Below are 72,089 nucleotides of genomic sequence, written 5' to 3' on the forward strand. Positions count from 1 at the left end.
CTCCTTCTTTGATGACCTGTTCTTTCCACTGGGATCTCACTCACAGAGATCTTTCATTTAGTTTTTTTTTTTTTTTTTTTTTTTTTTTTTTTTTTTTTTTTTTTTGCCAGAGTGTCTTGGCTTTCCATGCCTGAAATACTCTCATGGGCTTTTCAGCCAGATCCGAATGCCTTTAGGGCTGATTCTGAGGCCAGAGTGCTGTTTAGGACATCCGCCATTCTATGAGTCTGCTGTGTATCTCGCTTCCCATGTTGGATCACTCTCCCCTTTATTTATTCTATCGGTTAGTATTAGCAGGCAATAGACTTGTTTATGTGATCCCTTTGACTCTTAGCCCTTTCATTATGATTAATTGTGAACTGAAATTGATCACTTGGACTAGTGAGATGGCATTGGTACATGCCACCTTGATGGGATTGAATTGGAGCCCCCTGGTATGTTTCTAACTCTACCATTTGGGGCAAGTCCGATTGAGCATGTCCCAAATTGTACATCTCTTCCCTCTCTTATTCCCACTCTTATGTTTAACAGGGATCACATTTCAGTTACATTTCAACACTTAAGAATAACTGTGTATTAATTACAGAATTAAACCAGTCATATTAAGTAGAACAGACAAAAAAATACTAAGAGGGATAATGTATTAAGTTGTCCATTAACAGTCAGGGCTATGCTGACTAAGTCACCATTTCTCATAGTGTCCATTTCACTTCAACAGGTTTCCTTTTTGGTGTTCAGTCAGTTGTCACCGATTGGCGAACATATGATATTTGTCCCTTTGGGATTGGCTTATTTCACTCAGCATGATGTGTTCCAGATTCCTCCATTTTGTTGCAAATGACTGGATTTCATTGTTTCTTACTGCCGTATAGTATAATAAAGAGTACATATCCTATAATTTCTTTATCCAGTCTACCGTTGATGGGCATTTAGGTTGGTTCCAGGTCTTGGCTATTGTGAATTGTGCTGCAATAAACATTAGGGTGCAGACCACATTTTTGGTTGCCAATTTAAATTCCTTTGGGTAAATTCCAAGGAGTGGGATGTCTGGGTCGAACGGTAGGGTTAGCTTCAGGTTTCTGAGGAATCTCCAGACTGACTTCCATAGTGGCTTGACCAGTTTGCATTCCCACCAACAGTGGGTTAGTGTCCCTTTTTCCCCACATCCTCACCAGCATCTGTTGTTGGTAGATTTCTGTATGTGAGCCATTCTAACCGGGGTGAGGTGAAACCTCATTGTGGTTTTGATTTGCATTTCCCTGATTGCTAGTGATCTTGAACGTTTTTTCATGTGCCTGTTGGCCATTTGGATGTCCTCTTTTGAAAAATGTCTATTGAGGTCCTTGGCCCATCTCTTAAGTGGGTTGTTTGTTTTGTTTTTGTGGAGTTTTTGATCTCTTGGTAGATTCTGGTTATTTACCCTTTATCTGTTGCATAGTTTGCAAATATTTTTTCCCATTCTGTCGGTTGTATCTTCACTCTCCTGACTGTTTCTTTTGCAGTACAGAAACTTCTGAATTTGATGCAATCCCAATAGTTGATTTTGGCTTTGACTGCCTGTGCCTCCCGGGTCTTTTCCAGAAACTCTTTGCCTGTGCCAATATCTTGAAGGGTTTTTCCAATGTTCTCTAATAACTTGATGGTGTCAGGTCATAGATTTAGGTCTTTAATCCACGTTGAGTGGATTTTTGTGTAAGGTGTAAGGTAGGGGTCTTGCTTCATGATTCTGCACGTGGAAATCCAGTTTTCCCAGCACCATTTATTGAATAGACTGTCCTTACTCCAGGGATTGGTTCTGGATCCTTGATCAAATATAAGTTGGCTGTAGATGTTTGGGTTGATTTCTGGTGTTTCAATTCTGTTCCATTGGTCTATCCATCTGTTTCTGTACCAGTACCATGCTGTTTTGATTACAACTTCCGTGTAGTATGTCCTGAAATCTGGTATTGTGATGCCTCCGGCTTTGTTTTTGTTGTACAAGATTGCTTTAGCTATTGGAGGTCTCCTATGCCTCCATTGAAATTCAGCATCATTTTTTCAAGATCTGAGAAGAACGTCTTTGGTCTTTTGATTGGTATCACATTGAATCTATAGCTTGCTTTTGGGAGAATGGACATTTGGACGATGTTGATTATTCCAATCCATGAGCATGGAAGATTTTTCCATTTTTTGGTATCCTCTTCTATTTCTTTCTTTAAGATTTTGTAATTCTCATCGTATAGATCTTTAACATCCTTGGTTAAGTTCATTCCAAGGTATTTGATTGTTTTTGTAGCTATTGTGAATGGCATTGATCTTAGCAGTTCTTTCTCAGCCATGGCATTGCTTGTGTATACAAAGGCTGTTGATTTTTGTGCATTGATTTTATTTCCTGCCACTTTGCCAAACTCCTCTATGAGTTCCAACAGTCTCTTAGTAGAGTTCTTTGGATCCTCTAAGTAAAGAATCATTTCGTCTTCAAAGAGGGAAAGTTTGACTTCTTCCTTCTCAATTTGTATTCCTTTGATTTCTTTTTCTTGTCTGATGGCTCTGGCTAAAACTTCCAGAACTATGTTAAATAGCAGTGGTGAGAGTGGGCATCCCTGTCTGGTGCCAGAGCTCAGTGGAAATGCTTCCAACTTTTCCCCATTCAATAGGATGCTGGCCATGGGTTTTTCATAAATTGCTTTGATTATATTGAGGAATGTTCCTTCTATACCCAATTTGCTTAGAGTTTTCATCATGAAAGGGTGTTGAATTTTATAGAATGCTTTCTCTGCATCTATTGAGATAATCATATGGTTTTTCTTTTGCAGTCTGTTAATGTGGTGAATCACAGTGATTGATTTGCGAATGTTGAACTATCCCTGCATAACAGGGATAAATCCCACTTGGTCTGGGTGGATGATTTTTCTGATGTGTTGCATTCTATTGACGAGCATTTTATTGAGGATTTTTGCATCTATGTTCATCAGGGATATTATTGGTCTATAATTTTCTTTCAGTGCTGCATCTTTCTCTGGCTTAGGGATTAAGGTGATGCTGGCTTCATAGAAAGAATTTGGGAGGAATCCCTCTTTTTCGATTGTTCTGAATAGTTTGAGAAGAAATAGGATTAGTTCTTCGTTAAATGTCTGGTAGAATTCAGCAGTGAATCCATCTGGTCCTGGGCTTTTCTTTGTTGGGAGGGCCTTTATTACTGTTTCAATTTCTGTCTCAGCTATGGGTCTATTTAGGTTTTCTATGTCTTCATGGTTCAATTTTGGTAGATTGCAGGTGTCCAGGAATCTATCCATTTCTGATAGATTTTCTTGTTTGCTGGCATACAAGTCCTTGTAGTAATTTCTGATGATTCTTTTTATTTCTGTGGTGTCTTTGTTATGTTTCCTTTTCCATATCTGATTTTATTGATTTGGGTAATTTCTCCTCTTTTTTTAGTTAGTTGGGCCAATGGGGTGTCAATTTTGTTTATTTTTTCAAAGAACCAGCTCTTCGCTTGGCTGATTTTTTTGCAATTTTTTTATTCAATCCTGTTAATTTCTTCTCTGATTTTAATTATTTCTCTTCTTCTACTAGATTTGGATTTGGTGTGCTGCAGTTTTTCTAGGTCCTTGAGATGCGCTGAAAGCTCATTTATTTGGTACCTTTCCAATTTCTTGATATAGGCACCTATTGCTATAACTTGCCTCTCAATACTGCTTTTGACGTATCCCATAAGTTTTGATATGTTGTGTTGTTATCCTCAGTTACTTCCAAAAGTTTTTGATTTCTCTTTTGATTTCTTGAATGACCCAGTGTTCATTCAGGAGCATGTTCTTCAGTCTCCATGTGTTTGCATACTTTCTGGGGTTTCCTGAGTTGCTAATTTCCAGCTTCATCCCGCTGTGGTCTGAGAAGCTGCATGGTATGATTCTAATTCTTTTGAATTTGCTGAGACTTGCTTTATGGCCTAGTATGTGATCAATCCTAGAGAAGGTTGCATGCACTGCTAAGAAGAATGTGAAGTCTTTAGATGTAGGATTGAAAGTTCTGTAGATATCTGTTAGATCCATTTGGGCAATAGTGTCGATTAAATCTGCTGTTTCCTTGTTGATCTTCTGTCCAGATGATCTGTCTATTTCTGAGAGTGGAGTATTGAATTCCCCCAGTACTATTGTATTAGAATCTAAATCTCCCGTTAAGTCCCTTAACATCTCTTTTAAATAGACCGGTGCCCTGTAATTAGGTGCATATACATTTATAATAGTTACATCTTCCTGTTGAATTGAACCCTTAATCATTATACAGTGTCCCTCTTTGTCTCTCTTAACAGTTTTTGTATTAAAATTTATTTTGTCTGATATTAATATGGCTACACCTGCTTTTTTTTGGTTTCTGTTGGCATGGAATATCTTTTTCCAAACTTCCATTTTCAGTCTGCATGCATCTTTGTTAGAGAGATGTGTTTCTTGTAGGCAACAAATAGTTGGTTTGTGTTCCTTGAGCCAATCAGCAATCAGTGTCTTTTAACTGAAGATTTAAGACCATTAATGTTTAATGTGACTATTGATACGTAGTGACTTTGCCCTGCCATTTTCCCGGAAATATTTTCTAGTATATGCTTTGAGCTTCCCATCCTCTTTTACTGGTAGGTTTTCTTCCTTTACCTTCTTTCATATTGATGGTCGTGTTTCTGTGTTTCTGAGTGTAGCACATCTTTAAGTATCTTTTGCAGGGATGGACGAGTGGCAGCAAAGTCTTTCAATTTCTGTTTGCTATGAAAGGTCTTTATTTCACCTTCATTCACAAATGAGAGCTTGGCAGGATATAATATTCTGGGCTGGCAATTTTTCTCTCTTAGCACCTGTGCTATGTCTCGCCATTCCCTCCTAGCCTGTAGTGTTTCTGATGAGAAGTCAGCTGTGAGTCTGATTGGAGATCCTCTGAGAGTAATCTGACGTTTCTCTCTTGCACATTTTAGGATCTTTTCTTTATGTTTCACTGTGGTAAGTTTAATTACCACGTGTCGTGGTGAGGATCTCTTTTGGTCATGTTTATTGGGGGTTCTATGAGCTTCCTGTACTAGGATGTCTCTGTCCTTCTCCAAACCTGGAAAGTTCTCTGCTAGTATCTCACTAAAAAGGTGTTCTTATCCTTTCTCTCTCTCCATGCCTTCAGGAACTCCTAGAACCCGAATGTTGGTTTTTTTAATAGTATCCTGTAGATTCCCAACAATTTTTTTTTAGATTTCTAATTTCCTCTTCTTTTCTTTGGTTTGACTGTATGTTTTCCTGTTCTCTGTCTTCTAAGTCCGATATTCTCTCTTCTGCTTCACCCATTCTGTTTTTAAGGCTCTCTAATGTGTTTGTCATTTGATTTATTTAGCTCTTCATTTCATTTTGATTTCTCTTCACTTTCACACTTTCCTGTTCTACTAGTTTCTGTGTTTCATTTTGATTCTTCCTTAAAATTTCATTTTCACGAGAGAGATTTTCAATCCTGTCCAATAAGGATTTCTGTAGTTCAAGGATTTGCTTTTGAAAACTTATAAATGTTCTTATCATAAATTTTTTGAAATCCGTATCTTGCATTTCTTCTATCTCATCATCTTCATAATCTTGGCTTGGGGTGTTTTGTTTATTTGGAGACATCATAGTGTCTTCGTTGATCTTGTTCCCTCGATATTTGTGTTTGTTGCTTGGCATAGTTAATTCATCTTTCGTCACTGTGCGTTTTTTTTTAATTTTTTTAATTTTATACTATGTCTGTGTTAAGTGGACTGCCTGCTGTTGGAGGAGCCTTGGAGGCTTGAGATGGGTGTGGCCTGAGAGCTCTGCTTGGTTCTTCCAGGTTACAGGTGTGCAAAGGTGACACCCTCAGGTTATGTGTGGTAAATCTCTCTCTCTCTTTCTCTCTATTTATTTATTTTTTTTATTTATTCAGGAAGTAATACTGCACCGTACAGCTGTGCAGAATTTATGGTATTTAGCTTCTAGCCTCTGGCTTCTACCCAAAGCGTCTGTGCAGGCTCTGTTTCTCCTCTGGACTCCCACTGGGTTGCCTAGGCTACTGAATTGTAGTGACTCAGTTCCTTAGCTCTCCCCTGTTGTTATGTAAATCCAGAATGGGGGCCTGCTGTTTGTCTCTTGCTCACCTTTGCAAGGTTGGTGGAGAGAGAAACTCATCCCTAACAGTACCCCCCCACCTTTTTTCCTTCTCTCCTGTAGTCAGTCTGGTGAACTTTCCCACTCCCCTCTAGATTCTGACCGCCGTTTCCCCGCCAATGTCTCGGGTTACTGAGCTCACCTCCCCTTCCAGCGCCAATGTGTGGACTCGGAGCCCTGGGCGTCCCAACTCTCGCCGCTGGTGTCTGTGTGACATCCACTCCCCTTCCTGCACTGGCACGCAGACCCTGCAGCTCCCGCGGCTTGGTTTCTGCGTGGTGGGCGACCTTGTTCTCCCAGTAGGTCCTCCAAGTCACAGCCACTAGATCCGGAAGAGTTTCCTCTGCAATTTTTTCCTGATCCTTTTTCTGAGGCTACCGTAACTCCACTTTTATTAAACTAAATTTTCCCGGACTATTGTTGCACGCCCTCCCTATTCTGCCATCTTGGCTCTGCCCCTATATTGAATTTCTAAGTACTGTTTCCAAATGGATTCCTTTGAAACACTAAGCATCTTTTTCTATATTTAAGTATACATTCTTAATGGAAATTTTGTAAGAATGCATGCAATTTAAGTGAGGCAAATTTGTTGTCTTTCTTGCTCTTTATTATCTGAGAGGCAAGTGGAGAGACAGAGCCATGTAGAGAGAAGACAGAAGCAGAACTCTCTTACACTAGTTCATTTCCCATTTGTGCAAAAGAACTGGGAATGAACCTGTTGAAACCAGAAGTCAGGAACCCAATCCAGATCTCTTATATAGGTGGTATGAATCAAAATACTTGATCCGGCGGTGCCAATGAGCTCAGGAAGGGGTAGCTTGTGCTAAAATATGAGGGCAATTGACATTTTTTTGGTTCTGCCGGGAAGACAGCCTGCTACCCCTGTGACATGTGTGTTAGGGGAGCACCGCTTGTCATTTTTCTGTACCAGCTTTTCAGTCTGAAGAGAAAACATGTTTAGAGCCTCATAGTTGGGAAATCTCCAGGTGAAGCTGAGCCCAGACCTACCTAGCGAGCTCATCTCATCAAAATATGTGGAAGTGAAATAATCTGAAGAAAATTCAGGACCACAGAATTTACTGATTGAAATACACTGTATTTTGCACACCAAGAGTAAGAGTGGAGTAGAACCATTTTTTTCCCTACTGCAATCATGGTAGAGGTAGAGGAACAGCAACAGTCATGGAAGACAGACTTTTACTTGGAACTACCAAAAGTGGAACTTCATGCCCACTTGAATGGATCCATTAGTTTTAATACCATGAAGAAGTTAATAGCCAAGAAGCCAGACTTTAAAATCCACGATGAGATGACTATGATTGATAAAGGAAAGAAAAGAACTCTTGAAGAATGTTTCCAGATGTTTCAGATAATTCATCAGCTTACTACTAGTCCTGAAGATATTCTAATGATCACAAAAGATGTCATTAAAGAATTTTCGGATGATGGTGTCACATACCTGGAACTAAGGAGCACTCCCAGAAGAGAAAATGCTATTGGAATGACTAAAAAGAGTTATGTGGAATCTATACTTGAGGGTATAAAACAGTCCAAACAAGAAAACTTAGACATCAATGTTAGGTATTTGATAGCAATCGGCAGAAGAGGCGGCCCTTCAGTTGCCAAGGAGACTGTTAAACTTGCGGAGAAGTTCTTCCTTTCTACTGAGGATGTAGTTCTTGGCCTTGACCTTAGTGGAGACCCTACTATAGGATGAGCAGAAGACTTCTTGGAACCTCTTTTAGAAGCTAAAAATGCAGGTCTGAAGTTGGCGTTGCATCTTTCAGAGATCCCAAACCAAGGAAAAGAAACCCAAATGTTCCTGGACCTACTTCCTGACAGAATTGGGCATGGAACTTTCCTCAACTCTTCTGAGGGAGGATCCCTGGATCTGGTGGACTTTGTGAGGCAACATCGGATAACTCTGGAACTGTGTTTGACCTCAAACATCAAAAGTCAGACAGTTCCATCTTATGACCAGTATCATTTCGGATTCTGGTACACCATTGCACATCCTTCTGTGACCTGTACCGATGATAAAGGTGTTTTTGCAACATACCTTTCTCAAGAGTACCGGCTGGAAGCTGAAACATTTAATTTGACCCAGTCTCAGGTGTGGGATTTATCGTATGAATCCATCAACTACATCTTTGCTTCTGATAGCACCAGATCTGAACTGAGGAAGAAGTGGAATAATCTGAAGCCCAAAGTGCTACAATTTTAAGCTATAATGAAGTCAACTACCTTTGGGTTAGTGTTGCAATCAATCTTCTTCTTCTTTTTTTTTTTTTTGACAGGCAGAGTGGACAGTGAGAGAGAGAGACAGAGAGAAAGGTCTTCCTTTGCGATTGGTTCACCCTCCAATGGCCACCGCGGCCAGCGCTGCTGCCGGTGCACCGCACTGATCCGATGGCAGGAGCCAGGTACTTATCCTGGTCTCCCATGGGGTGCAGGGCCCAACTACTTGTGCCATCCTCCACTGCACTCCTGGGCCACAGCAGAGAGCTGGCCTGGAAGAGGGGCAACCGGGACAGAATCCAACACCCCGACCGCGACTAGAACCTGGTGTGCCGGCGCCGCAAGGCAGAGGATTAGCCTAGTGAGCCGCCACGCCGGCCGCAACCAATCTTCTTGTTATATCCCATAAGCTGTCCACCACTGCTTTTAGGAAGCACAGCAGCCAAGTACCATGGGCTCCATTACTGAACCATATCCATGGCTGGTGTTCAGTTAATATGTCTTAAACTGACTAAGGCCTTGAGATGTAGCTTACTTCCCTGCTGTTTACTTGGAAAGACTTTAAGTGCTGTTGCTACCTAAAAACCCTGTTCCACTAGTGATTTCTTTGATTTAGCAGTCCCACCCCAATAGCTAGAGGAATAAAACTAGAGGAATCAAAGTAATTTCTTATCAAGAAAAGTTTTGGAATGATAGCCTACAGTAAAGCAGAAAGGGGAAAATAAATTACCACCAAGACCCTTATAAGCCTGCTAGCTTGTGACAATAGCCCTGTGTTTTGTTGTGCTTACTCTAATCAGACTCCTTTCACTTGAACTCTATCACTGTAGTTTTTTCCTTTTTCTTTTTTTTCACTTGAGCTACCAAGATTTCTACTGCACTACTCATTTTCTTCATTTGCAAAGATCTCTCTAGTAGTGGCAAAACTGGAGTCACTGGGGTTCTGTACATGACCGGTAACCACACTACTGGTCACACTATCAGACTACTGGAGCAGGCCTACATAAACTCACACTTGTAACATGTCTACTTCAGATGAAGACAAGGGACAAACTAAGAACAGTTCTGAATGGTAAGAAAAAGAATTTATTACATATCAAAGTATACTTGAATTGCTTTGTTCCTTAGAATATATATCCTTGATATCAGGAAGTTGGGCTAATACTAATTTCAGTTGCTAAGGGTTTCTGAAAAGCATTTGTTCTCTTTGGGAACAGGGTGAAGGAAGCTCTGAGGTTTTTGAAGTACTTAGATGTATGTTTGTAACTCCGTATAACATTATATTATTCTCTACTCCCATCTACTCATATAGAAATCACAAAGTAAAAAAGTAATGGTTTATCCATAAAACATGGATATTTTGCAGCCACTTAAAGTGTTTATGTATATATATGAAAGTTAGTGATGTGAGTGATTCTAGTTTATTAGCTTTATCATGAAATTCTTTTCACAGTATGAAAGTCATACTAGTTTTAATTGGGAGTGGGAAAGTGAGGATGGAATAGGTTTTTCCTGTTTGAGGTTCCAGAATTCAAAATATGTGGATTGACTGACTTACCTCAAACAGTAGAGTTAGAAACATACCAGAGGATTCCAATTCAATCCCATCAAGGTGGCATGTACCAATGCCATCTCACTAGTCCCAGTGATCAATTTCTGTTCACAATTGATCATAATGATAGGACTAAAAACCAAAGGGATCACATAAACAAGAATAGTGTCTGATAAAGAACATTTATGAAACTATGACTAACATCAAAAAAATTGGTTGGAGATTTTTTCTTTGTTTGAAAGACAGAGAGAGGGAGAGACAGGGAAAAAGAGAGATCTTCCATCTGTTGGTTCACTCCCCAGGTGGTCACAGTGGCCGGGGCTGGGTCAGCAGCCAGGAATCCCATCTGGATTTCCCACGTGGGAAATAGGGACACAAGTCCTTGAGCCATCATCTGCTGCTTCTCAGGAGCACTGGCAGGGAACTGGATCAGAGGTGGAATAGCCAGGACTCCAGCTGGTACTCCGACATGGGATACAGGCCGGGATACAGGCATCCCAATGCTGACTAAACTCATTAAGCCACAATGCCTGCCTGGTAACAGCAAATTTAATCATGAAATATTTAATGTTTTCACTTAAGATCAGTACAAGTAAAGGACAGCTGCTCTAACTACTGCTCTGTGATACTGATCTAGAGGTCCTAGCCAATATAATAAGGCAAGCAGAAGTAAAAAGTAGAAGGATTAGAGAAAGAAAGAAGTAAAAACCATTTCTATTTACAGATAACATGATTATTTACTTAGTAATCTACAAACAACTAAAAGAATTCTACAAAATGAAGTAACAGTCACAGGAAGAAATCAATATTCAAAAATCAGTTGAAGAAAAAGGTGAATGATTACAGTAGAAGAACACACAGTGGGAAACACCTTACTGCATCAGAAAATAAGGGAGTGCAAAATGAGTACAAGAGCTAATTTGAAGAGACTCCTACAGTCCACTCTGAGATAATTTTAGCATTGAAATATAGGATAGTAATAGATTTTTTAAAAGTATTTATTCATTTATTTGAAAGTTAGAGACATCCTCTGTCTGACAGTTCACTTTCCAGATGGCTAGAGTGGCCAGGGATGGGCCAAGCCAAAGCTAGGAGCCAGGAGCTTCAAATGGGTTTCCCATGTGGGTAGCGGGGGCCTGAGTGCTTGGATCATCTTCCGCTGCTTTTTTCCAGGACATTGCCAGGTAGTTGGATCAGGGGTGGAGCAGCCAGGACAGGAACTGGCATCCAAATAAATAAGCTGGTGTTGTAGGTGGTGGCTTCACCTGCTGTGCCACAGTGCTGACCTCAGGATAATAATAGATTTTTAACTCATCAAAATAAAAAATTTGAGTTATAGTAGTAATAATATATGGAGGAAAAGGGAAAGTTTTTCCTTAAAGTAGCATGTCAGCTAATATACAGTCAGTCTTCTGTATCCATGGGTTCTGTATCTGTGAGTTCTGCATCTGTGGATTCAGCTAACTGCAGATTGAAAATATTCAGAAAAACAATTGTGCCTACACAACAGTGTGTACAAACTTACTTACCATCATTTCCTAAACAGTAGTGTGACAACCATTTATATAGTGATTACATTGTAGTGACTTTGAGATGATTTAAAGTATGTGAAAGGATGTACATGGACTTGAGCATCTCTGGGAGGTCCTAGAATCAATTCTCCATGGATACTGAGAGATGATTATAGGGAAAGAATGATGGAGTTAGAAAATGTAGTGAATGGAGGCCAGAATTTTGATGTAGCGGGTTGAGCTGTCCCTGTAACACCAGCGTCCCGTATGGGTGCCAGTTTGAGTCCTTGCTGCTCCACCTCCAATCCAGCCCCCTGCAAATGAGCCTGGGAGGGCAGCGGAGGATGGTCCCAGTGCTGGGGCCCCTGAACCCATGTGGGAGACCTGGGTGAAGCTTCTGGTTTGGGCCTGGCCCGGCCCCAGCTGTTGCAGCTATTTGGGTATGAACGAGCAGATGGAAGGTCTTTCTATCCTCTCTTTCTGTAACTTTGCCTTTCAAATAAACAAATCTTTAAAAAAAGAAAAAGTAGTGAATGCTAAAACTGGTGGATGAAACAAAGTATTTAATGAGAAACACGGTCTCAAAGTATTCCTACATATTACTAATAACAATGGGGGACAGTAACTACAGTGAATAAACCTAATAAACACACCATAGCCAAGGAACAAAGTTAATACCACCAATATTGGGAGAAACTAAATCATGTGTCTCCTGATAGTATGCACTCAAAAAGACACAACATTTCTTTTATGGTATTCTTTCCAAAAATGCACACACTGAACCTAATCATGAGGAACCATCAATTAAACCTAAACTGAAGGTCATTCTAAAAAATAACTGACCTAATACTCTTCAAAAAGTGTGAAGGTCAAGAAAAATGAAGGGTAAGATTTAAAAGAGACTAAAAAGAAATGTCAGATGTAAAATATGATCCTGGAGATGGGCGTGCATCCCACATTGGAGTGCCAGTTTCAATCGTAGCTACTCCATTTGTGATACAGCTCCCGCTAATGTGACTTGCACATGATGGCTCAGGTGTTTGGGTCCCTGCCATCCATGTGGGAGAGCTGGGTGGAATTTCTGACTCTTGGCTTCAGCCAAGCCTAGCCCTGGCTGTTATCATTTGAGGAATGAACCAGCCACACATGGAGGATCTCTCCCTGTCTCTATCCTTCTCTGTCATTCTGTCTTTCAAATAAAGAAATCCTTACATAAAGACATGACACTGGATTGCATATTGGATGAAGAAAAAAATCATTATAAGGAACACTAGTGGAGTGATTTTAAAAATGTGAATGAAGAGTATTAATTTTAAATGTCCTGATGTTGATAATTATTCTGTGGTTATTTCAGAGAACGTCCTTGTTCTTAAGAAATACACAATATGAAATGTTTAGGGGTAAAGAGCCCTGTGTCTCCTAGTTGCTATCAAGTGATTTTTATTTTTTATTTTATTTTTTTATTTGTAAGACAGAGTTACAGAGAGGCAGAGGCAGAGAGAGAGAGAGAGGTCTTCCATCCACTGGTTCACTCCCCAAATGGCCGCAATGGCCGGAGCTGTGCTGACCTGGGGCCAGGAGCCAGGAGCTTCCTCCGGGTCTCCTACTGGGTGCAGGGGCCCAGGGACTTGGGCCATCTTCTACTGCTTTCCCGGGCTGCAGCGGAGAGCTGGATCGGAAGTAGAGCAGCTAGGACTTGAACCAGTGCCCATATAGGATGCCGGCACTGCAGGCTACAGCTTTACCCACTATGCCACAGTGCTGGCCCCAATCAAGTGACTTTTAAAATGTGTACATAGGGGCCAGCGCCACGGCTCAATAGGCTAATCCTCCGCCTGCGGTGCCCGCACACCAGGTTCTAGTCCTGGTCGGGGCGCCGGATTCTGTGCTGGTTGCTCCTTTTCTGGTCCAGCTCTCTGCTGTGGCCCAGGAGGGTGATGGAGGATGGCCCAGGTGCTTGGGCCCTGCACCAGCATGGGAGACCAGGAGAGGTGCCTGGCTCCAGGCTTCCAATCGGCGTGGTGTGCCGGCAGCAGTGGCCATTGGGGGGTGAACCAATGGAAAAGGAAGACCTTTCTCTCTGTCTCCCTCTTTCACTGTCCACTCTGCCTGTCCAAAAAAAAAAAAAAGAAAGAAAGAAAAAGTAAAAACAAACAAACAAATGTGTACATAGGTATATGTCTGTATATACAGAAAGAATCTAAAGCAAATTTCCAAAAACTTTACTTTGGTGAAATTAAATATACAGGAGTTTTTTGGAACTTTTTCTGTTAAGTTTTAAATTATGTCAAGAAAAAAAGTAACAAAAGTTACAAAAAACTACATATATGTAGATATGGAACAGACCCTCTGGAACTTTATTTCCTTGATTTCTTTCATGATCTGCTATTTTGAAAAACATGCCCGGTTTCTACTGATAATACCAATTCATCCTATGAGTACATTCTATTTTAATTTTCAGAGTTCCTTCCCAGACCTACTTGATATCACAGTGGCTGCTGCTTCTGCCCTATGCTAAAAACATACATTTTTTGAAAAGATTTATTTTACTTATTTGAGGGGCAGAGTTACAGAGAGAGAGAGGATAGAGACACACAGAGAGAAAGATCTTCCATCCATTGGTTCACTCTGCAGATGGCCACAACTACTGGGACTGGACTGGGCCAAGGCCAGGAGCCTGGAATTTCATTCAGGTCTCCTATATGGGTGTCAGGGAACCAAGCACTTGGGCTATCTTCTGTTGCCTTCCCAGGAGCATTAACAGGGAGCCAGATTGGAAATGGAACAGCTGGGACTCAAACCTAGCACTCATATGGGATGCCAGTGTCACAGGCAGCAGCTTAATCCACTGTGCCAAAACAGTGGCTCCTTTAAGGGTGTATTTAGCTCATGGTTTATTATTTTACCTACATGAGATCCACATCAAGACCATCACTAGAACTTGGCCGAGTCTCTTAAATGGTTGCTTCCTCATTTATCTGTTAAAAATTGACAAATGTCAACTTTGGACAAACAGGGATTTGTGAAGCCTAAGAAATGTTCAGGTGCTTGGTGGCCACAGCATGAGATATTGGAATATGGACCTCACTGTGTAAAATAACATAGTGTCCTTTGGTTTCTCTGCTGCTCAGGGAAGATGTCAATAAAATACTATTTTTAAATTGAAAAAAAAATACTTGATCCATCACCTGCTGCTTCCCAGGGTGTCTGATATTACAAGGCCAGAATCTGGAGTAGAACCAGGGCTCAAATTGAGGCACTATATTATATGTGGGCATCCCAACTTGTGACTTAACTGCCAGGCCACATACCCATTCACTTTTATTGTTTCTAAAATTTCTTGACAGTCCAAGACTCTTAAATTACAATACTCTATGATGTACCCTGGATGCAATTTCTCTTGTAATCTTCATACTCATCTTTAATGGTTTGAAAGTCACATTTTATTCCTGAAGTGTAGATATAGAATTATCTCTATAGATTACTCTAAAATTGGCAAATGTTATTAAGACTTTTCATGGAAATAAATGAATCATATATCTGAATGATATAACAATTGTAAATATTAAGGTGACCAAAAGAAAGTATCAAATGACATGAAACAAAAGACACATGGGTGATCACTGAGGTCATAAATAAGAGTGTCAATTGTTAAATCAACAACAGGAGTCACTGTGTACTTACTCCCTATGTGGGACCTCTGTCCGTAATTTGTTGTACTGTGAGAAGTAACTATAAACCTTGTTTTCAAACAGTACTTTATATGTTGTGTGTGTGTGGTACAAATTGTTGAAATCTTTAAGTGTAGAAGTGGTCTTCTGCATATATACTTAATTAAAAATGAATCTGAATGAAGAATGGGATGGAGAGGGAGTAGGAGGTAGGATGACAGTGGGGGTGGGAGGGTGGGTATGGGGGGAACAACCACTATATTCTTAAAGATGTACCTATGAAATTTATATTAATTGAATGAAAGCTTTCTAAAAATTTTTAAAAAGAAGTCAATAAAAAAATAGAAGCCCGGAAGCCTTGGGTATTTAAAACTCAAATAACCTATATAATCTATGGGTTAAAAAAAAAAAAAAAACACAAAGAAAATTAGAATTTGTGTTGAATGAAACAAAAATACAAAATAACAATGACAACTGTGGTAGATACATGGAGGCCAGAATGTCTTTGTGACTCTCACATCTGAGGTGGAAACTACTGCCCTTTGAATGTAGGCTGGCCAAGGCTTACTGAGCCAATAAAGTTGGCATATTTAAAACACTGAAAAAGCTAGTAGTAGCAAAGGATGCCACCCTAACTGGAAATGTATTAAATTTAATTTGAATATTGCTCTCTAAATAAATGACAATATTTTAATAGTTTGTTATGATATCAACTTTTAATTTTGGATTTAAAATGTTAAGAAAAAAGGGAGAAACTTATTTTATATAATAAAATAGGATTGCAATAACTTATTTATATAATATTAATGATTCAAAAGCAACAAAAGAAAACTGCAACAGGAATTGTATAAAATTAAAACTACTTATACACAACAAAAAGCACTATCAGAGTGAAAAGGGAACCCATTTAATGGGAAAAGTCTTTACAATTCATATTACAGAAGAGATCATTATTGGAGATATATTGCATATAAGAAAATCCTACAACTTAGAAACAAAAACATTTAGAGATGGACAAATGATTAAATAATTCTACAATTACTATAGAGACCTTCCCTGTTAAACAGAAATTGAAAAAATTTCACCCCACTTGTTCAGCTTTATGAAGGATGTTTAAGGATGTGCTACACACAGAAACACAGAAACAGGGTCATCAATATGAAATAAAGTGAAGACATAAAATGTCCTAGTAAAAGTACAAAGGAAATCCAAAATAAACAATAGGAATATTCACCAGCGCCGTGGCTCAATAGGCTAATCCTCCACCTTGCAGCGTCGGCACACCAGGTTCTAGTCCCGGTCGGGGAGCCGGATTCTGTCCTGGTTGCCCCTCTTCCAGGCCAGCTCTCTGCTATGGCCAAGGAGTGCAGTGGAGGATGGCCCAAGTGCTTGGGCCCTGCACCCCATGGGAGACCAGGAGAAACACCTGGCTCCTGCCATCAGATCAGTGTGGTGCGCCGGCCGCAGCGTGCCAGCCGTGGTGGCCATTGGAGAGTGAACCAATGGTAAAAAGAAGACCTTTCTCTCTGTCTCTCTCTCTCACTGTCCACTCTGCCTGTCAAAAGTAAAAAAAAAGGAATATTCATGGAAAAATGGCAGGGCTGGGGCTCGTGCTGTGGCACAGCAGGCTAACACCCTGGCCTGAAGTGCCAGCATCCCATATGGGTGCCTGTTCGAGTCCCGGCTACTCCTCTTCTGATTCAGCTCTCTGCTGTGGCCTGGGATAGCAGTAGAAGATGGCCCAAGTCCTTGGGCCCCTGCACCCAAGTGGGAGACCCAGAAGAAGCTCTTGGCTCCTGGCTTTGGATCAGCACAGCTCGGCCCATTGCAACGAATTGGGGAGTGAACCAGATGAAACACCTCTCTCTCTCTCTCTCTCTCTCTCTCTCTCTCTGCCTCTCCTCTCTCTGTGTAACTCTGACTTTCAAGAGAATAAATAAATCTTTTAAAAAAGGGAGAAAAATGGCAGGGCTAAGTTGTTCTTTATCAATAGTCACCTTGAATGCAAATGGCTTCAACTCTCCAATTAAAAGATACAGACTGGCCGAATTGATTGAAAAACAAGACCCATGTATTTGCTGCCTACAAGAAACACCAACAAAGATACATGTGGACTGAAACAGAAAGGATGGACAAAGTTATTCCATGCTAATGGAAACTAAAAAAGAGCTGATATAGCCCTCCTAATATCAGACAAAGCATATTTTAACACAAAAACTGTTAAAAGAGAAAAAGAAGGGCACTATGTAATAATTAAGGGAACAATTCAACAGGAAGATATCATTATAAGTGTATATGTACCCAGTTACAGGGCATCTGGATATTTAAAAGAAATGTTAGGGACCTAAAGAGAGATATAGACTCCAATCCAATAGTAATGGGGGACTTCAATACTCCACTTTCAGCAATGGACAGATCACCAGACAAAAAATCAGCAAGGATACAACAAAGTTAATCAATATTGTAGACCAAATGGACCTAAAAGATATCTACAGAACTTTCCATCTCACAGTAGCAGAACACACATTCTTCTCACCAGTCCATGGAACTTTAGGATAGACCATATGCTATGCCATAATGCAAGTCTCAGAAAATTCAAAACAATTTAAATCCTACCATGCTTCTTCTCTGGCCACAATGGAATGAACCTGGCAATCAACAATTTAAGAATCTCTAGGACATATGCAGACAAATGGAGACTGAACAACATGCTCCTGAATGAATAGTAGGTCATAGAACAAATCAAAATATTTCTGGAAAGAATCAAAGAGTACAATACATCATATCAAAACTTATGGGGTACAATAAAGGAAGTGTAGAGAAGGACGTTTATAGCAATTGGAACCTACATAAGAAATTGAAGGGCTGGCACCGCGGCTCACTAGGCTAATCCTCCGCCTTGCGGCGCCAGCACACCGGGTTCTAGTCCCAGTCGGGGCGCCGGATTCCATCCCGGTTGCCCCCCTTCCAGGCCAGCTCTCTGCTGTGGCCAGGGAGTGCAGTGCAGGATGGCCCAATTGCTTGGGCCCTGCACCCCATGGGGGACCAGGATAAGTACCTGGCTCCTGCCATCAGATCAGCGCCAATGGCAAAGGAAGACCTTTCTCTCTGTCTCTCTCTCTCTCTCACTGTCCACTCTGTCTGTCAAAAAATAAAAAAAAAAATAAAATAAAATAAAAAAAGTGGATGAGGCATAGGATAAGATCTGGTGGAAAGAAATTGAAAGACACCAAATAAGTGAGCTGTCAATGCATCACAAGGACCTAGAAAAACAATGAACCAAACCCCAAGTTAGTAGAAGAAAAGAAATAATTAAAATTAGAGAAGAAATACACAAAATTGAAACAAAAATACAAAAGATCAGTGAGGGCCAGCACCATGGGTCAGTTGGTTAATCCTCTGCCTGTGGCACCGGCATCCCATATGGGCACCAGGTTCTAGTCCCTGTTGCTCCTCATCCAGTCCAGCTCTCTGCTGTGGCCTGGGAAGGCAGTGGAGGATGGCCCAAGTGCTTGGACACCTGCCCCCAAATGGGAGACTGAGAGGAAGCTCCTGGCTCCTGGCTTCAGATCAGCGCAGTTCCAGCCATAGTGGCCATTTGGGGGGTGAACCAACAGAAGGAAGATCTTTCTTTCTGTCTCCCTCTTTCTTACTTTCTATAACTCTACCAGTAAAATAAATAAAAAAGATCAGTGAAATAAGGAGCTGATTTTTTTGAAAAAATACACAAAATTGATACACCACTGGGCCAACTAACCAATAAAAGAAGGAAAAGATCCAATTCAATAAAATCAGAGATGAAAAAGGAAATATAAAAATAGATAATATAGAAATAAAAAGAATCACTGGGACAAATTACAAAGAGCTATATGCCAATAAATTTGAAAGTCCTGAAGAAATGCATACATTTCTGCACACATACAATCTAATTAAATTGAGTATGAAGACAGAAAATCTAACAGACCAATAACCAAGACAGAAACTGAATCACTAATTAAACCATCCCAATAAAGAAAAGCCCAGGGCTGGATGGTTTTACTACTCAATTCTACAAGACATTTTAAGAGAACTAATTCCAATTCTTCTCAAGCTATTCAAAACAATTGAAAAAGAGGAAAACCTCTTAAACTCGTATGACACCAGCATCATCTTCATTCCTAAACCAGAATAAGAAACAACAGAGAAAGAGATCTGTAGATGAATATCCCTGCTGAATATAGATGCAAATATCCTCAAAAATATTAGCTAATTGAGCAACACATCAGAAAGATCATTCACCCAGACCAACTGGAGTTTATCTCTTATAGATACGGATGTTTCAACATTCTCAAATGAATAAATGTGATGTGATACATCACATTAACAAATTGAAAAAAAACAAACCATATGGTTATCACAATGGATGAAGAGTAATTCCACTCTAGGAATTTACCCAAATGAAATGAAATCAGCATATGAAAGTTATCTGTACCCCCATGTTGATTGCAGCTGAATTCACAATAGCTAAGATATGGCGTTGATGCAGATGTCCATCAACTGATGACATGATAAAGAAATTATGGTATATATACACTATGGATCACTACTCAGTTATAAAAAAAAAGAAAGCCTGTCCTTTGCTACAAAATGGATACATCTGGACACCATTATATTTAGTGAAATAAGTGCATCCCCAAGACATAAATATCATATGTTTTTCCCAACCTGGGATAACTAATAAAGTGCCCAAAATGTAATGTATTGGAGTGAAATAGGCATTTTGAAACTTGATGATTGCAGTTCTTGTTGAGGAGCAGTGGTTTTTTTTTTTTTTCTTCATACTGTTTGTTGAACTCTTACTTAGTGTAGGGTTAACTATACAATCAGCATATAAGCTGAAAATACATCTTTGTAAAAATTAAGAGTGGAGGCCGGCGCCGTGGCTCACTAGGCTAATCCTCTGCCTGCAACACTGGCACCCCAGGTTCTAGTCCTGATTGGGGCACTGGATTCTGTCCCAGTTCCTCTTCTTCCAGTCCAGTTCTCTGCTGTGGCCCGGAAAGGCAGTGGAGGATGGCCCAAGTGCTTGGACCCTGCACCCACATGGAGACCAGGAGGAAGCACCTGGCTTCTAGCTTCAGATCGGCATAGCGCGCTAGCCATAGTGGCCATTCGGGGAGTGAACCAACAGAAGGAAGACCTTTCTCTCTGTCTCTTTCTCTCTCACTGTCTAATGCTGCCTGTCAAAAAAAATTAAGGGTGGGAATATGAGAGGGAGGAGGAAGAAGTGTTTCAGCATGGTTGGGAGGGAGGGAAGAGTGGGAAGTATCACTATGCTGAAGATACATGAAATTGTGTAACTTAAATATAATTTTAAAAACATTTTTAAAAGATGGAAATTATTCCTTTTGTATAAAGAAGTTGCCAATTTTGTTAAAGTAAAAAACTCCCCCAAATTTAGTGCCTTGTAACTCTTTTTTTTTTTTTACAGACAGAGTGGACAGTGAGAGAGAGAGACAGAGAGAAAGGTCTTCCTTTGCCATTGGTTCACCCTCCAATGGCCACCATGGCTGGCGCGCTGATCCGATGGCAGGAGCCAGGTACTTATCCTGGTCTCCCATGGGGTGCAGGGCCCAAGCACTTGGGCCATCCTCCACTGCATTCCTGGGCCACAGCAGAGAGCTGGCCTGGAAGAGGGGCAACTGGGACAGAATCCGGCTCCCCGACTGGGACTAGAACCCGGTGCCGCAAGGGGGAGGATTAGCCTGTTGAGCCACGGCACCGGCCTACTCTTTCTTAACTATATGCTCATGCTCATCCCTCCAATCCACAGCAACCAGAAATCTACTATTTTGAGAAATCTGCCTGTTGTAAACATTACATGCAGTTGATGATGGTATCTAAGTGTTCTTATGCACAATGTAGAGCCCCCATCAACAAATGAGGTCAGAAACCTACCTCTCAGTTGCACTCAACTATAACATATGAACAGCAGCAGGTACCTGGGAAAGGAGAAAAAATGAGCATGTCTTGTCACACTCAGAATACTCACCAACCAACTGCTGGGAGAGGAAGCCTCATGCTCTTGACTCCACATGTCTGAAATAGAGTTCCCATTTCACTGACAGGAGAGAGAGAGAAGTTCTGGATTGAAATACCACTGGATCTCCATGCTGTTACTGATTCTTAGAAGATCTTCTTCAGTAAGTATTTTTCTTTTATTTGCTGTATGACCTTCCAATCATTTAAAGAACATTTAAATGGTTGGCTTTTTGTTTTTCTTTTAAGTAATTTTCTAAATAGGGGTCTGTCATGCCAGAATTTTCTCTAGGAACCATTAAATTTTTTTCAAGAACATTTCTATGTCTTTTTAATTAGGTTAGCTTTACAAGCAACTTGAGAGCTGTTTCATAAAGAAACACTGCTTCCCAAATTATGACTTTATAGTCTTTTCTATATAGGAATCCTGAAATTATTTGCCTACTATTGATAAAGTTCTGTGTTTTACAACTGGTTAATGTGTTGAATACAAATAAGCATTGTGAAGAATTATCTTTAACCAGGATTAAACACATAGATGCCACAAATCATTTTCAATTTAGTTTTAATTATAGTCCTGCTCGGTGACAAGTTAACGGTCCCACTAACATCAAATGAATAGTTTCAGGGAGTATTAAAATAAATGACTATCCTGATTTCTTGATATTTTCACAATGATCTCCAAGAAAGTATATAAACTTATTCAAAAAATATACAATTTAAGACCTGTCTATCAAGCACAACCAATAGATATTAGAATCTGATAACTGTACAACTGCAAAGGTACACACATTTGAACAACAGGGGCTCCCAAATTAAAAAGCTGTGCTATACATCTTAACAGACTTCACTCTACATAAAACAATTCCTACTAACCCTAAAAATGATAGTGCTTTCAAGATATGGTCCAAGGCAGTGCACTGCACTATAGATGAGATGGCAAGAATAACTTGCACTCCCAGATCAGGCTGGCAGAGAGGAACTTACTGTAGGGATGTTATGTTAGCATCTGGGGGAGGAAGTAAGACAAAGCTGAACATGGGCAAGGAGAAGCAACAAACTATCACCTTTTTTCCTGCAGGTTCTCCTAAGTGAGAACATGATATCAAATAATTAATCATTCTAAATTCACACTGTCAGTTTCACTAAATAATTTTTTTTCATTTTTTACATGAACAATAGCAATATTTTAATAAAAATTACTGAGATTTCCATAGAAAAGGTCTGTAATTACATACAAACTATACAGATTCTAAAACTGTTGTAAATTGAAATATATAGGAATATTTCTGTATACTCAGATTTTGGCAAAGAAGATAGAGGAAGGAGGATAGAAAACTTAAATTAGTAAGGGCTCTTTGCTAAAGGGCCTAAGAGAATGAAATCCAGGAAGTCTATCTCAACTCATTCTTTTTTTTTTTTTTTTTTGACAGGCAGAGTGGACAGTGAGAGAGAGAGACAGAGAGAGAAAGGTCTTCCTTTGCCGTTGGTTCACCCTCCAATGGCCGCCACTGCAGCCGGCGCACCGCGCTGATCCGATGGCAGGAGCCAGGAGCCAGGTGCTTTTCCTGGTCTCCCATGGGGTGCAGGGCCCAAGCACCTGGGCCATCCTCCACTGCACTCCCTGGCCATAGCAGAGAGCTGGCCTGGAAGAGGGGCATCCGGGACAGAATCCGGCGCCCCGACCAGGACTAGAACCCGGTGTGCCGGCGCCGCAAGGTGGAGGATTAGCCTATTGAGCCACGGCGCCGGCCTCAACTCATTCTTTAAATAACAGAAGTCTTAGAGGCCTTGCGTGATTATGTGGTGTTTCTTCTTTTTCTAAAATGTAAAAAAGAAACCCCCCCAAAATAAAATTGTCTGGTTTTGCACTTTTTTGTTTTTCTAAACTAAGCATACATCTATCAGTACTGACAAGAAGGCTGGCATCACATTTGAGGAATGCCTCAAGAGCTGTCTGAAGACTCACTGAACAACAAGTCTGCATAAACACATTTCCTTCTCAGTGCAAATATAATCTCCCCCTGATATTCTTCAAAAGAAACAAGGTTCTGATCTGCAAATCAGATGGATCATAGTAATAGGAAGAAAACAATAAATTTAAAAGTACAATCAATTTGAGAAAACATTGGAAATGGGAAATCATCATCTAACTCTTTAGGAAACACCTGAAAGCAGAAGAAAGCCTTTTATCTTAGGAACTTGATGCTGAGGATAATCTCAAGCTTATTTAGAGGCAGTCATTTTAGTTTTGTTAAAAAAAAAACAAGTTTGAAAAGATAAATCCTTCATACAGTGTATTTTTCCTTATAAAACATGAACTAAAGTTACTGGTAATAAATGGTGACTGTTTTACTGTTAGGTTTTATTATTAACAATGTCAAAAACATGATGGCAGCAATCTTTAAGAATCCAAAATAGAGCAAGATTGGACTACAAAACATCTGAAACCACTGGTAAAGTGCTCCTTTTCTTATTTTAAATGAAAAGAAAATTAATTAATCATCAGTCACTAGCAACAATCATTTTTAAGGTGTTTTAGGGCAAAATTTAATAGTATGAAGAGGTTTATAAAAATAGATTGAGAATAATAATTTTGAGAAATAATACTGTAATTTTTTCTCAATTCAGTTTTGATAAATTGTACCTAATCATACAAAAATTACCCCAAATTCAAACTTGATATAAAAAAGGGAGAGATGAACTCAGCTAGATGACAGATTGGACAAAATATAAGAAAGAAAAAATTCTGCACAGGGCACTTCATGTACAGATGTAAAAACCCTTTCAACTGATAGCTTACCTTCCTCTCATAAGCAATCACAGATTTGGGGTACATTATGCAGTACAAAGTCACAGCAATTAAATCTTCTTGTTTGATGCACCACAAAACAGTTGTATCTTTTCCTCATTAAAATGCCAACTGGTTGTCTATTTTTCTTTATCCCATTTATTTGCATTCATAAGTTAACAAATAGTGTCAGCAATTATTGTAGTGAACTGAGGGTATTGCTGGATGAGAGGCTTTATAAGACACCTTTACTGATTGAATCAGGTTTATTGAGTTCAATCTCCACTCCTTTTTCACCTGTTAGATATTTTATTTTAGCTCGTGCTTTCTCATCTGCATCAAAATACCAAACAGTTATTGTAGCATATGCTGGTTATACTTCATGAGGGTTGTGCCAGTCAGACCAGTAAAACAGTAGTCTATCAAATTTGGGTTCAATGTCAGCAAACTGGGCTTGCATTCTGGAAAAAATTCAAAGTATACCTCCACTTGGCACCCTAGTCCTTATTAAGATAATATATACATGTCAGACATCTCCCATCTCCATTTGGATTATCAACATACTGCACATAACCTGTTCCACTGCCTGGATAACAAACAACCATGGCTTTCATCCGGCCATTGATTTTGTAGTTGTCCAGCTTCTCGTTACAGTGGTGGATCACGTCTTTCATGCTGCTCATCAGCAGCCCAATGGTTTCACAGCAGGGCTCTTTGCCCTTGATCCAGGTGATCTTATCGCTTGGGATGTCCTTGGACGAGTCGCTGTTCTGGCTAACCAGCTGGCCATCCGTGAACCTGCAGGTGTAGTGCAGGGTGCACCTCGTCGCGGATCTGCTGCCCAGTCTCCTTGCCCAGGAAGTCATCCACTACACAGATACCATGCTTGTTCATGCAAGACAGGATGTACTCGAGCGCAAGCTTCAGTGACCACAGCAGCTTCTCTGCCCTTTGGGCCGCAGGCCGACGCTGTGGCCCAGCCTTCCCTGGGTGTGTTGCTTGGTGGATACAGGTTCCCCTTCTCCAGGTACAGCGACCAGCCGGTCAGTGATGCCTCCTTCCCAGGCTCCGCCTTAACCGATGCAGGGCCCTGGAGGGCAGGGTTCACAGGAGGTAGGGACACAGCTACTGCAGGGTTGGCCAGGAACTTGGCCTTTGCCTTGGTCGCATCTCCGGCGGCCGGCCAGCCTGAAACTTTGGCGGCGGCGGCGGCGGCGGCGACGCTGTCCCGAAGCGCCGCTCCTTTTCTGGCCTCCCAGGCTCAGACCCCACCGGCACTGGGCAGCGGCCTGGGTGCTGGTGCTGGCCTGCTCCGTGGCCAGAGGCGCCCTCGCTGCCCTAGCACAGGAGCTTGTGTTTCTTCCGGTCCTTCCTTGCAGCAGAAGGAGCTGCGGCAGTGGCCTCAGCACAGCAGGTTCTCCATCTTCCCGCAGGGCTCACAGTACTGCTGGTCCCATTTGCTGGGGCTCGGCCCGCCAGGCCCGCCACTGTCATTGCCCATGGTGGCAGCGGCGGTGGTCGAGTAAGAGAGGTGGTGGCCGCAATGTCTAGCCCAGGGCCAGGGGGCAGGGAGAGCTGTAGGGAATGTTACCGTGCCATGCGCCTGCCGCCCCTCTACTCAAGCAGGCCAGCGCCCCTCGCCCTCTGCCAGGCTGCTTTCTCGTCTTTGGGTACGACCCCGCAGCATCAGCGGCTGCCTCAGTGCCTCATCTCGCAAGGGCCGAGGGTGTATGGCCTGCGTGGTGGACAAGGATCTCCACTCTGGGCACACAAGATCATCAACCTTCCGGGCTGCCTCATCAGCATCCCGGGCGGCCAGGCCCGGTTTCTGGAGGAGCGCAGGGTGTGCAGACTCCTCTATCTCTGCGTACTCTGCTCTGTATGTACACCACAGCCCCCTTGAGACCCAGTTGGGAGGCATGAGAGGCCTGCAGGAGGGCCAAGGGGGGCAGTGGCCGCTTACAGGCTTGGTCGCAGGTGTGGCACCTAGGCCTCCTCCTTAGATCGCCTGCACTCTGCAGGACATGGCCTCGGCCTAGGGTCCAGCCCCATCTCTCCGACCCCTGAGCCCTTTCTGCCTCAAGTTGGGAAACTGCGGTTACCAGGAGCATCAAACTGTTGGCCATTTTCTCTGTTCCCTGTTCCTGACTGACACTGACATCTGCCTTCTGCAGTACTGGACCTTTCGTTTTTATTCTAGAATATTTCATCTGCTCCCTGCTATTTAGCGCTGATTGTTGCACAGTTCCCTAGCCACTGGAATGTTAATTACTTGAGATGATGCCTCTCACTTCTCAGGACAACCCTATCCAATAAGGTACTCTTCATAGCTCCACTTTACAGATGAGAAAATAGATAAAATGCAGTTAAGCCATTACCTAATGTAGAGTTAATCCTCTGTGTATAAAGTTCAATGAAAATGAATCTTGGTAAAAAAAAAAAAAACAGGATGGGGAATGTAAGAGGGAGGAGGGGGAGGGGTGGGAGAGTGGGTGGGAGGGCAAGTACAGTGGGAAAAATTGCTATGTTCCCAATGTTGTGTTTGTGAAATGCATGCAAATAATTTTTTTTGAAAAAGGCAGTTAAGAAAATAGCCAAGGTGTTGGCCTTGTGGAATAGCAGGTTAAACCACCGGCTGAGATGCCAGAATCCCATGTTGGTGACAGTTCAAGTCCTGGCTGCTCTGCTTCCAATCCAGCTCCCTACTTATAACCTGGGAAAAGCAGCAGAAAATGCCCCAAGCGGTTGGGCCCCTGCACCCATGTGGGAGACCCAGAAGAAGTTTCTGGCTTCTGGCTTCAGTGTGGCCCAGCCCTAGCCATTGCAGCCATTTGGGGAGTGAACCAGCAGATGGAAGCTCACTCCCACTTGCTCACTCTCTCCCTCCCTCCCTCCTTCTGTAACTCTGCCTTTCAAACAAATCTTTTTTTTTTTTTAAAGAGAAGAAGGGGTGAGAAAGACAATACTCAAAAGCTACTCCTCTTTTAAGAGATAGAGCCAGAAAAACTCAAAATCTCAAAATCCATGCTAAGGGTAGAAATTTGAGGCACCAGTTGAGACACTGGCTTACAATGCCCACAAACCACATCAGAGTGCCTGGGTTTGAGGTCTGGCTCTTTTGGGATTCCAGCTTCCTGCTTATACACTTTGGAGCAGTGATGATTCAAGTAATAGGGTTCCTGTCACCTATGTGGGCCCAGTACCAGCTGTTGTGGGCATTTGAGGACTGAACAAGTCAACAGAAAATTTCTGTCTCTCTGCCTTTCAAATAAATTAATTAAAAGCTAAATCAACCTTTTGTGCCCTGTGTCTCACATGCATATGGGGAGAAACATTTATCATCCAGTACCTCTATTCAATCTTTTTTGTATTCTATGTTCTCATGATGTAGCACAAACTCTACTTATTTCAAACCCCTGATATTTTCAGGATAAAATATTACACAATTAATAATGTTTCTCCCACAAATTTTCTGAAATTAGGATGGATATGTTTTCCTGAAAAATGTAGGCTTTCTAAGCCTAATGTCACAAAAATTGTAGTTTCAAAACAGAATGCCTGGGTTCAAATCTGGGCTCTCCTATTATTATCTGCCCTTGGACGTGATTAACCTTCCTGCCTTGATTTCATCTGCAAATCAGGCATGATAGTCCCTGCTTCAGGGTTGTGAAGATGAAACAGTACAATCCATAAAGCACTCAGAATACACATGAGCTTAATAAATGTTTTTCATTATTGACATAACCATCTTTTAGGGTATAGAGCTTTCACTGTTAATAATAACCATGGTTTGAAGATATTGAGGCTCACTTTTGTGTTTGAGTGTGAAAGTAACAAAAACATCCATCAGACAAGTTTTTGCTGCATTCTGGTGTTGTGGCAGGTTATGGTGAATATCCCTGTGGAAAACCAAGTGATTTGGGTTGACCCTTGCTGTCTAATCTTCCAAAAAGAAGATGTGATAAAGCCACTGCCCTCTGTAAAACCCTTCAAGGTCTGTCTTGCAACTGGCACATTTCCCAGCCACCACCCTAGCATTCAGGAGCTCTCCACCTTCACTTATCTTTTGGATTGTGTCTACTTTCCAGAATATTCTTTGTTGTTTCATGCCCATGGGTACTTCTGTAATATGCTCATCCCCTTATTTCCATCTATGTTTTCTTCCTCTATCTCTTCCTCCTCACCTCCCCCCAACCCAACCCTGGTCTCCTTCATTCAAATTCCATGCATATCTCAAGGCCCAATTCCAAATTTAATCCTTCCAGGCTGCATGAATGCCCTTTGTCCATGCTGCCTGGGCATGCTGTACTCCCCTGTAACCATCACAGTTAGCTCAATGCAGTTTAAGTGTTGGTTTATGAGTTCCTCCTCCCTTGTCTGACTGTGTGTTTCTAGAGAGCCCAAAAGGTAACAAGATTCTTTCATAAAGCACCTATAACTTTTACCACAAGTCCCTGTTAAATAGTGGCTCCTTGAGTTAGAGGTGCAGCTTATCATTTATCTTGGGATTCTCAAGTCCTATTACAGTGCCTCACAAGTGTTGTTCCAAAAAAGCTGGTTGAATAGGACAGCATCTGGAATTCTGTCACAGGATGGCCTTGTTACCCTAGGATTGTGAATAATAATACTACCAGCTATGTAGCTTCTAGATAGAAAGTCAAAGACATGCACTATGCCACCAATTACATAAGAATGTGATGTGATTCATTATCACTGGATGTCTAATGAGGTAGCATTATCTCCCTAATTTTAAATGATATATGACCAGTGAACTTAGCTGACTGGGACATCCTACTAAGGAAGGAAAATCTGCAGATGTGAGCTCTGTATGAATTTGTTAGTGTTAATCAGCCTGGTGGACATAACTGCTCTCCAAACAGATAGAAAAATACAGTCACAGAAAAACCTGACAAACCTAATGGTTCTATCCTCTGGAGGATACTGCAGAATTGCAGGGGGGCACCTGTGGCATTGAGGATAGAGGTGGGTGTGCTACTGGCATTCACTGGGTGGAACTTGGTTATAACAGAGATACTACAATGAATGAAGCAACCTGCACAATAAATACTCTATGTCCAGGACCAGGACTTTGCAATGTCCCACCATTCCTATTGGCGTACAAAATTAATCCCATTACACCTATAAAGAAAATACTCTTGGCTTCATATATAGCAAATTCTCTACTTATACAACTATTATGTAAGTCAAAGGAAGTTCTACCTTTGCTTTGTTTGAAAAATCACTGTAACAGCAGCAGGGCAACTGTGTTGAGCTGTCCATCTCACACACCTGCAGTGATACGGATTCAGAGCTGCTGCACTCCTGTGATTCTGCATAAGGAGTTAGCCTCTGAGTTCTTTGAGTCTGTTCAAATTGTTATATTTTGAAACAAGTTACTTTCCTTTTCTTGCTCCTTTCTATCTGCCAATAATATTATAATTATGAGTTAGGTTATGAGTTTCATTTTAAGATGGTTAAAGGGATCTCACAGAATATTTGTTCCAAGGAGAGCTCCTTGGGTCAGCCTCCTTGGAGGATTTAACTCACACTCGACCTCTGCAGTGGATTTTGTGTACAGAGATGTCAGAATCCCAAAGCAAGTGTTTCCCCTTGATGTTTGAATCTATTTTTGCATACCAACTCCAGGAGTGATTAACTGTGGGACCTATTTCTCTGAGTCTCAATTTCCAAATCTGTACAATAGGAATTATAATCCCACCCTGTTGAGGTTGTTTGGGAGATAAGTTAGTATATGTAAATAATTAGAAGAGTGCTCAGCCCATTATAAGAGCTCAATAAAGGTGAACTTAAAACTGAAAAAACAAGCAGTACACAGCAAACAGATAAAATCAGTCTGATGGTGTAGGAGTGTGACCACCCTCTCACACCCACTATTTCCTTCTTGAATTATCCGGAGTAATTTGAGATACCTGGGAACCAGACCCCGTGTGGATGTGGAAGAAAGCAAGAGACTGGAAGTCAGAGCCATTAGACTGAGCAAATCTTTGAACTTGTTCCCTCATGTAGAAAACAAAGCCACTCTCTGAGATCCAACTTCAATCCTTGCCCAGTTGTGCTCAGAAAGAACCACTGAGGAAGACATGTGATAGTATGAATTCATTTAAACCTGCACTCCCAGGCCACACTGCAGGGGCCAGGTGGGCCAGGTAGGGGAAGACCAGGTAGGAAGCCAGCCAGTGGCAGGCGGTGCCCTGACTGAAGAGGGTTGGCTTGACCCCATGGCAGTGAAGGACCCATCATGCCACCCCTTCTGCATGTCACAAGAAGCCAGAAATCTAGATTCTTACAAGCAGTGTCGCTTTGCTAAAACTCTACAGACCAAAGGACTTGTCCAAGGGCTGCGTACAGCCCTCAGACTGAGACTGCTTGAATATGTCGATTCCTCTGCTGCTCTCCTAAGCCCTGCTGGAGAAAAAAAATTAATTTCAAGATATGAGGTAAAGACATTTCTTTTTATTGAATAACAAACAATATCTCTCAGGAGATAAAATGAAGTGCTTTGATCTGAAATTCAAATAGAGTTCATAAAAACATATTTTATTTATTCTAACCCAGCAGGATATTTGCCCAAATACATACATAATCATCAGGCATGAAATTCAGTGGCCCTTGAGATATGTAATATTAGATGATTACACCAATAGCTGGACTTAGAACGCCACAATTATCATTAACATAGAAATTACAGTGTGAGTACTAAATAATTAGTACTATCAGTGTAGTAAATATATTAAAATATCAATTTTTACATTTATACATAACTCATTTTTTTGACTTTTATTTAATGATAACTCATTTTATAAATAAATGTTTTAAGAGCCAACTGTTCAACTTTCATTTAAACACTAAATGTTGCTGACCAAAAAGTCTGCAATAAATATTCCCTCAGGTGGGTTGGGGAAATGACTTTACATAGAAACTGTGTTGCAATGAACAAATATATAAGAGTGCATAAAACTTGAAGCTCCTCCTGTGGTTATTGAAACTTTGAATTATTGAAAGAAAATAATATTTAAAACAAAATTTACTTATTAATTTAGAAAGTTAATGTTCCCAACATGCTAATATTATTAGGTTACTCCAAAAGATATAAATAGGTTATTCATTGATTTCTCAAGTTTACTTCATAGTTAATTTTTAACTGATCCTTTGATAATCACAATTAGGTATTTTTCTTCACTCATTTATGTATATTTGTATAATAACTCCATAAACAACTGATGTGAAAAAGATCATGTAGCCCTTTTCCAAGCACTGCACAGCTAAATTGTCGAGTAAAACATTTTCAGTCAATTTGTGACTTCAAAGTCAAACTGTTGCATATTTTGAATAGAAGTAGCATGGGTTGAAATGCAATAGTCATAACATCTGCCAAGCCAGACATTCTGTGATTGTAGTCAGGAACCTCAAGACTAGAAAGTGCTGTGTTTTCTTACCACTTTCTGCCAAGACGTTGGTCAATTACATGAGAAATTCCCTCAGCAAAGCACTTGACATTGGAAACATCACTCCACCTGTCTGTCACTTTACTACATGCTGGATTCATGGCCATGACCTGTCAACTGGAGCTGAAGTCTGGACAGTTCTTCCCAGGCTGTGGGGGCTCCTGTTGAAGGCGGTAAGTGAAATATTGAGGTGACACCAGGAAACCAGATGGCTGCGTCAGGTGGATTGGGTGGCCTGTGGTGTAAGGTGGGGGAGGTGAGAGCACCAGGCAGTTTGGCTCCATCCTGGCAAAGGAGACGCTAAGGATGGAGTCACCTGTGGAGCTGGAGCTGGTGGCTGTGCTGGACTGTCTGGAAAGTGTCCTGAGGCTCGTGGAGGTCAAGATCATGGGCAGGATCTCTATCTGATAGCTGCAGAGTGAGAAGCGGATTGGCTGCTGTGAGGGCTCCTTGGGTCTCAAACAGGTGCAACAATAAATAGCTGCTAAAGAGCCCAGGATAATGAATGCAATGAAGATGGAGCCAACGATGAGGAAGGGGACGTAGAGGGGCTCTACAAGGCAAAAACAGACACACAAGTGTTTGCATCAGGGTCTCCCAAGCCTAGGCTCTGCCTGGGCAACTGAGGGGAGGGAGGAGGAGGCTCAGTATTACCACTGTTGGTGTCCGCAGCCCAAGCTCCAACAGCTCTGAGAGCATTTCTCTTTCTCTACTAGACAGACATTTCTCACCCCATTGGCATCCCCCACCCTGACCCGGTTCAGTTCTCCATGTCTCTCCCCTTCTGATAGAGCCACGATGGGATGCAGCCTCCAGCTCAGGGAGAAGAGAAAACCTGCATTGACTTAAGTCCTACTGTGCACCTGGCCCTTTCATGATCTGATTCAAGTGCCATGGAGAGCCTGTTAAAAGGACATGCTAAGCTGTCTTACCCACGGGCTTTTTTGACTTTTCCAAAAACACAGCCAGTGGCTGACAGCCTACAACCTCAGGGGACTCCCAGGTCTAAGCCCTTGCCGGCCACCCACTCTCCCGCGGTTAACGGTACTGTGGAGCAAGGCAAGGGAGGTAAATGGAGGCCCTCATGGCGCGCCCCGCCAAGCACTCACACACTCATTTAATCAACAAGCAGGCCAGAGCCAGCGAATCCCGGACTCCCGCAATTCACTCCCTTGAGAGCCTGGTGGACCCGCAGAGGGCTGGCTCCGCTTTCCTTGGAGGCAGCAATTCGGGAGGAGGGCCTCCTCAGTGAGGCCGCCAGCCTTTCCCGGGACCCTCCCCGGCTTCGGGCTGTGGCCTGGGCGACCCTCCCTCGCCCTCCCCCCTCGCCCCCCTCCCGCCGCCCCGCTCTGGGCTCAGCCCGCCTCTCGGGTTTCCTCACCATAAAACCGTGGCCTGGAGCCTGAGGGGTTTCCCTGACGGTCCAATTGAGGTGGAAACTTTTTTTTTCAAGGTGTAAATTTCCTGTGCTGGGGTCGTGATTTATTTCCCTCTGAAGTGAACGGAAATTTGACCCGTGTTTCTCGACGCGAGAATAGGGGGCAGGGAGGCCCCTGCGACCCCAGTTTCTAAATTTCAACCTCCAAGTCCTGGGTGTTGCTGAAAGGCGTGACAATAGGGGGTGGGCTGGGGAGACTCATTTGATGCAGAGAAATGAAAGGAAGTCGGAAGAGTGGAGCAGTGTCTTAAAAATGCTACAGGGATGGTGGGAGAAAGAGAGAGATGGAGGAAGGAAGGGAGGAGAGAGAGAAAAGAAAAGAAAAGGAGAAGAAGAAAGAGGTTGAAGCTGCTTAGCGCAGCGGGGCCACAGTCGTGCTGCCACGCCCTTGGCACCACGGTGGCCCCTCGCCGCCCCGAAAGCCACCTGTACTCTAGTGCTACCCCGACCGCCTCCTCCCCGGACCTCCAGCGTCCTCTCCCGGACCATCAGGTGTAAACTCCTGGTCCTCGCTGTCCCTCGCGGGGACTCGCGAGGGCTGCAAAGGAACAAGGTCTCCTGGCCAGAAAACCCACTCCTCACTTGATTCCCCCCACCTGGCTGCTGCGTGCACTCTGCGCACAGACCCTGGGAGGCCTGCGCATTCCCCCGAGAGCACTCGGACGCTCTCGGCGTGCCTGCGGGGGACTTCTCCCCAGGGCTTGGCATTTATGCGTGGTGATGCCCGGGTGCTCCAGCTCGCCGCAGTCTTTCGTGCAGCCGCCCTGCTCCAGCCTGGCGTTGGCCTCGGCTCAGCAGCGGCGGAGCGCTCAGGAGCCTCAGCAAATGGTGGCGTCCAACGTGTCGAAGTCCGGGCATTGGAAGCCCTCGTGGTGGTTGCCCTGCACGGCCAACCAGCCGCGGCAGTACTCGTCAGACTGCTGGGCACCCGCAGGTCCCCAGGGCAGCCAGCCCAGGAGGCAGAGAGCCAGCAGCGCCTCCATCGCCTCTGGATGCCTGGGCGGCGGGGAAGGGGACGCACGCAGCTGGAGAGCGAGGGCTGAGCTGGGACTGACTCCTGGCACCACAGTTCCGCCTCCCTCGGGGTACGCCACGGGCGGCTGACCGCTCCCTCTGAGGCTAGCGGTGGCCGGAGAGGCAACAGGGGCTGCTCTGAGGACTCCGCAGGCAGGGGGTCTGCATGGTGCACGGGTGCGAGTTGGCGAGGGACCATGGGAGGTGCTGGCAGAGGCTGCCACTGAGGCTGCTGCTGCCGCCCTTTGCCAGGCTCACCATGCGAGGGGCGCGAGGGGCACGAGGGGCGCGCGGATCCCCCCCGGCCACCTCCCTCCCCACTCCTCACGGGAGCCATCTCGTAGGGCGAGGGCTGCCAAGTCCAGGACCACACTGCGTCCCGACGTGTGCCTGTAGCCTGGTCCCAAGAGGAGCCCGAAGGAGGCAGAATTTGTTCCCCACGTGCGGCTGCCCAGCCCCCGCCCTTGCCTGTTACAGGAGCGGGAGTCAGACTGGCCGCCGCCAAGTGCAAATGGCCTCCCAGCTGCTGACAGCTCTGCCAGCGAGGCGTCCCTTAAAAAGGAAGAGGGAGAAGAGGGAGGAGGAGAGGAGGGTGAAGAGAGAGTCCGCCCTCCCGGGTGTCGCGAATGGAGCTAATCATGGCGGGCGCGGCGAGCGCTGCGGGGCCTCTGCGCTCTCTGGTTCACGCGTGGTCCGCGGCCTACCCCTGTCACCCCCGCCCATCGCGCTCCCCCAGGACCCGACGCTAAACCTGCGGGACTGGGACCTCACCGGCACACACCCCAGCCCTCACCCAGCCCAGACAAGCGTGCGCACTGAGGTCGAGGTTGCGGGGTTCCACGTGTGTCCACGCGGTGACTGAAGTTTGTCGGATATTCTGTTTCCCCGTTCCTGGGACACCGATTCTTGGGGTTTGGGACTCACAACAGGATATTTACGGGTCGGCAACATTATCACTGAGCTTTCCACCTGTGTCACCATGGTTCCCAGAAGAAAGGGACGGTATTCCCACGTTCACACCCCGTCGCCCCCTCGCCCACCCTATGCTGCGCGCCTCTCGCCCCCTCCGCCAGCCAAGGCTCGCGCACCCGAACTGGGCCTGATTTCGCGGTTTGAGCCCCTAAAGGACACAGAACAAAATGAATGACAATTGAGCAGATCTGAACTTCTGTTCGGGCAAAGAAACATTTCTTTAAATGATGTGTCCTCCATGTGCTATTTGCAGGGGCACTGATCCTTTAGAGGCGTAACTGCCTTATGAACTGGTGTTATGTGAAACCTGGGCCAAATTAAAGAATTTATTTTTGCTGCACCATGAGCTACCTCTTATCGTTTATGGGGATGTGTGAATGTGTTTGGCGTGGCTCTATTTGTCAAACACGCTGAGTACCCTAGTCCCTGATGCTGGCGAAGTGAGTGAAACCAAATGGGCTGCGCACTAGCGATGCCAGCGTGCAACAGCGAGTGCCTGTCACACCAGCAGCTTAGAGATGGTCCAGTCTGTTCTAGAGATTCTTTAAAAAAAAAAAAAAAAGGCCGGCGCCCCGGCTCACTAGGCTAATCCTCCATCTTGCGGCACCAGCACACGGGGTTCTAGTCCCGGTCGGGGCGCTGGATTCTGTCTCGGTTGCCCCTCTTCCAGACCAGCTCTCTGCTGTGGCAAGGGAGTGCAGTGGAGGATGGCCCAGGTACTTGGGCCCTGCACCCCATGGGAGACCAGGATAAGTACCTGGCTCCTGCCATCGGTTCAGCGCGCTGCGCCGGCCATGGCGGCCATTGGAGGGTGAACCAACGGCAAAAGGAAGACCTTTCTCTCTGTCTCTGTCTCACTGTCCACTCTGCTTGTCAAAAAAAAAAAAACAAAAAAACAAAAAAAAAACCTTCGAATAAAATGGCTCCTTTTATGAAATCTAAGCTAAAGTGTACTCCAACTAAAGAATTGCTTCTGACTTCTAATTTTTAAATGCTGGGATTATCCTTTGGTTTATAGCCCTGTAAAACTAAATGTCCAACACATTTAACATGTTCAGTAGGACTGTAAATATTTAACCGTATTCTCTTAGAAATAAATGTTTCTTGGGACAATAAAAAGCTATTCAATAAAACAAAATTAAGTTAGGGCTTTTTTTTTTAATCAACCAACAACTCTTGGGACAGTTTATATCGTTTTAAAGAATTTAAACACATAGAAAAATGTTTTTGCAGAATTTTTTTTTTAGGTACTGGGTCTTTATTTACCAAAAAAAAAGTGTTCTTACCAGGCTTAATGAGGTTTTTTTTTTTTACCCTACTTTGTTTTTAGAAGTGTTATTAATGTTGTAAATATATCCTAAGCACTGAAGGGGAAAGGTAATTTGGAATCACAGCAAAAGTAAGATGGAATAATTATGATAAGATGCTAAAGCTACAAAGAGATATTTACTGCTAATAACTTTCCCAGAACCACACTTCTTAGTATTATTGCTGTTAACATGGAGAGGAATTTCATTACATCACAAGTACATAAAGTTCTGCAGCAGCAGCCTCTGCAGTCCCCAAGGGTCAAGTTTTTCTCATTACCCAGCTGTTCTTTGATAGCATTAATATTTTAGGGAGTGATTTGTTGGCGCTTACCTCCCATTAATTATATTCTTCCTGCCACAGTGGGATTCTTTTCCTTGAGACAACAGCAATAATTAATTCCCCCATTCCAAGCCCCTGTCTATTCGACTTACTCAAAGGGCATTTTACCCAAATTCAGTTAGATGATATTTACTAGTGGAAAATATCAAACCTCCAAATTACTTGATACTCTATATATCTGACCTCCTTTTCATTAGTGTATACTGGAACCAGTGGATAGAAGTTCTCTCTGTCTCTCCCTCCTTCTCTCTCTCTGTGTATATGTCTCTGTCTCTGACATGTTGCCTTTCAAATGCACAAATCTTTTAAAATAAGTAAATAAATAAAAATAAAACAGGGGTGGAGTAGGGTGAGAGAATAATCCCCGCCTTGACAGATTGCCATAAAGCTTCAAAATCAAACACGCAGCAAGTCTGGCACATAGTGGGAGCTTCATAACCTTCATCCCCCCACCAGCTGATGTGAATCCATATCAATTATGGCAGGGAACCTGTTAACCGGAACAGACCAATTCCCTGATTAAGTGGAGATTATGTATACTTCCTCAGTGTTCATTCCCTGATTTATCCAGTGAAGCCATTCAGAACCACTGGTAATTGAATATTGATTATTTGTTTTTAGAGTTGCTCCCAGGAGACAGGCCTAAAGCTAGGAGAAGAGGAGCACAAGGGTGTGTGTCAGATGATCACAGGGTAGGCACAGGCCCTACTGGACAGATCTTATTTCAACTGGATTTCTGCAAGGTATAACCCCAAGCACAGGTGGGCATTTAATAAGTAAATGATTAGTTTATGATTTCATATGATGTCAGTAGAGATGTAATTTATTAACCTGGGCTCCTGGCATCCTTCCAGTGCATGTATAATGGAATGACATTTTTCATGCAGAAATATAAATTAAATTAATTGGCAGCCACATTTAATTGATACTTCCTGACAGTAGATGGATTCTCCCCCCAACACCACCGCCTTCTCAGCAAGGGACATTTCCTTCTGAGTGTGTGCAGACTGAAGAGGGGCCAGCCCCAACAGCTGGGGCTCCCCAAGGAGCTGGCTTTCAGCAGAGTTTAGAGCAGCAGGACAAGTGAACTGACCCTGGAAAAATGGTAAGCTGCTGCTCAGCAGCCATGTGTTCCTTTGATGAAGGAAAGGCTTTTAGAAGAGGAAGAAAGCAGAGGGCTCTTGTCTTATTTCTATCTTCTTACTACCCTCTCACCTTTACCAGCCATAAGAGAATGTTTTGAAAAACTGCCTTTAAAGCTTGTAAATCATATGGAATTCTTTCAAAAGCTGCTATATAATTGCTGTCAAAGGTATCTTTTATTTAAATTTTTTTCCTTCTCAAATGGTCTGCATTGAGTTAGCTCTGCAGGTACTGTAAGGGACCAATGAGGCAAAGATCTTGATTTCTACCCCTGTGGGTTAACTAAATTTCCACTGTCTCAGAAATACAGAATCCATACTTGACCTTGGTTTAAGAACACCTGCTGTGAGTTATTTGAAGGCATCAGCTGAAGAGCTTGGATGTAAGAGACACAATCAACTATGCAGCATGGGAAATGGATTCAATGTTATTCACTCCTACAGGAAATGGTCATTAGTGTTATCTTTGTAAATGGCTATAATAGCACTTAATGCCTGGTACTCACATGCCCTTCATCCTATCAGAGCTGTGTGCGTTGGGGATTATATTCCTTTAACATACCTTTTGTAACCAAAGACAAAAAGAAAAGTTGTCCTTAGCATCTTTCTCAGCTTCTTTGCTTGATTCTGCCTTGAAGGAGCAAGCACTGTTGAAGCTACCTGCAATGTTATTCCAATTTAGCATATCAAAAATCAGGATTCACTATTTCTTTAGTTTATCTGCCACTTTCCTCCCCTTGTCTTCCTAAAAGGGCACAGAATGTCACAAAGTCTGCTACTAAATTGACTTGATTGATAAGAAAGTTATTTATATTTCCACACAAGACCTATCTTTCTATAATTACCACTGTTAATTTGTCTACCTATCTATCTTCCTTGATTTTTCTACTGGTCTGAGCAAAATGCCCCCTCCCTTATTTTAATAACTATCTCACTTTCCCCTTTCCATGTGGGCCTGGAGGTACTGTCAATCTGCTGTTGCACTCCAGGTCAAGGGCTGAACATGAGATCATAATGAAGCAATCAGAGTTCCTTTATATATCTGGACTTTGTGATGGGTTCAAGGGGGAGTACATGACTAAAGCATGGCCAATCAGAATGCTTCCATGAGATTTCATCTGAACAGTGAGGGGGAGCAGCACTTTTCATCTTTTTACATTGTGAACTGTGGGGATTCTTGTTTGGGACAAGACATGATCCCTACCTAGTAGAGTAGATCTCAATGAAAATAAGACAACTTAGAGAGGTGAGAGGAGAAATAAAAATATCTTAGTCCCTGTATACAGCTATGCTTGAAGTTAACGTTATCATGGTTCTCCTGTTACATGAGATCATACTTATCACTTTAAGTTTGGATTGGGTTTTGATAAAATATAGCTGAAAGCATCTTGACTTCTACAATAAATGTTATGGAGATAGCCTTAATAATTGATTGCTTCCTGCAACTGTGGGGTCAGTAGAGCTATCAAAACAGAACGATGTGAAAGCACAGCATCTGGAGCTATACCATGAAGGGACAAAGGTTTTATTCACCTCATTAGGCCTTTAGGGAAGTATATTTCAAGTTATCAGTCACAGAATATCACCTGGGTCATGAAATAAATTTAGTTGTGTGTGAGTGACTTTTTTTAAAGCACAGAAAATACAGAGTACATCATACAGAGTAAAGATAAATTTTACCTCCTGACTTGTAAAGGATGTTTATGTATTTATTTGTTTACACACACACACACACACACACACACACACATGGGAGAGGGATATCTCCCATCCACAGGTTCACTCTCCAAATGCCCAAAGCAGCTGGGCCAGGTCTAAAGCCACCAGGAACCTAGTAGAGGTTTCCCACATGGTTGACAGAAACTCAATTACTTGAGCCATCATTTGATGCTGTGGCAGGAAGCTGGAGCCAGAAGCAGACTTGGGACTGAAACCTAGGTACTTGGGATGAGCACATCTTAATCACTCAGCCAAATACCCTGCCCATTTTGTGACATCTTATTTCAAGCACATGCATAACTAGAAATATTCTTGATAATGCTGTAAAATATATTTTTATTCAGGGGTATGATCAAAACATTTTGAAGTCACTGCTTAAGAGAAAACAGATGATTGAATATAGAAGAGAAGTAAAAAAATAGCACATTACTCTTCATATATTCTAAGAAAAGGACTATATTTTCTTAACTGATTTTTGTCCCTACGTAGCTAGGCATGCCTGTGTAGGAGAGATGAGTAGAAAGAGTGCTTAGAATTTAAGTGGTTAATTAAGAGACTCAGACTCTTCTTGTTTAAAACTTCTTTGTTGGAGTTATTCATTCAGCTGGTTCAAAGTTCATTTATCAGAACTGTTTGTCCCTGATCTTCCCTTGGGAATAAGGGATAGGGAGAGAAACAGCTTGCCCCACTCTGGGAGAGAAGACCTCACATTCCAGGGGCATCAGAAATGATTTACTTAAGAAATTTAGAAAATTCTTAAAAGTTTCCAGACCATTGTGTTTGAATGAATTTAAACAAACAAACAAAAAACACCCCATATTGGTAGGCAAAACCTAGGGATCAGCCTTTACCTCCTCTTTCTCCTATTTCAACAAATCTGAATAACTTGAGGTAAATGAATGCTCTTGGTTGACTGGGGGAAGGTTAAAACCTTGATCTGCATTGTGAAAATTATTGACATAATCATACAAATATTATCCTTTTCAAACACTATTTTGTGTTTGTAATTATTACATGTGGGATCAGCTTGAAACATGCTTTTCTAAAAAATACTTGCTGCCAGGTGGAGGGCCTTTATCCTAGGAGTAAGGCCCCTGTTAAGATGCCCATACTCCACATCAGAGTACTGAGGTTTGATTCCTGACTCCAACTTCCTCCCAGTTAAGACTCTGGGAGACAGTACTGATAGTTCAAGCAGTTGGGTTCCTGCCACCCATGTGAGAGACCTGGATTGAATACCTGCCTCTTGGCCCAGTCCTAGAAATTGTGGACATTTAGAGAATGAACCAGGTCATGGGAGCTCTCGCTCTGTGTGTTTGCTCTCTGTCCCTCTACCTTTAAAATAAATAAATGATATTTAACTGCCTGACCACATATACATGCACAGACATGGCTGTGTTCCAAAGAAGCTGTATTTATGTGTATTTAAATACTGAGATCCAGTTCTCTGATTCCTAAGTATCTAGGCCATAGAGGCATACATCATGAGTCATTCAGAAAAGTTCCATATATGATCCATTTAAGAAAAAAACTAGATATATGATGCAATTAGATAATGTTCCAATCATAGATGGGATCATTCAAATATTCTACAGGATACAGTAGGATAACTATGATTGGCAATTATATATTTCTTTTTTAAATATTTATTTATTTGAAAGTCAAGGTTACAGAGAGACAAGGAGAGACAGAGAGAGATTTTCCATCTGCTGGCTCACTCTCCAGATGGCTGCAGCAGCCAGGCCTGGGCCAGGTCAAAGCAGGAGCCAGGAGGTTCTTCTAGGTCTCCCACATGGGTGGCAGGGCAAAGCACATGGGCCATCTTCTGCTGCTTTTCCCAGGCAGGGAGCTGGATTGGAAATGGAGCAACGAGGACTCAAACTGGTGCCCATACTTGATACCAACATTGCAGGTGGTGGCTTTACCTGCTGCACCACAATTCCTGCCCTAACAACTGTATATTTCAAAATAGCTAGTAGAAAGGATTCTGAATGTTCCCAACACAAAGAAATAATAAGTGTTTAATCATTTACCCTGACCTTATCGTTCACATTGTATTGTAGACATGTATTAAAATCTCACATTGTACCCTATAAATATATGCAATTACTGAATCAATTAAAAATCTGGAGGGCTAGCACTGGTGTAGGGGGTTGGGCTGCCTCCTGTGGCAGCATCCCATATGGGCACTGGTTTGAGTCCCAGCTGCTCCACTTCAGATCTAGTTCCCTGCTAATGCTCCTAGGAAAGCAACATAAGATGGTCCAGGTCCTTGGGCCTCTGCACCCATGTAGGAGACCTGGAAGAAGCTCCTGACTCCTTGCTTTGACCTGTCTCAGACCCAACTATTGTGGCCTTTGGGGAGTGAACCAGCAAATGGAAGATCTTTCTCTGTCCCTCCTTCTCTCTTTGGGATCTGCCTTTCAAATAAATAAATTAATATAATAATAATAATAAATCTGGGACATGCATTTGGCATAGCAGTTAAGATGTCATTTGGGAAGCCCATATCTCATATTAGCATGCCTTGGTTCAAGTCCTAGCTCCACTCCTGATTCCAGAGTCTTGCTGAGGTGTGCATTGGGAGGCAGCAGGCAATGATGGCTCAAGTAGCTGGGTTACTGGCACTCATATGGGAGACTCAGACTGAGTTCCCAGCTCCTGGCTTTGGCCTGGTCCATCCGCAATTGCTGCAGGCATTTGGGGAGTGAGTCAGTGATTGGAAGGTCTCTCTGTTTCTTTGTTGCTATAACTCTTTCCCTGTCTTCCAAATATCGATTAAAAAGTTTTAACTAAAAACTTATTGAAGTTGAAAAAACATTCCAACACAAGTCATTGAAATATTCATTATTTTGCTATGTTAAAACAGCTATCTGGAACCTACACAACAACTCATTCCCAGTGAATCTGGAATAGTCAAGCTTTCCTGTAAAGTTGCCTTCTGCAGGGCTTGTCACTGTTGCGCAGTGTATAGGATTTGCAAGAGTCATTCATGGCAGTATGTGTGAGGCTAAATACCACAAACTTCTATATAACACTATTTTTATTACCCAAAAAAATTCTAACTAAATAAACAATGTATAAAATATAAATCCTCACCAGAATTACACCGTCCCTGACTCCTGGCCATCATTCATTTTCACATTACATAATTTAAATTAATTGAATGAAAATACTCCAATATTTTGAAGGTATAGACATTAGAGGTTTCATTATAAGAAAGAAAAATAAATTATTCACACAAGAAACCTCCTTTAAGAGAACTTCATATAAAATGTTTGCAATTAGTGAACACTGGAGTTCTAGATTCACTAAAGGTAATTTTATGACCACATTTTTATTTACTTCTATTCAAGTTGTTTCTACAGGTTAAGAAAAATGATTTCTCTGTATATAAAAGTCATAAAATGGCAGCTAATTTTATATTATACTCTTGAGTGTGGAGGGTCTTTAAGAATAAGTACAATGGTAGATGTTTGCCATATTTTCACTTGTTTAATCATCACATCAACCATGTGAGAAACTTAGAACACAAGTAGGGTTATCCGAGATCATTGGCCCAAGACTGCTGAGCTGTACTGATGTTCTCATCCACTACAGGGTCTCAATGCATCCCCAAATTGTCTTTTCATTAAGGCTGCAGCACAATGCTAACAACAGGGAAATAGTCAATCAGTGGATTGTCTTATTGATGTGGTAACAAAAACTCCAGATGATAGATTTTTCTTAATAAATAATCTTTCTTGGTTTTGTCCAATTAACTCAACATGGTTTCAAATTTAATATATTGATTACCTTCTACATGGGGAACTCAGGCCTTCATGCAGTTTTTATGTCACTAGACAGATATGCAGTCAGGCTAAAGAATTAGGCATTGCAAACAACCTCCTCGCACCAAGCATAACTCACACCTTAGCCTGGCTGACAGTGTAGATGTGTTACTGCTGGAGGAAGCGTCATCCCATGAAACCTTTTTTTTATTATTGAAAAAGCTCAGATTTCAAAGATTATAACCTGATTATTATTTCATCCTTGGATAGTTCTTTCTGCAATTAACTTATTTTCAGCAGTAGATTGGTTATACAGTATATTAAAATTGATTTTGGGGATTTCTTCTTTCATTCCCACTTCTGTAATATTTGGCTCTCACTAAATATCGTAGGTTAAAAATAATTGGCCTCTGCAGCAGATTCATTACTTAGGAAAAAAATGAACAGACTTCTGAGCAAAACAACACAATAACTTAACAGCTAGTGAGAAATTATTTTGTCCTGGAAGAGGACAGAAAACACACTGACAAGGCCATGAAGTTGGTGATACTGGAGCAAGGAGTGCATTGGGACACCTGGGAAGCAAGAGGAAAAGTGATGGAGACCTGCAGAGCCTGCTAAGGACTTGTCATAATGTTTTTCAGGAAAATGGCATGATGAGGCCAGCCTAGTGTTTTGTAGAGGCTACATTAGAAGATACGAAGTCTGAGAAATGGAACTGATGGGCAATTTTGAGCAATTTAAGACAAACCCATCACACAAAACCTAGAAAGACAGGAGGATGTGTTTGTAAGTGTTTTATGATAGCATCCATGTCTAATTAGTGGCCTTCCCTGGGAAAGAAAATGCAAGCTCATGTCCTATGTAGAGTACTAAATTCTCCACAAAGTTCTTCACTACACACAAGCAAAAAATACACAAATATAAATTTTTCCATCATTACTGGGATCTCTGGCTGAAGGGCAATGCTCAAAAAAGAATGAAAATTTTAGCAGTAAACACATGTAAAACTTACCCAGAAGTCCTGACACTCTCACAACAGGGCAGAAAAAAAATGGGGAAGGGCTAAATTGTCACAGGTACTTTAGACCCCTGGCAACTGAAAAAGGCAAATATGTATCTTCTTACAAATCAAGTTTTCAAACAAAAATAAACTCACAATCAAAGATAAACAAATGCTTTTTTCCCTCCTCTTAAAATTTTATTTAATTTATACAGATTTCATGTATTTCATGTATACAGATTTAGGAACATAGGGATACTTCCCACTTCACCCTCCCATCCACACTCCCACCCTTCCTCTTCCTCCCTCTCCTAATCCCACACTTAATTTTTACAATGACCTACTATTCTTTTTTAAAAGATTTATTTATTTTATTTGAAAGTCAGAGTACACACAGAAAGAAGGAGAGGCAGAGAGAGAGATCTTCCATCTGCTGGTTCACTCCCCAGATGGCCACAATGGTCAGAGCTGTGCCGATCCAAAGCCAGGAGCATGGAGCTTCCTCTGGGTTTCCCACTTGGGTGCAGGGGCCCAAGGTCTCGGGCCATCTTCTACTACTTTCCCAGGCCACAGCAGAGAGCTGGATTGGAAGTGGTGTAGCTAGGACTCAAACCGGTGCCCATATGGGATGGCAGCACTGCAGGCAGTGGCTTTACCTGCTATGCCACAATTTACTTTATAAGCATAAGATTAAACCCACACTAAGTAAAGAGTTCAACAAATAGCAAGAAGGAAGGAAAAAAGCTACTTTTTAGGGCTGTAAACAATTACCAAAGCTCAAAATGTCAATTTCACTCCCATACATTACATTTTTAGGTGCTCAATTAGTTACAACAGATCAAGGAAAATATATGGTATTTGTCTTTTTGGGACTGACTTATTTCACTAAGTATAATGGTTTCCAGTTGCATCAATTTTGTTGTAAAAGACAGGGTTTTATTTGTTTTATAGCTGAATACTATTCTATAGTGTATATATACCAAAATTTCTTTATCCAGTCATCAGTTGTTGGGCATCAGGGTGGATTCCATACCTTAGCTATTGCAAATTGAGCTGCAGTAAACATAGGAGTACATATAACTCTTTCATCTGCTGATTGCATTCCCCTTGGGTAAATTCCCAGGAGTAAGATGGCTGGGTCATCTTAGTAGATCTATTTTCAGCTTTCTGAAGTATCTCCACACTGTTTTCCACAATGGCTGCAACAGTTTACATTCCCACAAACGTTCCCCACCAACATTTATTGTTGGTTGATTTCTGTATGAGAGCCATTATAACTGGGGTGAGGTGAAACCTCATTGTGGTTTTGACTTGCATTTTCCTGATGGCTAGTGATCCTGAGCATTTTTTCATGTGTCAGTTGGCCATTTGAATTTTCTCTTGAAAAATGCCTGTCCAAGTCCTTTGCCCATTTTTTAACCACATTGTTTGTTTTTTTGTTCAGTTTCTTGAGCTCCTCATAGATTCTGGATATTAATTCTTTATCAGTTTCATAGTTTGCAAATATTTTCTCCCATTCTGTCGGTTGTCTCTTTGTTGAGTGTTTCTTTTGCAGGGCACAAGTTTCTCAGCTTGCTGTAATCTCTTTTGTCTATTTTAGCCTTTGATTGCCTGTGTTTCTGAGGTCTTTTCTAAGAATTCTTTGCTTATGCCAATGTGCTACAGAGCTTCCCCAATGTTCCTCTCTGGTAATTTGGTGGTATCAAGTCCTAGTTCAGATCCTTGAATTAATTTTTGTATAAGATATAGTAAGGTAGGGTTCTTGTTTTATACTTCTGCATACATAGATCCAATTTTTCCCACACCATTTGTTAAAGAGACTGTCCTTTCTTCAAGGATTGATTATAGCTCCATTGTCAAAGATAAGTTTGGTTTTAGATGTGTGGGTTGATTTACGGGGTTTTTATCCTGTTCTGTTTGTCTGTATGTCTATTTTTGTGCCAGTACCAGGCAGTTTTGATTATAACTGCCCTGTATTATGTCTTGAAATCTGGTATTGTGATACTTCAAGCTTTTAAACAAATACATTGAGGAAGGATGACATAAGTGAGAGACAGTGGGCACAAGAAAATATAAATTTAGTCTCCCAAGACTTTGGAATTTGGAATTATCTGATTCAGAATATTAAAAAATTACATATTTTGGGCTCAAAAAAGGGTGTGTAAGAAGAGCAAAGCATGTTAATAAATATGATGAAGGGGCCTGTGCTGTGGTGCAGCAGGTTAACACCCTGGCCTGAGGTGCAGGCATCCCATATGGGCACGTTTGAGTCCCACCTGCTCCACTTCTTTTCCAGCTGTCTGCTATGGCCTGGGAAGGCAGTAGAGGATGGCCCAAGTCCTTGGGCCCCTGCACCTGTGTGGGAGACCCGGAGGAGGCTCCTGGCTCCTGGCTTCAGATCAGCAAAGCTCCAGCCATTGCAGCCAATTGGGGAGTGAACCATCAGATGGAAGACCTCTCTCTCTCTCTACCTCTCCTCTCTCTGTGTAACTCTTTCAAATAAATAAATAATTACCATGTAAATGTAATAATCAAATATAACTTCCTAAAGCTAAGATCATAATTGTTGAAATACAAAATATATATGATATGTTACTTACATAGTGGATTAGACACAGACAAAGAGAGACCTTGGAAGAAAGAAAATGGAAGACGCATTTTAAAACCTTTTTCAGGAGGCTGGCATTATGGCATAGTAGGCTAAGCCTCCACCTGCACTGCTGGCATCCCATATGGATCCAGTATGTGTTCCAGCTGCTCCTCTTCCAATCCAGCTCTCCACTATGGCCCATGAAAGCAGTGGAAGATAGTCCAAGTGCTTGGGCCCCTGCACCCACGTGGGAGACCTGAAAGTAGCTCCTGGCCTCAGATCAGCCCAGCTCTGGAAGTTGTGGCCACTTGGGGATTGAACCAGTGGATGGAAGACCTTTCTCTCTCTGTCTTTCCTTATCTCTTTCCATAACTCTACCTCTCAAATAAACAAATAAAACTTAAAAAAAATTTTCAGAATAATAACATGAACAAAATATATAGAGATATTGAAGATAGAATGCGAGATCTTACACAGCCCATTTTGAGTTGCAGAAAGAAAAACTAGAAATAATGAACAGGAAACACTGAAGTATATAAAAGATGAGAATTTCAAAGTTCACATGAATGGAAAATACAACATGTAGCAAGCAGAATAAATAAACAGAAATTCATTGTAATACATGCAGGAATAGTGCTGTAGAACATAAAATAAAAACAGATGAGCTGAAAAGTAGGCAGAGACTAAAACAGAGAACCTGAAAGGAAAATCACAACTGACTTAGAGCCAGTTTCTCAATGGCAATGACGAAAGACAAAGTACTGAAAAGTAAAATCTCAATGATATATAGAGAGATCCATAATTCTGTAGTCAGCAAAAACTGTATTTCAAAAGTAGAGGCTGCTTGATGTGCTTTAAGGACTGTGACATACTAACATAAGGTATTAACAATAGAGAAAACTGCATGTAGGCTAGATTAGAACTCATCCTACACAACTTTTATTTTGTAAATTTAAAGCCTTTCTGGGAAAAATTTAAGAAATAAAAATAAAATATGGAAAAATCAAGATATCGTCAGAAAAGGAAATATTAAGTGACTGGAATGAAACTGTCCTAAACTTATTTTAGTGTTCAAGAAAGGAGTTAAGACATGCATTTTGTCCATATTACTAATACTTGCTAATTCAAGTAATAATATTTCAACATACTGACTAAAGAATAGCAACAGAGTTCATTTAAAAAAGACTGAAGATCTAGCAAAGAAAAAATTGTAGGACTGGTAAGTAACACTTCAGAAAAGCTGCAGGGTATAAGGGTCCATCACTGTGTCACAGAGGTTAAAGTCCCAGCCTGCAATGCCAGCATCACACATGGACACTGGTTCAAGTCCTGGCTGCTCCACTACTGATCCAGTTCTCTGCTATGGCCTGGGAAAGAAGTAGAAGATGGCCCAAGTCCTTGAGTCCCTGCACCTGCGTGGGAGACCTGGAAGAAGCTCCTGGCTTCTGGCTTCAGATCAGCTCAATTCCAGACATTGTAATCATTTGGGGAGTGTAACAGCTGATGGAAGACTGACTCTGGCTTTACCTGTCTTTGTAACTCTTTCAAATAAATAAAATAATTTTTTTTAAAAAAGTTGCAGGGTGTACAACCAGGATACCAAAGTTAGTTGGCTTTCCGTACACCAATAATCAATTGCAAGAAAAAGAAGAAAACAAGGCAATCCCCAAAATACCTCAGAATATGCTTTCTGATATTTATTTATTTTGAAGTGTGTAGGGGAGAAAGAGAGGGAGAGGGAGAGAGAAAGAAAGCACCCATTTACTGGTTCACTCCTGAAATACCAAAACAGCTAGGGCCAGGCCTAAGCTAGAAGCTGGGAACTCAATCTTGATCCCCCACACGAGTAGCTGGAACCCAGTTACCTGAGCCATCACCTGTTGCCTCCTAGCGTCTGCATTGGCAGGAGTCAGAAGCCACCAGAAGTCCAGGCACTCCAACATGGCACATGAGCTTAATCAGCATCTTAACTACTAGGCGAAATAACTTACCATGGGCTACTATTTGACTCTGAAATTTACCTTAGAGCCCAAAATTCTACCCTGGATATAAAAAGAAACTCATGCACATTAATATTACATTCACATTCAGCATATTTTAAGATTTAAATAAATCTAAACAATTATTCATAATCCAAGAACACAATAAGTCCTTGAGAAGATTCGTGAAGTGAGAGTATTGAGGGTGGAACCAAGATGGCGGAATAGTGAGGGCATACACCGATAGTCCAGGAAAGATAGTTTAATAAAAGTGGAGTTACGGTAGCCTCAGGAAAAGGATCAGGGAAAAATTGCAGAGGAAACTCTTCTGGATCTAGTGGCTGTGACTTGGAGGACCTACGGGGAGAACAAGGTCGCCCACCACATGGAAGCCGAGCCACGCGAGCCGCCGGACCTGCTGGAGCCACCTGACACACCGGACCCGCCGGACCTGCTGGAGCTGCCGAGTCTGTGCACCAGTGCTGGAAGGGGAGGTGAGACAAAAACCTCTCTCAGTAACCCGAGACATTGGTGGGGAAAGGCAAAAAGAGCCTGCAGAGAATGAGGCCTGAAACCCCATTGGGGAAAGTTCACCTGGCTGGCTGGAGGAGATAAAAAAATCGAATAAATAAGGAGAACTGGCACAGATATTTAGCCTCTCTCTCCAGTCCCTTACAAAGCCGAGCAAGACAAAGGGCAGGCAACATTTTATGTAAGTAAAGCGGTGTGCACCATTTTGCATATGTAAAGCGGGTGCCCCTCATTAGCCAAGCAGAAAAACCTGACTCTGGTAAGCAAGCGAATACCCACAGCGGGCAGATTTCATACATCAACTACTCTCAATTCCACTCAGCAGTGTGGAATTAGTTCCCAACTGAGTAAAAAAAAAAAAAAAAAAAAAAAAAAAAAAGAGAGAGCGTGAGTGAACAAGAGAACAATCAGGGTGAATCACCTTTGACACACCCTTAACCCTGTAGAACCAGAGCTCTCTGGCCACACCCATCACAGCCTCTAAGGATCCATCAAAAGCAGACAGTCCTCTTAATCTAGAGTCACAGTATAATGAGAAAAAACCAAAGAATATCTCCAATATGCCAAACAAACACAAAAGCTGAGGTAACAAGAACAAGGAAGACACTATGATGCCCCCAAATGAAATAGACATCCCAATTCAAGATTATGAAGATGATGAGATAGAAGAAATGCAAGAAGCAGATCTCAAAAAATTGATAAGAACATTAAGAAGTTCTCAAAAACAAATTCTTGAACTACAGAAAACCTTAATGGATAAGATAGAAAATCTCTCTCATGAAAATGAAATGTTAAGGAGGAATCAAAATGAAATGAAACAACTAGTAGAAAATGAAACTGTGATACTGATGAGAAATCATAATGAAATGAAGAATTCAATAGATCAAATGACAAACACATTAGAGAGCCTTAAAAACAGAATGGGTGAAGCAGAAGAGAGAATATCAGACTTAGAAGACAGAGAACAGAAAAAATATACAATAAAACCAAAGAAAATAAGAGGAAATTAGAAATCTAAAAAATATTGTCAGGAATCTTCAGGATACTATTAAAAAAACCAACATTCGGGTTCTAGGAGTTCCTGAAGGCATGGAGAGGGAGAAAGGATTAGAAGGCCTTTTTAGTGAGATATTAGCATAAAATTTCCCAGGTTTGGAGAAGGACAGAGACATCCTAGTACAGAAAGCTCATAGAACTCCTAATAAACATGACCAAAAGAGATCCTCACCATGACACGTAATTAAACTCACCACAGTGAAACATAAAGAAAAGATCCTAAAATGTGCAAGAGAGAAATGTCAGATTACTCTCAGAGGATCTCCAATCAGACTCACAGCTGACTTCTCATCAGAAACCCTACAAGCTAGGAGGGAATGGTGAGAGATAGCCCAGGTACTAAGAAAGAAAAACTTCCAGCCCAGAATATTATATCCTGCTAAGCTCTCATTTGTGAATGAAGGTGAAATAAAGACCTTTCACAACAAACAGAAATTGAAAGAATTTGTCGCCACTCGTCCATCCCTGCAAAAGATGCTTAAAGATGTGTTACACACAGAAACACTGTCATCTATATGAAAGAAGGTAAATGAAGGAAATCTCACACCAAAAGATCACAGGAAGTTCAAAACATATATCAGAAAATATCTTTGGCAAATAGCAGGGCAAAGCTACTACTTATCAATAGTCACATTGAACGTTAATGGCCTGAATTGTCCAGTTAAAAGACAAGATTGGCTGATTGGGTAAAGGAACAAAACCCATCTATTTGCTGCTTGCAAGAAATACATCTTTCCAACAAAGATGCATGCAGACTGAAAGTGAAAGGCTGGAAAAAGATAAACCTGCCAACAGAAATGAAAAAAGAGTGGGCGTAGCCATCTTAATACTGGACAACATAAACTTTACCACAAAAACTGTTAGGAGAGACAAAGAGCCGCACTATATAATGATTAATGGATCAATTCAACAGGAAGATATAACGATTATCAATGTATATGCACCTAATTACAGAGCACCGGTTTATTTAAAGGATTTGCTAAGGGACTTAAAGGGAGACTTAGATCCCAATACAATAGTACTGGGGGACTTCAATACACCACTCTCAGAAATAGACAGATCAACAGGACAGAAGATCAACAAGGATACAGTAGATTTAAAGGACACTATAGCCCAAATGGATCTAACAGATATCTACAGAACTTTTCATCCTGCACAGAAAGCATTTACATTCTTCTCAGCAGTACATGGAACCTTCTCTAGGATTGACCACATACTAGGCCATAAAGCAAGTCTCAGCAAATTCAAAAGAATTAGAATCATACCATGCAGCTTCTCAGACCATAAAGGAATGACGTTGGAAATTAGCAACTCAGGAATCCCTAGAGAGTATGCAAACACGTGGAGATTGAACAACATGCTCTTGAATGAACAATGGGTCATAGAAAAAATTAAAAGAGAAATCAAAAATTTTCTGGAAGTAAATGAGGATAACAGCACAACATACCAAAACTTATGGGATACAGCAAAAGCACTGTGAAGAGGAAAGCTTATATCAATAGGTGCCTACATCAAGAAATTGGAAAGGCACCAAAGAGATGAGCTTTCACTGCATCTCAAGGATCTAGAAAATCTGCAGCAAACCAGACTCAAATCTAGTAGGAGAAGAGAAATAATCAAAATCAGAGAAGAAATCAACACGATTGAATCCAAAAAAAATTACAAAAAATCAGCCAAACGAGGAGCTGGTTTTTTGAAAAAATAAACAAAATTGACACCCCATTGGCACAACTAACTAAAAAAAGAAAAGACCAAATCAATAAAATCAGAGATGAAAAAGGAAATGTAACAACAGACACCACAGAAATAAAAAGAATCATCAGAAATTACTACAAGGACCTGTATGCCAGCAAACAGGGAAACCTATCAGAAATGGATAGATTCCTGGACACACGCAACCTTCCTAAATTGAACCAGGAAGACATCGAAAACCTAAACAGATCCATAACTGAGACAGAAATAGATACAGTAATAAAGGCCCTCCCAACAAAGAAAAGTCCAGGACCAGATGGATTCACTGCTGAATTCTACCAGACATTTAAAGAAGAACTAACTCCAATTCTTCTCAAACTATTCAGAACAATTGAAAAAGAGGGAATCCTCCAAAATTCTTTCGATGAAGTCAGCATCACCTCAATCCCTAAGCCGGAAAAAGACGTAGCATTGAAAGAGAATTACAGATCAATTTACCTGAAAAACATACATGCAAAAATGCTCAATAAAATTCTGTACAATAGAATGCAACAACACATCAGAAAGATCATCCATCCAGACAAAGTGGGATTTATCCCTGGTATGCAGGGATGGTTCAATGTTCGCAAATCAATCAATGTGATACACCACATTAACAAACTGCAGAAGAAAAATCATATGATTATGTCAACAGATGCAGAGAAAGTATTCGATAAAATACAACACCCTCTCATGATGAAAACTGTAAGCAAATTGGGTATAGAAGGAACATTCTTCTACCTGCTGCCAGCATCCTATTGAATGGGGAAAAGTTGGAAGCATTTCCACTGAGATCTGGTACCAAACAGGAATGCCCACTCTCACCACTGCTATTCAATATAGTACTAGAAGTTTTAGCCAGAGCCATTCGTCAAGAAAAAGAAATTAAAGGGATACAAATTGGGAAGAAAGAACTCATACTATCCCTATTTGCAGATGATATGATTCTTTATTTAGGGGACCCAAAGAACTCTACTAAGAGACTATTGGAACTCATAGAAGATTTTGGCAAAGTAGCAGGATATAAAATCAATGCACAAAAATCAACAGCCTTTGTATACACAGGCAATACCAAGGCTGAGAAAGAACTTCTAAGATGAATCCCATTCACAATAGCTACAAAAACAAATACCTTGGAATAAACTTAACCAAGGATGTTAAAGATCTCTGTGATGAGAATTACAAAATCTTACAGAAATAAATAGAAGAGGATACCAAAAAATGGAAAAATCTTCCATGCTCATGGATTGGAAGTATCAATATCATCAAAATGTCCATTCTCCCAAAAGCAATCCATAGATTCAATGTGATACCAATCAAAATACCGAAGACATTCTTCTCAGAAAAAAGGGTGCTGAAATTCATATGGAGACACCTGAGACCTCAAATAGCTAAAGCAATCTTGTACAACAAAAACAAAGCCGGAGGCATCACAATGCCAGATTTCAGGACATACTACAGTGCAGGTATAATCAAAACAGCATGGTACTGGTACAGAAACAGATGGATAGACCAAAGTAACAGAATAGAAACACCAGAAATCACTCCAAACATCTACAGTGAACTTATATTTGATCAAAGATCTAAAACCAATTCCTGGAGTAAGGACAGTCCATTCAGCAAATTGTGCTGGGAAAACTGGATTTCCACAGGCAGAAGCATGAAGCAAGACCCCTTCCTTACACCTTACACAAAAATCCATTCAACATGGATTAAAGATCTAAATCTATGACTGACACCATAAAATTATTAGAGAACATTGGAGAAAGCCTACAAGATATAGGCACAGGCAAAGACTTCTTGGAAAATACCCCAGAGGCACAGGCAGTCAAAGCCAAAATTAACATTTGGGATTACATCAACCTGAAAAGTTTCTGTACTGCAAAAGAAACAGTCAGAAAAGTGAAGAGGCAACCAACAGAATGGGAAAAAATATTTGCAAACTGTGCAACAGATAAAGGATTAATATCCAGAATCTACAAAGAGATCAAGAAACTCTACAACAGAACAAACAACCCACTTAAGAAATAGGCCAAGGACCTCAATGGACATTTTTCAAAAGAAGAAATCCAAATGGCCAACAGACACATGAAAAAATTTTCAGGGTCACTAGCAATCAGGGAAATGCAAATCAAAACCACAATGAGGTTTCACCTCACCCCGCTTAGAATGTCTCACATGAAGAAAACTACCAAAAACAGAGGCTGTCGAGGAAGTGGGGAAAAAGGGACACTAACCCACTGATGGTGGGAATGCAAACTGGTAAAGCCACTATGGAAGTTAGTTTGGAGATTCCTCAGAAACCTGAATATAACCCTACCATACAACCCAGCCATCCCACTCCTTGGAATTTACCCAAAGGAAATTAAATTGGCAAATAAAAGAGCTGTCTGTACCTCAATGTTTATTGCAGCTAAATTCACAATAGCTAAGACCTGGAATCAACCTAAATGCCCATCAACGGTAGACTGGATAAAGAAATTATGGGATATGTACTCTACAGAATACTATACAGCAGTAAAGAAAATGAAATCCGGTCATTTGCAACAAAATGGAGGAATCTGGAAAACATCATGCTAAGTGAATTAAGCCAGTCCCAAAAGGACAAATATAATGTGTTCTCCATGATCGGTGACAAGTAACCCAGAACCTAAAATGAAACCTCCTGAAGTGAAATGGACACTATGAGAAACAATGACTTGATCAGTCCTTGTCCTGACTCTTATGTTACAATCTACTACTTTATTCCTTTTAGTATGTTTGTTCCATTTAACACTATTGGTTGAACTCTTTAATTAACACACCATTATGCTTACGTGTTTAAATTTAACTGAAAAGTGATCCCTGTTAAATATAAGAGTTGGAATAATAGAGGGAGGAGATGTACAGTTCAGCACATGCTCTATTGGACTTACTTCTAATGGTAGAGTTAGAAACGGACCAGGGGATTGCAATTCATTCCCATCAAGGTGGCATGTACCAATACCACTAGTCAAAGTGATCAGTTCCAGTTCATAATTGATCATAATGATAAGATTGAGAGTCAAAGGGATCACATAAACAAGACTGGTGTCTGTTAATACTAACTGATAGAATTAAAAAGGAGAGAATGATCCAACACCAGATGTGGGATACACAGCAGACTCATAGAATGGCAAATGTCCTAAATGGCACTCTGGCCTCAGAATCAGCCCTTAAAGCATTCGGATCTGGCTAAAAATCCCATGGGAGTATTTCAGGCATGGAAAGCTAAGACACTCTGGCAAAAAGTAAAAAGTACCTAAAGTGAAAGATCTCTGTTAGTGATATCCCAGCAGAAAGAACGGGCCATCAAAGAAGGAGGTACCTTTCTCTGAAGGGAGGAGAGAACTTCTACTTTGACTACGACCTTGTCTAAATAAGATAGGAGTTATCGAAATGAAGAGGCTTCCATAGCCTTGGCAACTCATGACAAGAGCCTAAGGTGATTACTGACGCCATAAATAAGAGTGCCAATTGTTAAAGCAACAACAGGAGTCACTGTGCACTTACTCCCCGTGTAGGATCTCTGTCCTTAATGTGTTGTACTATGTGAATTATTGGTATAACTAGTACTCAACATTATTTTATACTTTGTGTTTCTGTGTGGGGGCAAACTGTTGAAATTTTTACTTAACATATACTAAATTGATCTTCTGTATATAAAGATAATTGAAAATGGATCTTGATGCGAATGGGATGGAGAGGGAGTGGGAGATGGGATGGTTGCACGTGGGAGGGAGGTTATTGGGGGGGGGAAGCCACTATAACCCAAAAGTTGCACTTTGGAAACTTATATTTATTAAATAAAAGTTTAAAAATGATAAAAGGGAGCATTAAACCTTTTTGCTATAGTAATAGATTGATACTTTCTCAGAACCTATCTTCCCTATTTGTCATATAATCATATTTGTCATATAATCATTTAAACAGAATAACAATTCAAACTTTATAAGATCAAGGGGCTGGCACCGTGGCACAGGGGTTAAAAAATCCTTGGCCTAAAGCACAGGCATTCCATATGGGCACCACTTCTAGTCCCAGCTGCCCTTCTTCCAGTCCAGCTCTCTGCTATGGCCTGGGAAAGCAGTGGAGGATGGCCCAAATCATTTGATACCTGCACCCACATGGGAGACCCGAAGAAGCTCCTGGCTCCTGGCTTTGGGTTGGCTCAGTTGTGGCCATCTGGAGAGTGAACCAGTGGATGGAAGACCTCTCTCTGTGTGTCTCTACCTCTCTCTGTAACTTTGTCTTTCAAATAAATAAAACAAATCTTAAAAAAAAGTTTACAAAATCATTAGGACAATGCTCCTCATGTAAACTGGCCTGTATTCCTGTAAAGAATAGTTTTTTTTTTTAAAAATAGATTTTTAAAATAGATTTATTGATTTACTTGAAAGTCAGAGCTACACAGAGAATGGAGAGGCAGAGAGAGAGAGAGAGAGTGAAAGAGGTCTTCCATCTGCTGGTTCACTCCCCATTTGGCTGCAACAGCCAGAGCCACACTGATCTGAAGCCAGAAGCCAAGAGCTTCTTCTGGGTCTTCCATGTGGGTGCGGGGGTCCAAGGACTTGGGCCATCCTCCACTGCTTTCCCAGGCCATAGCAGAGAGCTGGATCAAAAGTGGAGCAGCCAGGACTTGAATTGGCACCCATATGGGATACCAGCACCACAGGTGGTGGCTTCAGCCACCATGCCATAGCACCAGCCCCAGTTTTAGTTTTGTTTCTTGTACTTTGGTGCTTGTTTTTTGGTAACTACGAATGATGGGATCATATATATTCTTATATAACTGCCTGTGTTGTTATTTTCCTATTTCTTTTCCATTTCAATATTTTCTAACATTCCATTGCATGGGTTACTATGTTGATTTTACCTGAATACAACATTTAGAAATTTTTATTTTGTGTATGTATACACAGGGATTTGTAAGTTTATATATATGTGTGTGTGTGTGTGTGTGTGCATTTGAGAGACAGCATAGAAAAAAATATTATGAGGAACCCTAACCCTCATTTCAAACACTAAGCCCTCTTCAGACCTGGCTTTCTTTGAGGAAGAGCCCTGGGACCCTCTCACTGTAATGGGTGGAACTGATTCTCCCAAAAGTTACTATCTTGCAACCCTAACCCCCAATGTGATTATTTTTAGAGACAGGACATTTTAAGATGTAACAGAAGAAAAATGATATCAAGTGTGAGGCCCTAATCCAGAGTCACAGCTGTCCTTATAAGGAGAGCCATTAGGGATTCACATGGACAGAGGAAATACCATGTGAGCACCCAGCAAATTGGTGGCTGACTGGAAGCCAGGGAGCGAGGTCACAGAAGTAACCATGCCTGAAAACACCTTGATCTTGAACTTCCAATGTGAAGGACTGTGTGAAACAACTTCTGGTAATCCATCCCATTTGTTGTAATATGTCATGGTGACTTTGGCAAAGTCATATATCCAATCTCTACCTGCTTTACCTGCACTCACCCAGAAGCTCCACAAAAATTTTTTTTCAAAGAAATATAGAAATTAAAAACTGTGGTTTTAGGTGCCTAAATGCCTAAATGAGAAAATGAGAGAAATAAGATAAATGAAAAATAAAACACTCAAAATATTTCCATTAAAATCCAGATATCAGAGAAAAGGAAAGAAAATACAAAATGAATAAATTATTCTTGTGTATTTTTCTTAAAGTCCATACTTTGATCCAACTAGAAATTAAAATATTTAATGATATAATAAACAGATTTAAAAGGATACTGGTGGACTTTGGTGTTTCCATGGCATGGTGTCTAAATTAACTTTTGAGACCAGCATTGTGGCTTAATGGGTTAAATCAGTACCTATGATGCCATCATCCCATGTGGATGCTGGTTCAACCCCTGGCTGCACCACTTCCCATCCAGCTCCCTGCTAATGTGCCTGGAAAACCATTAGAGGATGGCTCAAGAGCTTGGGCCCCCGCATTCATCTGGGAGACCCAGATGAAGCTCCTGGCTCCTGGCTTCAGATTGGCACAGCTCTGCCTGTTGCAGCCAATTGAGGAGTGAACCATCAGATGGAAGACCTCTCTCTCTCTCTCTCTCTCTCTCTCTCTCTCTCTCCCCACCCTCTAACTCTGCCTTTCAAATAAATAAAATAAATCTTTATTAAAATTAACTTTCACAGTTTCTAATATGCACCTATTTTCAAAACTTCATGGGTGAAATCAATAGTGTGGCCCAAATTACAATTTTACCAAGGGATAGCCCTAAATTTAAACAAAATACATCATATGATCTTAGGAAAATTACAAAAATAAAAACAGAATAAAAATAATGTATTCACTTATTATACTTCATTTTAATTATAACAATGCTTTAATTTTCTTTGTTAAAACCATTGCATCATTTCATCTTTTTTTTAAGATTTATTATTTTATTTATTTGAAAGACAGAGTTACAGAGAGAGGTAGAGACAGAGAGAGAGAGGTCTTCCATCTGCTGGTTCACTCACCAGATGACCACAATGGCCGGAACTGCACCAATCCAAAGCCAGGAGCCTGGACCTTCTTCTGGGTCTCCCACGTAGGTGCAGAGGCCTAAGGACTTGGGCCATCTTCCACTGCTTTCCCAGGCCATGGCAGATAGCTGGATCAGAAGAGGAGCAGCCAGGACTAGAACTGGTGCCCATATGGGATGCCGGCACTTCAGGCCAGGGCTTTAACCCGCTGCACCACAGCACGGGCCCGCTTCAATTTTCCATGGTCAAATGAACACAATTATTCCAAAGGAGGCAGAGTGACTCTAACAGCATCAGTAACAAATTAAAAGTAAACTAAGTTTTTGGAGTTAGAATTTGGCTAGATGAAGTGGAAATCCACAGACAAAATTAAAATGAGTAAGATGGTCAAATATTAGGAAATTCAAAGGATTCAAGTATTGTAATTTATGATAGAAGACACAATTAATAAAGGGGTGATTATTCCCACTGCTTTCCCATGCATCCAATTTTGCCCTGTTCTTAAAACTGGAAAGAAAAATGGCACTCATAGGGTGGTGGCTTAACCAACTTAACCACAAAGCCAGGCCCCTTGAATATCTTTTGTTATTTGATATTGGAGAGTTACCTTATCTTGTTCCCTGACTTGTAGCTTCAGACAGCAAACACTGGAGGCCACCCTTTCTGGCAGTGGTCACCCCCAGTATGAAATGACAAAAACAATTCAAGGGGCCTGGCATTTTGGCTCAGCTAGTTAAATCAATGAATGCAGCACTGGCATTCCATGAGTTCAGGTCCTAGACCTGGCCACTCCATTTCAGGTCCAGCTCTCTGCTGATGTGCCTGAGTGGGCAGTAGGGGATGGCCCAAGTGCTTGGGCCTGTGCCACCCATATGAGAGACCTGAAAGTATTCCCAGGCTCACAGCTTTGGCCTGGTCCAACAGTGACCATTGCATCCATTTGAGGAGGGAAACCTCCCTCCATCTTTTGCTGTGACTCTGCCTTTCAAATAAATAATATAATCTTAGGAAAAAGCTATCCAAATATATCTTTACACCATCCTTCTAACTGTTGATTATATTACGTTGGTCTGGATGCATACATCAGTTTGCAATCCAGAGACCCAAACTTTGTTTTTCCCAAAGAAACCTTTTATTTAATGAGTGCAAATTTCATAAGTACAACTTTAAGAATATAGTGATTCTTCCCACCATACCCACCCTCCCACCCCTACTCCATGCCACCTCCTCCTCCCTCTCCCATTGCAGGTCCATTCTCCATTAAGATCTATTTCAATTAACTGTATACACAGAAGACCAACTCTGTACTAAGTAAAGATTTTAACAATTTACACACACACACACACACACACACACACACAAAACTGTTTGAGAACAAGTTTTACAGTTAATTTTCATAATACAACTCATTGAGGACATAAGTCCTACATGGGAAGAAAGTGCACAGTGACTCCTGTTGTTAACAATTAACACTCTTATATATGACATCAATGATCATCCGAGGCTCTTGACATGAGCTGCCAAGGCTATGGAAGCCTTTTGAATCCACAGTTTCTGTCAGCAGCTACCCAAACTTTAAAAGAAAGCACTTATATGAACCAAAGGTGACAAATGGTGTGGCTCACACACCACCGATTTTGGCATACAATCATCATAATCCAAAGATTTTGTGACAAAATATAATAACCATGGTGAAGAGACATAATAATTGACCTAATTGTCAGATCAGCTTATAAGTTAATGCTGGAGATCTAATGTCACTCACAAGTATTTTCACTGACAAACAATTGGTCACTGTATTAATGAATGATCAAATTTGGCAATATGTTTTAAAGCCTATTTACAACAGAACTCCTCTCATCACATCTCTGGACCAAAATTGTGCTAGATGGATTCTAGAGCTTTGAGCTGCATTGACAGTCCCACAGACACCAATATCACCCTTCTGTCCTTGCATGCTCCTAAGCACAAGGCTTAAAGGAAACTGCAAATCAATCTCCCAGATCCTATGTTGTCCTCATATTGAAATAATTGGGATAGTCTTTGAACTCTCCCTAAATACACATGATATGCCTCCAGGCCTAAAATGGAAATCTAGTAGAGGTTGCTACTATCTGTGCCATTCTAACAATTGGTGAAGATTATTTCTATCACCAGGAGTCAGCTGTCTCATATCTGTAAATTTCTCCATTCTCTGAGAATATAAAACTTTTTTTGGTTCCTCTCCTCCTGTCTTGGTCTAGCTTTCCATCATTTTTTAAAAGATTTATTTGAAAGTCAAAGTTACAGAGAGAGAGAGAGAGAGAGAGAGAGAGAGAGGTCTTACATCCAATGGTTCACTCTTCAATTGGCTGCAACAGCTGGAGCTGTGCAAATCTGAAGCCAGGAGCCAGGAGCTTCCTCCAGGTCTCCCACACCAGTGCAGGGACCTGAGGGCTTGGGCCATCTTCCACTGCTTTCACAGGCCATAGCAGAGAGCTGGATCAGAAGTGGAACAGCTGGGTCTCGAACTGGCACCCATATGGGATGCTGGCACTTCAGGCCAGGACTTTAACCTGCTGCACCACAGTGCTGGTCCCCTAGCTTTCCATAATTAACATCAAGCCTTAGCCTCCAACCATGATCACTACAAATGCACCTTTCTGGTATGTTATGGACTTAATGTTTATGTCTTCCACACTTCAATACATTTGTGGAAAATGAAACAAAGGATATGCTTACTATGCTGCACAATTTTTAAAAATTCATTCATATAAGGTTTTAATAACTCTATGGAAATGTATATTATAGAAAACTGTGCAGTTTTAAATTTCTTTGTACCAAAATTAACATGTATTTTATTTTTCTACCATTTTGTAGGTCATTTTCATACATATGTTGAAGTCATTTACATTTTGAGATCAGTTCTTTGGAACATACTATTATATGTGGCAATAAGGGTGTGGCCATCCTCTTGTGATTAGTGGATTCTTAGGTATAGGAAAAGAGCACACTGCCCTCCTCCACTGCATGCACATACTGAAGGAAAAAATCTCAGACAATGGTGAGATGAAATCAATCCACAAAAGAGAGCTCAAACAAGACCCAAATCAGCCAACACCTTGATATTGAACTGTCCAACTTTCATAACTGTGAAAAATAATTTTATTTGTTTAACAAACATAGGCAGTAGTATTTTACTATGGCAGTCCAAGAAGGTTAAGACATATGGTGGGACTAATATTGGGGTACTTTTCTAACAAATACTTATGCATGTGAAAGCAGATTTGGAGCTGGATAAGAGGGTACAGTCTGGAATAGTTTTAATATACATACTAGATATATGGATCATGTGGGTAATTCTGGCGTGGTTTCAAAGGGGAATGAAAAATATGCTATAAGAACCTGGAGGAAAGGCAATTCAATCTATAGAGACTTGGTTCTGGACTTTTGTTAAAGGTCAAACTTGTGAGAAATAAAATTATATATTTAAAAGAGGAGATGTTTATTTTAAAAAATCAGTTTTAGATATTTGAAATACAGAATTACAGAGAGGAGACAGAGAGAGGGAAAGATATTCTAACTTATGGTTCATTCCCCAATGGATGCAATGGATAGGGTTGGGACAGGCCAACACCAGAAGACTGGAACTCCATCCTAGGTTTCCTGCATGTTTAGCAGGGGCCCAAGAACTTGGACTATGTCCTGTGTTATAAGGCATATTAGCAGGAAATTGGATCGGCAGTAGAGCAACCATGATTTGAATCAGTGCTTCAATACAATATGTTGGCATTGCAGGTGGTAGCTCAACCTGCTGTGCCATGTCACCAGCTCTGAGATTCCTGAATATAATATTTAAATAATGGTTTGGTTCCTCCTGAATGCTTATAGAAAAATGGAAAAAGCAGTATACTGAAGGAGGAACTAATAGCAAAGCAGAATAAAATTATAAAGCTTTGGGAAATTTTTAGCCTGTCTATATTCCAAAACATGAAAATGCATGTACATAACAGAACATCATACACATACACACACACACACACACACATATATATATATATATATATATATATATATACAGTTTATTTCTGTGGCTAGAGACATGTGGGGAGCATACCCTCTGCATCCTGCCACTGTGGGAGTTTGGGCCATAAGCCCCAGAGCTATGCCATTCACTCTATAAGATCCAAGAGGGTTCCCCTTGTCTTATTGGGAGTAGTGCAAGTAGCAGCCCTAACCTTACCTGAGGAATTTCCCTCTGCATCCCTTAGCTCATGGTGCTGCAGCCCAAGGCATCAACCCCAACAAGATCCTTGTATACCTTCTGAGAACTGGGTCCAATTTCATCTGTGCCTTGTGGAACTAAGATTGTTACTGTTGAGTATTATAATCTTTGGAGTAATTTCCACTCACTTATGGCATTTGGAATGCTCTATTTGTATCACTGTGTTTCAGATACACACCACTATACTCAATACTTGCCTCACACCATAGGAAACCTGGGTAATGGCTCCACTGTACCCTGCAATACCAGGGCTGTAATGATCAGTACTAATTTCTTTAAGCTGACTAGATTCTACCCTATGGTACTTCCAGAGGAATCTGCATGCATTCTACCTCTCCAGATCCATACCTACCCATATGAAATTCTCTTTATACCTGTAGTTACCCTACAGGATTGCAGCAGGGTTTAGTTCACATCCTCCAGTCCTGGGATGGGGCGGGTTTGGTGGTAAAAACCCCTAGTTGCACTCTCCTAGGAAGACCGGGGACAGGGCCTGTTCATATCACACAGTCTTACAGCCAAAACTATTGGTGCCACAAACCCCAGAATCACTCAGGCTTGCTAATGTAACAAGGACTGTCCCCTTTGTGTCCCTCAACAACAAGAACAAGGCTCTGGTGGTCACATTTCCAAACAGAAACTGTCAACAAACTCCTTGTGAACTGAAAATACACACCCTAGGAAGTCTACACTCACCTCAAAGTCACATTTCCTTTTTTTTTTAAAGATTTATTTATTTATTTGGAAGTCAGAGTTACAAAGAGAGAGAAGGAGAGGTGGGGGTGTCTTCCATCCACTGGTTTACTCCCCACTTGGCCACAATGGCTGGAGCTGTGCCAATCCAAAGCCAGGCACCAGGAGCTTCCTCCAGGTCCGTCCCCAACATGGGTATAGGGACCCAAGGACTTGGGCCATCCTCCATTGCTTTCACAGGTCATAGCAAAGAGCTCTGTCAGAAGTGAAGCAGCCAGGACTCAAACCTGCACCTATATGGGATGCCGGCACTGCAGGCAACAGCTTTATCCACTATGCCATAGCATGGGCCCCAAATTCGCATGTCTACCTCTATGAATTACAGCACATACTCCACAAAAAAGAAAATTATAAAATATTTTAAAGCATTGATGAAAGAAATAATCAAAGACACAAAAAATGGAAAGATATTCCTTGTTCATGGATCTGAAGAATCAAATCATTAAATGTCTATACCACCTGAAACAATCTACAGATTCAATGCTATTCCTATCAAAACACCAATGGCATTCTTTACAGAATTAGTGAAGATAACCACCAAATTGATATGGAATCACTACATGCAGAGTGGCTGGAGACACATGCGGGTTGGCATGGTCTCCAGCATACTAGGAGATTTGACTAGAGATGTGCTGTACACAAAAGGGATGAGGACACTTGCAGCTGGTACATGCTGCAGACACAAGGAATAGAAGCTTTAAATAGCTGGCTTGGATGACATTTTTAAAATGACAAAAATATCAAAATGAACAAAGGTCCGAGATAAAAGAGATATTGAAATTCCAAATAATATATGGGCTTCAGGAACAGGATTAGAGATATGCAAAGTGAGCAGGCACATGGAACTGAAGACATTAGGAGGCAGACAGGGCATATTATTACAGGATTTGGAAACACAGAAAGCAAGCAAGACCTGCTTAGAGAAAAACTAGAGCCCCAAGTGACTGAGAACCACTCATTGTGGCTTCCTTTTTTTTTTTTTTTTTACATGATTTATTTTTTTATTTGAGAAAGAGAGAGAGAGAGAGAGAGAATCTTCCATCCATTGGTTCACTCCCCAAATGGTTGCAATGGCCAGAGCTGGGCCAGTTGAAAGCCAGGAGCCAAGAGCCAGGAGCTTCCTCTGGATTCCCCATGTGGGTGCAGAAGCCAAGTACTTGGGCAAACTCTTGCTGCTTTTTCCAGGCCATTAGCAGGGATCTGAACTGCAAGTGGAGCAGTCTGGACTCAAACTGGCACCAATATATAATGCTGGGGTTGCAGGTAGCAGCTATACCCACTATGCCACAATGCCATCCCTCTGTGATTTCTTTCTTAAGAACTAAACTTAACTACAGAATGGGATATACAATAGAGACAAGTAAAAACAGAGGCAGGCATTAATGAAATACCTGTAGAAAGATGCACAACAGAAATAAGAAAAAAAAAAGGGGGGGTTTAAAACATATTAACAAAATTAATAAAAACTAGTATAAATCATTAAGGAAGTGAAAGAGAAATACCATACAGATACCAATTAAGGAATCAAACAGCATCATCTTCAAAAATTTTCTTTTTTTTCTGTTAAAGATTTATTTATTTATTTGAAAGTCAGAGTTATGGGGGAGGCAGTGGAGTAAAAAAAAAAAAAAAAAGAAAAAGAGTTACCCAGAGAGAGAGAGAGAAAGAGAGAGAGAGAGATCTTCCATCTCCTGGGTCACTCCCCAAATGGCTACAGTAGATGGGGAAGCAAAAGCCAGGAGTGAGGAGCTCGGAGCTTCATCTGGGTCTCTTGTGTGGGTTGCAGGGGTTCAAACACTTGGGCCATCTTCAGCTACTTTCCCAGGCCATTTATCAGGGCACTACATCAGTATTTAAATTGGCACCTTTATGGGATGCTGGCATCCCAGGCCCAGCTTCACTTGTTACACCACAAAGCCCCCCAGCCACCTCCCTCCATTTATATACCTTAACAAGATAATAAAGATTTTGAGAAATAGTTAGGAGTAAAAATTTTTTAGAGAGATGCAAAAAGTCACCATATTTTAAAAACTGATATACCATAACCCAGATATTGTATAAAGTAGAAACTTTTATATAAGTTAAATAAGTTGAATCAATATTTGAAAAATCCAATCAGCCAATGAACAAATTCCACAAGCAAAATTTCAGACTCAGACTTATAGAAAATTCTACACATACAAGGAAGATTGTTCCTCATTTTCCCAGATTCATCCAAAGTAGCAATAAACAGGGAATATATTTTAATTTCTTTTGAATTCAGTATTACATTGGTGACACAGTCAGATCAGGTGAAAATAACCTAACATGCACTTTTAAAAAGAGGCACAAATATTTTAAGCAAAAATATTATTCTTAAACTAAATATGAAAACAGAAGTGATGATAACAAGTATGAAATACTAGAAGATGCAAAGGTGATTAACATTCCAAAATAAATCAAGTAAATAATTCATGTGTAAGAAAAATATAAGTACATCACATGATCATTGATTTTAAATGTTGGAAACCTTTTAATAAAATTCAGCTTTTAACCACAAAAAGAATCTGTTAACAGAAGTAAAAAAATAGTAATTCCCTTACTATAATTGAGATGGCTACAATGAAGTAATAATAAAGAGCATAATTAACACAGAACACTGAATGATTTTTCCCTGGGGGTAAACTTGGACAAGGCTTTCTCCTCTCACTTTCTCTCTTCAACATTGTCCAGGATGCATAATTAGGGAAATAAAGCAAACAAAAGGAAATTTTATCCAAAGGGTCAGATTTTAAGCAACAGAACTGTTAACATGTTAATGATACTAGTATAGATAGAGATAATCTAATACTATCCAAAACTAAATACGAGCTGATAGGTGAAGTAAGCAAAATTATTGGGTATAGGATCAACACAAACAAGAGGGTTACTAGGTACTCATAAAAAGCAAATAGAAAATGGTAACAGACAAAGTACAATCTAGAAAATGAATATCTGTATAAGAAATAACTCTTCAAATCCGTATTTAATAAAATCAAATGACCTAACAGAAAAATATGCCAAAAATACAAAGAAAAAAAGGCCCAGAATCCAATAAACAGTCAGTAAACTGTAACTTACGTGAAGATTATCACAAGCTCGGAGTTTCAAGAAGTGAACAGGATCTTGGACAGGGAAGCGGAGGTCTCAGGAGAGGGATCCTGAGGGCCAGGCAGCGGCCCCTGCAGTCCGGAGGGCCCAGCCGCCAAGGACGCAGCTTCAGACCTGAGGCCAAGCCCCGCCTCTCACTTCCCCAACCCGGCGCAACCCCAAGGGCCCACCCTCAGGCTAGGGACAATTCTGATTGGATACGTCCTCTGTGACGTCATGCGGCCTCTGTGTCCGGATGAACTGTTGAATCAAGCCCGCCAGGGCAACACTGCAGTCCCTCGGGGATCTTTCAGTTGCTGCCTAATTCAGCTTCCTGGTTCTGCTCCTGAGAGAGCCCCGGCCGGCTCAGAAGCTTCTACTCTGAAGTTCCCTCACCGCAGGGCCCTGAGTAGGACGCAGGAAAGCGGTGAGTGTGTGAGGTTTCCTGGCCCACAGGAGGTGAGGTGGGCCGGCATCTGGAACCCTGGTGTGCTGCCCTGACTCGGTGTGCAGTGACTCTGCCTGAACCCTGGGCCTCTCCTTTCCAGATTGTGTGGTGAGAAGGGAGAATCTGAACTTCACGCATGACCTAATTTCCTTGAGTTGGCCAACGGGGTCTCAAGTCATAGCTCAGTTTTCCCTAGGGGTCTGAGTCAGTTTCCTTGTTGCTAGTAACAGAACAGCAGGCTGGGTATGGTAGAAAGGAATGGTATATTTACCGCACACTTTTGGTCCAGGGATGAGGGGCAGTGTGTGGTGATGGTCTTTTTGCTGGTGGAGGCTTAGGATGGCACTGACACCACGAGGACAGATGGAGTGTGGGAGAGGCCTATCCCAGGTGGCTTCATAGCAGACCGCGGGAGAGAGGCCATTGATCACATGAGGGATTTATCCTAATGACTTTTTACACCTATTCTCACTGCTTAATTTCTCAGTCAGGATTACCTCAGTCCTCACAAGTTTCAGAGGGGATCAACCATGTTTAATAGAGAGGAATAGATCTTTAATCTCCAGATCTTTTCCCACATTACCAAATGCCAACTTCAACTCTGCAGTTCAGAACACTACCCAGTGTTTTTCCCCATGAAAAATTTCATTCAGATTCAGTATTTTGTCTTTTTTCCCCCCACAAAACAATCCTTAGCTGTCTAAAAGGCTGTTTTCTGTCTGTGAACATTATACGTTAGAGAAAACTAGACAATGCCTACGTTACATTGTGCTATAAGAAATCATTGTCCTGGAGTGGGCACGTTAGCAGTGGTGAAAGTGACACTTGGGTCCCACATACCTCTCAGAGTGCTGGGTTTAAGTCCTGGTTCTGTTTCTGACCTAGTTAGGGCACATCCTAGGAGGCAGCAGGCAGTGGCTTGGTTTCTGGCTACCAATATCAGAAACCCAGATTTAGTTCCTGTCTCACGGCTTAAGCCTGGCCCATTGCTGGCTGTTGCTGGCATGTGGGGTAAGCATGGTAGATGACAGATATCTGTCTGTCTTCATTTATTTGCATATCAAGTAAATATAAATGAAGTTAAAAAAATCTTTGCAGTCTCCTTTTACTGATATTAAGTGCAGAGATTTTTTTTCAGAATGTCATCATCAGTGTGAGATTCTTAGTAGAAACTTTACAGAGTAGTGTCTTGTCAATACACCTTGCTCTCTCTCTCTTTTTTTGAGATTTATTTTATTTATTTGAAGCACAGAGTTGCAAAGAGAGGTAGAGACTGAGAGAGAGGGAGAGGTCGTCCATCTGTTGGTTCACTCCTCAAATGGCTGGAATGACTGGAGCTGAACTGATCCAAAGCCTGGAGCTGGGAGCTTCCCCCCTGGGTCTCCCAAGTGGGTGCAGGGACCCAAGGACTTGGTCCATCTTCCACTGCTTTCCCAGGCACATTAGCAGGAAGCTGATTTGGAAGTAGAACAGCTGGGACTTGAACTGGTGCCCACATGGGATGCTGGTGCTGCAGGCTGGGACTTTAGCCTGCTGCACCACACCACTGGTCCCTACACCCTTCTCTTCCTTTTCCTGGGTTTCAGAACTCTTTGTGAGTGATGGTCACAGATGTCCACTTTTGTAGGAATGCAGAGTGAATGTTATCCTTGATAGGTTTTAGGATTTTAGGGTTCAAAACAGACAAGGAGGTCCATTAAAGTAGATAAGACTTTGCTTTAATTGGGGGCTGAACCCAAGGTGGGGGATAAAGAGAGTGGGGGTAAAGCCTGCCCACACAGAGGGCAAGGGTTTTGTAGCCAGGCTTCATTCCATTTGTGCAGCAGCAGTGTCCCTTCTCAAGCGGCCTGTTGGGGGAGGTGCAGAGTACCACATTGACCCTGATAAGATGGGTGGGGGACATGCAGAAAGGCTCCTTTGTGAAATTTACAGTGCATTGTCTAGCAGTTTGGAATATCCCAGGTGCAGGGCTTTCCCAAGCAATAAATATTTCACCAAACTTTAAATGATCTATCTGTGCCCACTTTCATCGGGCCTGAAGGTGCGGTGCAGGCCCAGTGGCCTAACAGGGCCTCAGTGCCCCAACAGAGTCTAACAAATCCCCTTCCTCATCTTCCTGAAGAACAACAGTAAGTTGAGGGAGAATCCAGGGTGGTAATTGGTGCCCTAAAACTAGGGAATCTATTATATACTCTCCATCAAGATAGCTCACTCTTTGGGACATTAAGATTTTCTCTCAACTAAGTTCTCATTCCTTGGAGACATATTAATATCAGCTAACTAGATGCTGGTATTGAAGGGACAAGACAAAAATGATTGATGCACACTGTATTCTCTCAACCTTGTGTAGGGAGTAGAACCTTTGTAAATGCCAAGGGAAATGCATCCTACTTAACTGGTGTGAGACCTGAAAAGCAAATGCACTTTGGGCACACAGCAGCTTTACTTTGTGTCATGGAGTTGGTTTAGTCAGATGATGGTTTGTACGAAATCAGAATATCTGTGAGGATCAAATTTTGCTGGGTGAGAACAGGTTTATGAATTTGAGAATTTATTTATGATTTGTATAAGAAAATATATTTTCTTTTCTCCTCAATTTCTGGCCCATGTATATTTAAGCCCCTTGCAGTTTCCTGATTGGAGTGGCTCTGATTCTTCATAACCACCCTTTCCTATAATAGCTAAGCTTATGCTAATGAAGACTCTGAGTGAGATCCACAGAAAACTTCAGGAAAGAGATGGGGACCAGAAAGAGAAGACACATGTCTTGCACTGGCTTCTGCCTGGAGGTGCCTGATGGGAGTGAGCCCTGAATCTGAAGCCTCTGCTAATTCTAGATAAAAAGTGTGAAGCCCTCAGAATTAAAATTTCTGACTCTTTTAGGCATCCCTCACTCAGTAGCTAGGAATGAACTCCCATGGGATGCATCTCTTCAGTGTGATGTGATCACCAAGACTTGAAACCTGGGGAACCTTCTGAGTGTACGTTCCCTGTGAACTGTGGGTTCCGCAGGCTGCTTCCCAGAGCTCATTCCATTTCATGTATTTTGTGGAAATTTGCTTCCATTTATTCACAATTTCCCCACTTATGTAGGAATTATGTGCCATTATTTGAATGTTACATTGCTATTTTCTTTCATGGAATCTGTTTATTCAATAATAAGACCTGAAAAAGGAAAGAGAATGTTTTTACTTTCTGCTAAGTTTGAATAATAATGTAAACACTCATGGAATGACTACCCATTCAAATAAATGGGCCTTGGTCAGTTCAGGGGTTGTCATTTAAAATTTTTTTTTTTTTGGATTTATTTATTTGAAAGGCAGAGGTGGGGGGAATTGGTTTCCATCCACTGGTTCAATTCCCAGATGGCCGCAATGACTGAAGTTGTGCTCATCTGAAGGTAGGAGCTGGGAGCTTCTTTCTGGTCTCACATGGGCATGCAGGGGCCCCAGGACTTGGATCATCTTCTGCTGATTTCCTAGGCCATAGCAGAGAGCTGGATTGGAAGTGGAGCAGCCCAGACAGGAACAGGCACCCATTTGGGATGGCTGCTCTGCAAGTAGTAGCTTTATCTGCTCTGCCACGATGTTGGCCCCCAGAGGTCTTCTTGATCTCTTCAACCTCTGCCCTCACTGGTGAATGAGTCTAGGTTCTTTTTAATGTTTGCTGTAGCTTAGAATATATTATGCTCAACAGTGAGTTTTTCTTGGTTTATTTTTTGATACTTGTGATAATATTTTTCTTAATTTATTTCCTCATGTTAATTTATGGTAGTTTTTTAAAATAATGGGAAATGTTAGGTTATAGATTGTGAATAAATTCTAATTCTGTATGAAGTGTTAGTGGAGTAGAAGGATTAAGTATCTAACTTTTCATACATATGCTCTCATTTAGTTTTTGATTTCCCAGCACTTGGAGTGACCTTATTTATTTATTTACTCCACCTAGTGCTAACTGACATTTCTGAATGGTAACACATTGCTAGTTACTAGTGACTACTGGTTGAATATTTACACTGTTCATTTATGTACTGATTACCAATGGTGGATTTATATTTTTTTATTTAGTTCTTTTTTTAAAAAAAATTTTTATTTTTTATTTTTTGACAGGCAGAGTGGACAGTGAGAGAGAGAGACAGAGAGAAAGGTCTTCCCTTTGCCGTTGGTTCACCCTCTAATGGCCGCCATGGCCGGCGTGCTGGGGCCAGCACACCGCACTGATCTGATGGCAGGAGCCAGGTGTTTCTCCTGGTCTCCCATGGGGTGCAGGGCCCAAGCACTTGGGCCATCCTCCACTGCACTCCTTGGCCATAGCAGAGAGCTGGCCTGGAAGAGGGGCAACCGGGACAGAATCCGGTGCCCCGACCAGGACTAGAACCTGGTGTGCCGGCACCGCAAAGCAGAGGATTAGCCTAGTGAGCCATGGCGCCGGCCAGTATTTAGTTCTATAACTTTTTTCTTATTGTCCTATTTAGGAAAACTGGTAGGAAGCATTGTAGTGTCTTGGAGAACTGCCTGTTGTCACTGTATAACCCATGTAGTATTGTGACCTAAATCCTGATTAGTCAGAAATGAATGTTTTGTTTTCTAGGTTTCATTGGACTGGTATTGTAATGGACTATGTTTCTGCATATTTTTAAAAGGTTTATTTATTAATTTGAAAGTCAGATTTACACAGAGAGAAGGAGAGGCAGAGAGAGAGGTCTTCCATCTGCTGGTTCACTTCCCAGTTGGCAGCAATAGCTGTGCCAATTCAAAGACAGGAGTCAGGAACTTCTTCTGGGTCTCTCATGAATGCAGAGGCTCAAGGATTTGGGCCATCTTCTACTGCTTTCCCAGGCCATAGCAGAGAGCTGGATTAGAAGCAGAGCAACTGGGTCTCAAACCAGCAACCATATTGAATGCTGGCACTGCAGGTGGTGGCTTTACCCACTATGCCACAGCTCAAGGAGCATATTTTTACTTTTATTTTCTTTAAAGAGTTATTTATTTACTTGAAAGTCAGAGTTACACAGAGAGAGGAGAGAAAGAGAGAGAGAG

General features: G+C 41.5%; 1 protein-coding gene and 2 pseudogenes across 1 annotated transcript; 1 reads left to right on the forward strand and 2 right to left on the reverse strand.

Annotated features, from left to right (window-relative positions):
- The first annotated feature begins 7,275 nt into the window (after positions 1-7,275).
- LOC100338294 (N6-Methyl-AMP deaminase pseudogene) lies at positions 7,276-21,487 on the forward strand (annotated as a pseudogene).
- Positions 21,488-24,400: 2,913 nt separating this feature from the next.
- LOC149120441 (egl nine homolog 1-like) lies at positions 24,401-25,426 on the reverse strand (annotated as a pseudogene).
- A 5,843-nt stretch (positions 25,427-31,269) lies between these two features.
- Positions 31,270-33,790, reverse strand: LOC100351384 (protein shisa-3 homolog). The gene is given in 2 exon segments (XM_051830539.3): positions 31,270-31,920; positions 33,509-33,790. Coding segments are annotated over 2 exon segments (720 nt in total). The 3' UTR covers positions 31,270-31,482.
- Between the last annotated feature and the right edge of the window lie 38,299 nt (positions 33,791-72,089).

The sequence above is a fragment of the Oryctolagus cuniculus genome, chromosome 19 (assembly GCF_051225735.1).
Source record: "Oryctolagus cuniculus isolate XC-2025 breed Fujian yellow rabbit chromosome 19, ASM5122573v1, whole genome shotgun sequence".
NCBI lineage: Eukaryota > Metazoa > Chordata > Mammalia > Lagomorpha > Leporidae > Oryctolagus > Oryctolagus cuniculus.